Source organism: Macrotis lagotis, chromosome 1, assembly GCF_037893015.1.
Source record: "Macrotis lagotis isolate mMagLag1 chromosome 1, bilby.v1.9.chrom.fasta, whole genome shotgun sequence".
NCBI lineage: Eukaryota > Metazoa > Chordata > Mammalia > Peramelemorphia > Peramelidae > Macrotis > Macrotis lagotis.
The window spans coordinates 927379047-927450059 of record NC_133658.1 but is presented as its reverse complement, the minus strand read 5'-3'; the positions used below and the strand labels follow the sequence as shown (position 1 = coordinate 927450059).

Below are 71013 nucleotides of genomic sequence, written 5' to 3'. Positions count from 1 at the left end.
ATTTGATTTTTCTCTCAACACATTCAACTTTGATCAATGTAAGGCATGGAGACAATGTAAAGACTATCATAATGCCTTCTGTGGGGGGCAGGGGGAGGAAAGGAAGGGTGGGGGAAAATGTGTAAAATTCAAAACCTTACCAAAAAAATGATAGGTAGAAACTACTACTGCATGTAATTGGAAAACAAATAAAATATTTATATTCGTATAATAGAAATCTACCAAAACGTTCAGGGACATAAGAAAAGGAAAAAGCCTATCATTTATTTAAATGTCAGTTTCTAGGCAGAGGTCATGTGGATGATCAAATGCTTTGAGACAGATGCCAGGTGAGTTATTTCCAAATGTTATATTTGGGAAACCAAGTTAAAAGAGTCCAACCTCATATTGTGCTGAACAGCTGCTCTGTTAATCTTGTCCCAATAGTGTCATAATCCAAACCCCATAAGGTGACAGGCATCAAAACAACATTGGCCCAACGGCAATTCCTTTGCAGATCATATCCGAAGTCAGACAAAATAATGACAATTCAGCAATTCCATAGCATCTTAAATAGTAAATTCCAAATAATCAGAACTTTAGGTAAATTCAGCTAACTGATTATAATCTCACATTGGTTCAAGAGAGCATCACAAATTATTTTATCCATGCTCAAATAAGCATAAGCAACAAACCATTGCTTCCAGAATCCTTTTAAAACAATTAGAACATCTTTAGGCAATGTTCAAATAATTACACATAGTTCTATAGGGGTTCCAAATTTCAGATGTAACAACATACATTAGTTTCCAAATAAGATGACATATGAATCATTACCCTTCACTAAACATATAAATTCCAAACTTAAAACTTATCTCCTTTTTTTAGTTTTTTGCAAGGCAAATGGGGTTAAGTGGCTTGCCCAAGGCCACTCAGCTAGGTAATTATTAAGTGTCTGAGACCGGATTTGAACCCAGGTACTCCTGACTCCGGGGCCGGTGCTTTATCCAATGTGCCACCTAGCCACCCCTAAAACTTATCTTCTTACCTTAATGGATTTTATATTTTATTTTATGAGTTTATTCTACTTTTACCAAAATACTCATGTGAATTTCAAAATGAAAATGAGATTCTTTAGGAATTTAATTTAATACATATGGGAATTTCAAAATACCCATATAACTCTTAGTTCTGCCATGGAATGACAAGAAAGTTGGATCAAAATAGAAAGAACTTTTCTACTGGCAATTATTAGAGAAACTTTAAATGCTTTTAATATTAACCTAATGACAAAAATGTATCACAATAGTAATCTTGAAAAAAACTTTTCTATGATGGCTACAAGCAATCTCATCACATTATTGCAATAAATTAGCTTACAGATTTGAAAATTCAGTAAATCTTATACCAATCACACAAAACAACCATTACAAAATTGTCTTTTTCTAACATTTCTCTTTTTAAAATGCAGCAATAAACATTCCTGATGCTAAAAGGATCATCACAAAACTTTCATGAATATATCAGAGAATTTATCCTTCCTAGTGATCATAGCTGATATAATTATTGAACAATATTTCTTAATATTAGAACATTTAGTAACATCACATTATTCTTAAAAAAACTTGAAAACTCCTTTAGTTAGTGTTTTCAGATGACCTTACACAGAAAATCAGTCCATATATATAATTATCTATTTAAAAGTGATCATATAATTTAAACTTTAAATTTGTTAATTTAGGGAGTCCTTTTTTCCTTCAGGACTACAATTTGGAATAAATCAAACCAAATCTGGACTTATAGGTCTTTAACTCCTGATACATGTTCCTCTTAAAAAAAAACCAAACAAACCAAAAACCATTTATTTCTGCAGATTCTAACTGAACTCAAGTTACTTATACTATTAAAAATGATCTAAGGAGGAGTTAGGCCCTGAAATCTTTTTTTTTACAAAGTACATTTAATATCAAATATGAATTGTAGCTTCCATCCTTTATTTTGAAACCAAACGTTGGCTTATATCATGAGAACTCAGCACTGTGCTCACTTTATAAGGCTAGGATCCAATCTACCCCCAAAATGAGCACATCCAAAAGCACTTCAAATCTAATTTCCACACTCCCTGAAAGATGTTACAACTTCTCTTTTGATTTATAGTTCTAATACATATAGCCTCACCACATATCATATTGAAAACTTATTCATACCTTCTTCACTTACTTAAGATCATCTTCCATGGTAAACATAGATTTCTCCAAAAAATCCAATGTATTATAACTTCCATTATCCTTTTCATCTTTTCTATAATCTTCCCAAGTCTTTCAAAATCCATTTTATGTTTCCTTTTTATTATTTTCATATACTCTCCTTTTAGCCATATTTCAGACTATTTTTCCTTTCTAATGAACATCTTTTTTTATGTTTTAGTACATATCATTAACAGTTCTTACTCTTACAACCAAAGAATAAATAAAAATTTAAGCTTATCTATCACACTAAATTGTTTTCTTTGTTATAATTTAGATGTCTTTATTTTAAAGATTTTTTTCCAAGGCAATGGGGTTAAGTGGCTTGCCTATGGTCACATGGCTAGGTAATTATTAAGTGTCTGAGGTTGGATTTGAACCCAGGTATTCCTGACTCCAAGGCCGGTGCTCAATCCACTGCATTACCTAGCTGCCCCTTAGATATGTCTTAAAAGAGAAAAACATAAACATTATCTTAAATGTATTTTTAATGCTTAAAAGTATTCACAACCTAGTAACAAAGCATTTTCAAGTTACTTTATCAATTTAATGAGAGGAACAAGACATTGCTTCTAAAGTTTAAAATGAATATTTAAAAACTATTTATATTTCATATATAATTTGCATCCCAATTCTATATATCCACAATATACCTTACAAATCAACAGAATATTTCACATAAAATATCCTTAATTTGTAACTTTTAATCTATCCAATTAAACCCAAGTATCTCCTACTAACCATAATTTTCTTAAGCTAAAAATGAAATAACATAAAATTAGTATTATCCATTAAGTTTATTTTCTAGGACCTTGCCAAACCCATGGGTAGATGGCATCATTAAAGATACTAACCCTGATGCAAAATTTGGGGGGCATTTAATACAGAAAGAATAAAGAATCATAAAACTGACTTAGGCAACCAGTGAGATTTTATCTACATGACATAGTTTTACATTATGATCATCTCATAATATAATATTTACATCAAATTCATATTGATATGAATCCTACTTAAGTTAGAGAATGAATGCTTACAAACAACCATAGAATTTCTCTTTCCTCATCCCAGATGTCTCTTATCTTGTGATTTGTTGACACAGGTAAAGGAATATATTGGTGCTGCTACAAAGGTCACCAGATACTATTGACATAAGCCAACTCAACATTCATTCAGATGGAGGAGACAGCCCTTTGGCATGAGCATGTGAGTTTTCTTGGTGTTCATTGTTAGAGCAAAAACACAGGGACAGCATTCAGAGTTAAAACTATTAGTTGGAAGCTAAGAAGTCAATTTTTTATATTAGAAATATAGAATAAGACTTAAATATTCTCTATTACTTTTAATCATATTTTCTTAAAACAAATTGATTTCAGCATAGAAGTTAACCTGTGCAGTCTTTTTTTTTTATTAGAAAGAGGCTGCGATGACAGATCCAGGAGAAAAACCCTCCAAGGTGACTGAGAGAAGAGAGGAAGAATGGGTGCTGCACAGCCAGGTGAACAGAGTAGAGGTTAAGAACTAATGGACCAACCTTACCCAGTCTAGGACTAGGAAAAACAAGATTCTCTTTCTTACTTAAAGAGAGAATTCTAACTTGCCCCTATTTTACACTTGAAAAAATCATAGAAGCAAAAAAAAAAGTAGAGAGCATGTCCCTCTCAGTTGAGAGAGAGACAGAGAGACAGAGAAACAGACAGAGAAAGAGAAAGACAGAGAGACAGAGACAGAGAGAGACAGAGAGAGAAAGAGAGGGAGGCAGAGCCAGAAGGCTACAGGCCCAGATCAAACAACAGACACAACAGCAGCCCAGGACTGGGAGACAGACTGTCCCAGCATCATTTGGGAGACTGACTTCCCCAGTTGGAAAGGGGAGGGGGAGTTCAGACACTTGTACAGGAAAGGCCACAACCTACCAATCAGAACTTCAGAAATATGAAATGCAGCTGGACGTAGCCAATCGGTTGGGTAGCTGATTAGTTGATTGGTTGGTTCTTGTCCTTCTTTATAGAAGACCAAAATGACATCACTTTATTGAGACAAGTGACAACTGAGTCCAACTGAGGCTATTCAGACCAATACAAGCTCTGCTGCTCTCCCACAGGTTGGGCACAAATAGTCCATGGGAACACCTGTGGTAGGTACTCTAATCTTAGATATCTCATGCTTTCTCTGAGCTGCCTTCTCATAGAACTCAGCCCTCTCACTGAAGAGGGCACGCCATGCTTGGTGGTCCTGGTCCAGTGTGTCCCATGCTGAACAATCAATTCTAAGGTTCAGGGGATCTCAGTATTGCTTTTTCTGTCCCAGCTGTGAGCACTTGGCCTGTGGTAGTTCTCCATAGAGTTTCACATGGCCAGCCCATCACGGTTGTACTCTCTGTAGTAGTGTTGGAATGCTCGGTAGTTTAGCTTATGAAAGCTCCTCAGTGTCTGGTATCTTCTCTATTAGGTAATCTTAAGAATTTTCCTAAGACAATTTAAATGGAAGCAATTCAGTTTCCTGCCATGACGCTGGTAGACTGTCCAGGTTTCACAGGCCGATAGCAATGAGGTTAGCACAATGGTTCTTTAGACCTTCAGTTTGGTAGTCAGTCTAATATTTCTTCTCTACCATACTTTCTTTCAGAGCCTCCCAAACACTGAACTAGCTCTGGCAATGTGAGTGTCACCTCATTGTCAATGTGTACTGCCTTGGAAAGGACACTGCCAAGGTAGGTGAACTTGTCCTCAGTGCTTCTAAAACTTCTCCATTTTCTGTAATCAATGTTTTCACTTATAGAAGGTGTCGTACTGGCTGTTGGAGCACCGGGGTTTTCTTGGAGTTCATTGTTAGACCAAAATGAGCACAAACAGCAGAGAATCCATCCATCTTTTGTTGCATCTCAACTTCAGAGGTTGCATTGAGGGCACCAATCATCGGCAATCAGAAGATCCTGCAACAACCCCCCTTCACTTTAGTCTTGGCTTTTCAAATTGAAGAATTTGCCATCAGTGTCAAAGCTGACCTTGAGGCCATGTTCATGTTTAGTGAATTAGCTAATCAAGACATGAAGGCATGAGAAAGGGGGAGGGATGACATTTTTCCATTACCAGGAACAAGACTGTGTGATCAGCACTTAAAGAAAGTTACAAAGAGAAAAACAGAACCTTTTCTCCTTCAAAAATAAGGCCATTTTCAGAAAAATCTGTCCTGTGGAGCTGAATCATGAGTTTTTGGAAAAGAAAAAGATTCAACTTCCTCCATTTCCTTCCTTTTTTTAAGATATTTAGTCTCTTTATTTAACTTATATGCAAAATACATCATAGAAATTGCCAGACTGAACAAATCAGAATCCCAAACTATTACAAACATACAATAAAAAAAAACCATTATGGCTAGCAGAAAAGTGAAGAATTAGATCATTTAATGGCAACAAACATGTATGGTCAAACTTTGAGACATGGAGATTTGCACATGACTGACTGAAGGTCAACAGCATAATTGACAGAAGACAAATGGTGGCAAATCTACATCATACTGGTTAAGTTTCTCAAGTCTTCTACTTCCCACTCATCACTGGTGCTCATGAGCTTATGAATTCATGTAAATGTACACCAAAATTTTGAAGTGTTGATTGATATCCTGGATCCATTCATTGGCACAAGCTTTGGAAATTTCTCAACATGTTTAGTAGCATTCAGCATTCTTAGTTCAGATCCTCATTTTTCTTTTCATTTCCTTGAGTGGTTTAATAGCATTCAATATTTTTAATTCACATCCTGGGCATGATCCCTATTTCCTCAACATGTTTAGTAGCATTCATCATTTTTGTTTCAAATGTTCATCTTTCTTTTCATTTCCCACATAGGCGCTCCTGTGGGGCGGCGGTGGGCTCTGGGGCCCAGGCTTCCCAGGAGGCGGCAGCAGGCACGGGATGCCAATCCAGCAAGGCCATGAAGCCACTGGAAGTGCTGCGGCCAGAAAGCCATTTCCTTTCTATGAAATAGAGAGAAGGGGAGAGGAAGGCAGAGAGATGCTGGTCCAGTAGGGAAGGAAGACCAGCCAATCAGGAGACAGAGACAGATGGAGTGTAGACAATCAGGACACAGAGAGGAGGACAGTGACCAGACAGGTAGTTGGGATCATGACACCCTAATGATGGCCACACCATAAGGTTGCTGAGTGTCTACAGCACCCACCTGCTCCTTCATAATTTCATGGGGAGGCATTGTTAATAAAAACCAATGGCTCTTTAGAAGCCTGCAAAATAAAATCAAGAACATTGGATTTTGCTGTGCACAAATTGGCAACCCAATTGGAACTGTGGCCTGCCAGAGACAAGACTTGGGCATGTTTTATGAGCAATTGGAACAGAAAGACAAGGTCAAAGAGATCAGATAATCCCAGATAAGAGGAATGAGCATTTTATAACATTCTGGACAATGTCAGAGTTCACCTGAAAGCTAAGTTGGGTGATTTTGGTGAACTGACCTTTCTTAGCTTGGTCAGTTGCACAAAACTGAATCCAAGGTTACAACATTCTGATGACACCAAACTGCAGGACTCATCACAATATGCACAGTTCTTTGACTTTGTGAGATGTAAAGAGGAACTCATCGGCCTGTACAGTTTACAAATGGTGAGGAAGGAATTTAGATCTCCTGGAAGCTTCTCCACTTTTTGGTCCAGAACGAACTGATGGAAACTGCTCCAGGGCTGACAAAGATGCTTCAGATGGTACTCACTCTACCTGCAAAATAGTCTCCATGGATAAGTCCACTTCTGCTTTGGAAAGACTGAAATCATACCAGAGTCCCAATGATTTTGCCATTGAGACTAAGAGATTTTTAAAACTAAAAAGAGACAAGGGAGATTTCTACAACAGTCACAGAAATTTTTGTCCAAAAAATGAGCTTCATTTATAAATAAAGGTTAGACCATGCCTACACTGTAGAATATATTCTTATTTCTCTCTTGCCTGAAGTTGTTATCCATGTAACATGCTGCATTAGCGTGGAAGGCTTACCTGTCTATATGCAAAGCCTGCTGACATGAGACAGGACACATATGATGGCTAAATCAAGAGTGGGCAACTTGTCAGTTATCTTGTAACCTATATAGCACACATGACATATACTGCTCCCTCTTACACACACAGTTATCAGAAATAATGGAGAATTTGGCTCCTTTATTAGACTCATACACTGCAAATCCTGACTCTGATACTGTTTGGGTCTCCCAGTCATGGAGCCCACTGCACATCGCTAATTTACAGAGTACCTCTCTGGGTCAAACATGTCATAAATAAACTCTCATTGGATCTGCATAATAATCCTAGGAGTTAGGGTTTTTACAGATGAAAAACCTGAGACAAATAGAGGTCTTTGACCAGGGTCACAGGACTGGCAAACCAGTGGGATCTGAGTCTTCCTAACTCGAGATTCATCATGCTAGTCATTGTACTACCAGCTGTATTTTGATTTTTAAGTAAAACACAGGGAAAAGGGTTACACTTCCAGGAGCTGAACAATGGATGAAGAATTGGGAAGCTCTTTTGATGAGGGATGGAAAGGTAAGAGGGTTTTTGGTATTTGTTTGTAGCTCCCTATCCTGTCAATAAACGAATTGCTTGTTATAGAAAAGATTTGCTTTGGTAAAGCTTATGGCAAGTAATTTGATAATAATGATAAATAGCCTGGAAGGTTACTACTGTTTTCCCGTCCCCAGACATCTCCCACCCAAATGTAAAGTCCCACTGAGACTGTGGAGAAAAGCTGGTGATGATCGAAGACAAAGAATCCATTCTGCAGATTTTTGCAACTGGAAAAAGATCCCTGAGGTCAGGGCAACATCTGTGTGGAGGAGGAGCCCTTTCTAAATTCCTCAGGCCCTTCTTTATTGCTGGGTGTGTCCCAGCAAAGAGAGGCAGACAGAAAAAAGAGGGGGAGGGAGAGGGGAGGAGGACTTAGAGGGTGAGGGCATCAATGAGGCTTCCCTGGAGTGTGGCCAATAGAATACAGTGATGAACACAGGGGCCAGGGCTGGGGAGAGAAGCCAGAGGACAACAAGAATGAGCAGGAATTGGAGCCTTGTTTTCTTTCATTAAAGGAAACGCTTAAGCTGAAGGAAGAAAAAAAAACAGATTGGGGGTGTCCTCAGTAACCTCTGCCCTCCAGCCTGTCATGATTCTGCCTCTCCTCCCTTCCAGGACTCACACACACTCACAAACCCTCCCCTCAGCTATACAACAACCCCTCCTTCATTTGGAGACCCCAGAGTCTCACCTTTGGCTATGAGAGAGTCGTCTGACCCCTGGGCACTGTCATTGTCTAGAGACAAAGGAGGGAAATGATCTAGTCAGGGACAGACTTTCCAGAACCAAGAGATGGGAGGGGAAGAGAACTCCAAGAAAGGCTCCTGGGGAGGGGGGGAGTCTCTCTTCTGCCTTCTCCCTTTCCATACCCCAGGATACCATGGTCTGTCCTCTCCATGTCAACCCTTTACTTACTTGCAGCCTGAACATAAGCCCCTCTTTTTCCACCTGAAAAAGGAAAAAACATTTCCAGTGAGGAATCCAGGAGAGACCATACTCGGGTCTCAGGAGTTCCCTGATTTGTCCTGGAGATGTAACAAATGAGGACTGCAACTGCTCCCCCAGAACCCCCCTCTACAGTCCAACACCTAGATCCAGGAGGAAGAAAGAAAAGTTGGGCCCAAAATAGGCCCTTCCCAACACCCATAGGTTTTTGAGTCCGATCCACAACCCACAGTGGAGGAGCCCTGGGGCCCTTTGGCAGAAGTCCCATATTCATTTCTGATCTGAGGCTGAAGCAGTAACCCTGTGCCCCCCTTCCCCGCCCCCAGCCACCTAGTTAGATCTGCAGGCTGTCCCACAGAGAAAGGCTTTCTATTCACCGAGCTGTTCATCTAAAGCCTCAGGGTCTGTAATAGCACCCAAAATAGGGAAAGGAAGGACTTGGGGGCCGAAGGACAAGCTGCCAGGCCAGGGGGGCAGACTCTCCGTGGTGCCTGCTGCCTGCTGGCCCCCCTCCTGGCCTGCCCACCTGGATTCTCCTTCTTCTTCCAGATGAGAACTCCGGCAAGGACTGCAGAGAGGAGGAACATGGCCCCAGCAATGGCGCCCAGGATGCTCCAGGTGGATGAGGGTGGTGGCTCTAAAATGGAAAAGCGAAGTGAAAGACGCTGGTCTCTCTCCCGCTGTCACTAAGCCCTTTCCCAGTTCCCTACTCCCTCCCTCTCAGTAACTCCACACATGTCTCTGCTTTTTGAGGGGGGCGGGTGGATGGTCTTCTCCCCCAGCATCCCTCACTGTTCTTACCCCATTTCAGGGTGAGGGGCTCAGCCAGTCCCTCGTGTTGAATACGGCAGGTGTAGCTCCCTTCCTGGCCTGGGGTCACCCCCACAGCTGCCCACTTCTGGAAGGTTCCATCTCCCCCAGGCCTGGTCTCAATGAACTCTGTGTCCTGGAGCAGTTCCGCCCCATCCCTCAGCCAAGTCAGGGAGATCTCCGCAGGGTAAAAGTCCTGGGCCCGGCACCTGAGGGTCATCTCCCCATCGGGCGCAGCGTGATGGGTGACTCGGGCAGAAGGTGGGTCTGGGGGGGTAAAGGTCAGAGACATTGCCAAGGACAAGTGCGGGGAGAGGAAACACCCTAACAGCCAGGTCCTGAGGTACCGGGGGTCCCCTGGGGTTCGGGAGCCGGGGAACTTGATTGGCGAGCACCCAGGGGCGGGGCTGGCGGTACCTGTCCTGGTCAGCGCCTCCTTGCCCATCTCCAGGTACTGGTGCAGCCACTGAACACACTCCTCCTCCAGGTAGGCTTTATGGCTCTCAGCTTCACTCCCTCCCTCCACCTTGCGCTTGGAGATCGTCTCCTGGGAGGGGACCACACAAGTCCAGGTCTTCGCATCCGGGGAGTTGTAATCCTGGCCGTTGTAGGCGTGTTGGGAGAGGCCGCGCTGGAACCGGCCGTCGGGGGAGACCTCGCAGCGGTGCAGGTACTGGATGGTGTAGACGCCTGGCGGACCCCAGCCCTGGGTCAGCATCCCACTCCCCCGTCCCCAGGGCGACCGTGGGGACACCACCCTCCCGCCCGGCCCCGTCACGCACCGCCCTCGCTCCGGTTGTGATTACGCTGCAGAGCCTCCAGTCTCTCCCGGTACACCCGAGCGTTGGTCCTCCCGATCCACGTGGTCCGCTCCCAGTACTCGGGGTCCTCTTGGATCACCCCCTTCACCCACGCCGTCCGCGGCTCCATCCTCGGCGTCGGGGCGTCGCTGTCGAAGCGCACGAACTCCACACCGTCCACGTAGCCCGCGGAGACGAAGCGGGGCTCCCCAAGCTCGGGCCGGGTCCAGCCAGTGTGGATATACATCAGGGTGTGAGAGCCTGGACCTGGGCAGCCGGGGCCCGGGTCAGCGCGGGGACCGCGTAGCCCCGACCCCCGCTGCTCCCCGAGGGGGCTGGCCCCCATGGGACCTCAGCCCCCCCCCCCCCCCGGGCTGCAGTGCACTGAGCGGGCGGTGGTCATTCTCAGGACCTGAGCGCTTAGAGATCCACCCAAAGCCTTCTCTGCCCCCCGGGCCTCTTCTCCCAGGCAGGGCCTCGGCCCTCGGCCCTGCCTCCAAGTCCTGCTCCTGGGGCTCACTGCTCACCCGCAGCCCCCCCGTCTGCTCCCGCATCGCCCCGCTTCCCTCCCCCGAGTTCTCTAACAAGGCTGCTCCTGGCCCCGCCCTCGGATGTGGGGGGGTCGGAGGCAACTCTGCTCCTCCTTGACACCCCCAGAACCGTCCCAGTCGTTCTCCCCACTGGCACCTCATCTCCGCTCCCCCAAACTAAGGGGCGAACACCAAGACCCCTCCCCTCCCTCCACCCTCGCCCAAGCCCTCCCACCCCTAGGGTCCCAAGCAGGCTCCTTTCTTCCTTCGCCCATGTCCCTGTCCGCGCCCCGGTCCTCTCCTCACCTGCCCAGGTCCGCGGCAGAACCAGGAGCCCCACCAGAAGGAGACCGCGCGGGGAGCTGTCCATGGTCCATAGGCAGAAATGCCCAAGTCCGGGGAAGGTCGTTTACACAGGGCGGGGGGTGACGACCCTTAACTTCTGATTGGCTGCTCCGAGTCTCTGCCACCCAATAGCAAAGGGGAGTCACAAGACGTCACTGGGAACCGTGCAGAAAGGCTTCTGAGAACAAAAACTGAAACTGTCCCGGAGCAGCTTTCCGGCTTCAGATCTTTGTGTGTTAGTCCCGGAGCAGCCTCGGACCGGGACAGCCCTATAGGCCCCCTCCCTCCCATCATTTCTCCAGGAACACCCAGCTCTGTGGCTCCCAGTCTGAGCCAGAGCCAAGGAAGGTCTCAGCCCCCCCCCCCCCCGTGGCCTCCACCCTCTAGTCCCTCTGAGAAGTTAGGAAGAAACTCCCACCTCTCCCCCACCCCCCGCCAAAAAGAGGGTGTTGGAGGCCTGAAGTCATCTTCAGAATAAGGGGCAGGCAGGTGGTGCGGTGGGGAGACAGCTGGCATGGGATTCAGAAGGACCGAAGTTCGAATCCGAATTCAAGCACTTGGCACTTAATAGTTGTGTGACCTTGGACAAGAACCTAACTCTGATGGCCTCGCACCCAGGGCCACCTCCAGTCGTCCTGATCCTTAGCTGGTCACTGGACCCAGATGGTTCTGGAGAAGAGAGTGAGGCTGGGACTTAGCACCCCCTCAATTCAGGTGCTTCTCATGGCATCACCTCCCAAGATGTCATGGTCTGCTTTGAAAATGAAGGATAAACATTATTATTAATTATTAATCTACAGACTAATTTGTGGGGAAGGAGTGCTGCCACCCTCATTTTAATAACATCCATGACTCAGACAAGCTGTGACTCAGGCAAATCATTTTTTTGTTGTTGTTTTGACAAGGCAGTGGGGTTAAATGACCTGCCCAAGGCCACACAGCCAGGAAATTTTCCATATTCCCCCATGTACAAGACGCACCCTAATTTGGTGGCCTGAAATTTTAAAAAAGTAATGAAGTATAATAGTAATATTTGTGTAATCCCTGTATAAAAGGGGCCCTTGGACACTTTTCTGGGCCCTGAGAAACTCCTTAGAAATATAACTTTGGCTAGGCACCTTTGGGTCTGAGAATATTCTGACAGGATCCAAAAGGTTGACCCTGGGGTCTTGAAATGTACCATAAATTTGTCTGAGACTGGCAAAACTTTCTTGTTAACCTAAACCTTTTGCTGTATCTGCAAAATTCCTGCTCCCTCCCCAAACTGCCTCCCCCTTCCCTAGATGCAACCGGGACCTTGAGATAGTAAACCTCGCTCTACTCCCTATGTCACAGGAAACATGTTACATATCTGCTATCTCGGCTTCTGTATCCTTCTGTATGCTTGCTAACAATCCCCTCCCCCCATCAAAATACTATAAAAACCTTGTTCTCTGGACACTCAGTGCTATGTGCTTTGAGGAGGTATCCCCACATAGTCATTCATAATAAACTGTACTCCCCAAAATTCATAGCTTAGTCTCCCTCTTACTTTTTGGGTACAACAGTATTAGATAAAGTTATTGAACTCAAGTTTTATTCATCATAAAACTCATAGAACTCCTCATCGCTGGCCAAACTCCCATCCATTAGTTTGTCCTCATCTGTGTTTGATGACGAGTCACTGTCTTCACATATTGCCTCATCCTCAGCTCTGTCTATGACATTTGAAATGCCCCACTCCTTAAATGGCTTCACAACGATCTCCATCTTGATATTGTCCTGGCAGCTTTTCACCCAGGTGCAAACTTCCTCCAGAGTTGCTTTCTTCCCTCTTCCTGCTGGTGGCAAAATGTCCCCAGAAGACTTCACCCATTGGTTCCATTCGTCTCTCCTGGCAGCTTTGAAGGGTCTGTGAATGCCCACATCAAGGGGTGGGAGCTGGGATGTCAAGCCTCCAGGTATGAGGGCAAGTGGTGGGTTTTGCTCTGCAGCGATCTTCTCTGTGTTTGCTGTGATCTGTGCCCTGAGCTGATCCAACGCCCATAGGGCAGAATTTCACGGGAGCCCACCTGGTCTCCTGCTCCAAACTTCCTCTGACCACATCTTCATCCCATTCTGATCCATCCAACCCCAGTCATGAACCTGGACAATCAGTCCTCGAGGAATGTCTTCTCTTGGCATTGTTTTATGTTTGAAAATCAGCATGGGAGGCAGCTTGGTTCTGGCAGCTCCACAAGCTACAACAACCCTTTCATGTCCATTTGTTTTCACAATTACAGTTTTCAAGCCCAGAAAGGTGAAGACACTTCTGTTACTTGGGGTATCCAATCGAAAGGGGACTTTGTCCATATCTGCAATCTGTCCCAACTCAAACTGATGTGTCTTCCGACACTGTATGACAGAACAATGAAATTCACGGCCCTTCTGCTCCTAGCTCTCGGGCATCTTTTGGACAAGTCTGGTATGTGGACGCATGCTTAGTCTATTCTGTTTCATGGACCTGAAGCACCAATTGTATCCTCCTTGGAAATAAGCCACTTCTTTTTTCATCAGCAATTCTTCTGGCCTCCTGCGGAGCCATCTATGTGGACACAGGAATTCCCATTGCCCTTTGCTCTTCTAATCCATCTTCATTTCCCTCTCTATATCACACCATTTGTCTGCCCGGCCTCTCATTGACTTACTTCTGCCAGGGGTGTTTTCAGTGGGTTTCTTCTTCCCACAGACAGTCTCAGATTTTTTGTCAGTTGGAGGAGGATCAAACTGATGTTCAGCATTCCATTTTTTATTCCAGATTTCCATTCACTTTTTCAAATTGGATCATTTCAAACTTGAATTCAGCACTGGATGAAAGTCTTTTCTGAGCCATTTCTGGGCAGAACATGACAATACATAACTTAATATGCCAGTGAGAAATATGAAACAATGAGTGCAAACACAACAAGCCCCAAAAAGCAGGAAATGAAAGTAAAAAGATCTATAAAAATGAGCTCAAACATATGATGCCCCCAGTTCTAGACCCCAAATTTTTTTTGGAAAAAGGTGTATTTTATACATAAGGAAATTCAGGTCAGATTAAACTCAGGTCCTCCTGACTCCAGGGCCAGAGTTCTATCCGCTGCACTACCTAGCTGCCCCTCAGGCAGGTCTTGTAATCTCCTGGGTCTTGTAGATAACCAGGCTAGGGATCCAAGAATAAAAAGTGACTCACAGTTCAGTAAAGGGAATTTGGAATCAGAGTAGAAGCCTTTGTCTTAAGGGGCAGGTATGTGGCACCATGTTTAGAGTACAGGGCCTAGATTTAAGAAGATCTGAGTTCAAGATCTCAGATATTTACTAGTCATGGGCAAGTCACTTCTCCCTGTCTGTCTCAATTTCCTCATCTAAAAAATGAGCTGGAGAAGGAAATAGTATTCAATTTCTCTGCTGAGAAGACCCCAAATGGGACCACAAAGAGTCAGACACAACTCAGTAAACAACATTTAATTACTAAAATGGAGAGGATGGTGATAATGAAAATGAGGTTCATTCTGAACTGTCTGAAATCTGAAGGTATGAATTTCTAGTGACCTTTTTTTTTAAGAAACAAAGATCCTGGGTATATGGTAGGATTTACCCCCTTTCTCTTCTCATCACCTACTAAGAAACCATTAATCTTCAAACCTTATGGATAGTGTAAAGTGCATCCTGGAAGAATCTTAGAGAGCATCTCCTTTTTATTACAGATTAGGAAATTGTACACCAGTGATATTAAGAGATTTGTCCTAGGTCACAAAGATAGGAAGTAGTAAAATAGAGATTTGAACCCACATTCTATCATTACAGATTCAATCTTCCCACACCATCATGATGGTCTAGAAACAGTCCTGAATGGAAGCCTTATCTGGTGAAGGAAATGTCAAACCTTCAAACCATGTTGAAGTCAGCACTAGGTAAAAAGGCAGTGAAAGACTTGAATAATTCAGTTTCTTATCACTTTCTTTTGAACTTGATCACATCCTGTCCCATCTTTCTTCTTCTGATCCCAATACAGTATAAAAAAAAATTCTCTCCTTAAAAAACCTGAACCATTGTCATTTTCCTCTGTCTCTCTTCTCCATAGAACAATTGGTATGCCCATTTTCTAGGAAAAATGTAGAGAAGTCCTCAGATTTTTCCATTCTTTCAGTGACATCTCAGCTGTGATGAGTCTCCTTTGCCCCTCTCTCCCTCAGTTGCTACCACACTGTCCTTCATCAGAATCTGTCACATTCTCTTTTCCCCTAGGACTCCTCTAAGATGCAGGTCTGCAATACCCTCCCTTGGTCAGGCCACATCTGGAGTATTCTGTTCAGCCTGAGGCACCACATTCTAAAAAAGATTTGGACAATGTGTCCAGAAGACAAGGACCCAAATGGTGAAGGGACTAAAAAACTTACTTCAGAAAATTAGTGGAAGGAATGGAGGATTTTCTCTAGGAGAAAAGAGATACCAAGGGAATAAGATGGTTGTCTTCAAGTATTTGAAGGATTGTTTGGAAATAGATGAGTCCAATCAGACACAACTAGGAGCAGAGTAGCACTGCAGACAGGCTGATTTCACCTCCAGAAGAATTAGGTCTATGGAGAAGTGCAATGGTGCCCCTGGAAGTAATAGCTTCCTTGCCCTCCTTGGAGGTCCTCAAGGGGAGATTAAATGACCACAGGATTAAGACGGGGAGAGAGAGAGAGAGAGAGGGAGAGAGAGAGAGAGAGAGAGAGAGAGAGAGAGAGAGAGAGAGAGAGAGAGAGAGAGATCAGTCCTCATAATGTCACTTTTGTCTGTTTTGTATTTTTATTTTTCCATTTCACAATAATTTTGTTCTCTTTTTTCCTGCCAAGTTGCTCTTCAGCAAAATCAATCTGCTTAGTAACAATCACACTGTGTTTGGATTTTCAACTCATTTTTCCACATTAATTTCTAAATGAGGTTGTCTTCTCACTTCCCGAGATATCTCAGTTGTTACTAGCACTCAATGACTTTTTGTTTCAGGGAATTCATCACAGTGCCAGAGTGGGAAATCACCTGAATGATCATCTAAATTTAATCCAACCACCTCACACTCATAACCTTTCATGGATTCTTTTCTTTTTTACCGAATCCATTTCTCTCATAAGTTCCTTAAGTGCTTTTTTTGGTTATAGGAAATATCCAACTTGTGCTGTTATTGCCACTGCTTTTCCAATCCATTTTTTTTCTCATTGTTTCCGGTGCCTCCGCATTTCTTCCTCTTCCTCCTCCTCCTTCCCCACCTCCAGCCAGTTTTGACTTTCCCAATCGATGTTCCTCCAAAGTCAGGTCAACAGGCCTTGCAGCCCAGTCTTCTCGAATCCTTAATAAGGATTTCCCACTATTCTAGACCTCTACTTTAGGGTCACACTTACTCTTCTTTCATCATTTTTATTGCTGTTCAATGATAGCTTTGTGACTTCTCACCAAGGCAGATCCTTGGAAGCCTCAATTATTAAGATCCCTCAAACTGAGGACTATTCCAAGAGAATGGAAAAGATCTGAATCTTTTTACCACCCCCATGCCAAATAAATAAAGGCAATGGAGAAGACAAAAGTAACCATCAGAAGCCCATCCACCTGTTGTCCCATCTTTGCCAAGTCATTATGAGAATGGTCTTTACACACCTAGAGGACAGATTCTATTAAAAACTGAGAAAGAACAAGACTTTGTAAAATAGTGTCAAAGTACATATCTTAGCTCAGGTAACTGCCTGTCAAGTGTCTGAGGCTGGATTAGAACCACAAGTACAAGGCCAGTGCTCCATCCATCCACTGTATCACCTAGCTTCTCCAGCCATAGGAGAATGTTCTTGTTCACCCCAGTCACTGGCTATCTGCCCCTAGTCTCTATAACTCCCTGGTTACCCTCAGTGTTAATGCCTGTAAATTTTCATATTTTCCTACTACTTTGTAGCTTGATGTCTCATTGTCTTCATCTCATGCCTTTCCCAGATCTCTCTTCCTTTCTTATTGTGATCCCAAAGAATGACTCACTAACAGACTTGATGCATGTTACTGATCAGATGTCCAGGTGGGACTCCCTTTCTCCTCCATCCACTTTCTTTCCTTGTACCTGATGTTTTATGGATCCATTGGGGGAAGGGACCACCCTTCAGCCAAGGTCTAACCCTTCAGGTTACGTTTCAAATTCTCCTGGAAAATGAGCAGGCCTCTCACTTACATATCTTCTACTCCCTAGCTGTCAGTCAATGAACAGCTGCCTACTATGTCTCCTGGCACTATCCAAAATGAACAATGTGGGTCCCAGGACCTTATGATTTAATGTTTCAAATCACTCTGTGAACCTCCTGAGAGCCCCTTGGTGAGTCTCCTCCCTTGCTGTCTCTCCATTACCTGCTGTCCCAGGAGACTCTCCCTCCAGTCCTACCCTAAGGGAGTAGGGGGATGCTAGGCTGCTTTTCCTGGCAGCAGCACCTACCCATGACTCCCCCCCCCCCCCAACTCCAAGAGAAGGAAGAAGGCCAAGAAGCCAATCCAAGCTGGACTACCCAGAATTCTGTCTTCTGGCCTTGAAATTCTGGCTCCAGGTTGACAAATGGAATCAGATCAACCTTTGGGATCACCTTTTGTCAGAGTCCTGAAAGAATTTTTCTTTTTTCTTTTTTTCCAATTACGTGTAAAGTTAGTTTAAACATTCATTTCTGATGAGAATTGAGTTATGTGTTTTTCTCCCTCCCTCCCACACCCAATTAAATCAAAATGAGTGGTAACTATATACATATTATCATGTCAAGCATATCAAAATATTAGTCATATTGGGAAAGAAGAATCAGAACAAAGGGGAGAACCACAAATTTTCTAAACTTGGACATGAGGAGTGTGTGTGTATGTATCTGTCTGTGAGTGCGTGTGCGTGTGTGTGTGTGTGTGTGTGTGTGTGTGTGTGTGTGTGTGTGATGCCCAGTGGATAGAGCACTGGTCTAGGAATTAGGTGGATGGGAATTCAAATCAAACTTCTGACTCGTACCAGTTGTGTGACCTTGGGCAAGTCACTTAACCCTGATTGCCTCAGATTCAAGGCCATCTCCTGATTCATATCTGACCACTGGTTCTGGAGAAGAAAGTGAGACTGGGGACTTAGCACAGTCCCCCCTCACCCAAATCCAATTCTTATACTTGTCATGGTATCACCTAACTGATATCATGGTCTTCTTTGAAAAATGAAGTACAAAAACAGTGTGTGTACCTCTGTGTGTGTGTGTCTGTGAATATGACTCTGTTTCTGTGTCTCTGTGTGTTCATGTACTGTCTCCCCTACTAGATGGTGGCCTCCTCAAAGGCAGGACCTCCCTTCACACCCCATATGGACTCTGGGACCACACTCAGAGATGAGGATGAAGAGTGAGAGTGGGCCAGGCCAGGAAGTTCCCCACAAGCTCCCATCATTTTATCAGAGCCATTACCACTTAGGAAGGGACCGAGACTTGGACAATTTGACAAACTCTGTCCAAACCTGGATTGTGTCAGAGGGAGCTCTTCGATGATGTTGGTAGCTCTGGCAGTCTACACACCTTAGTTCTATCTGAAACCTCCACTCCACTAGGACCAATTTGAACCTATTAATAACAGATTCAATCAAATTATTTTTGAAGACAAGTTCCCAAATCCTGGTTCTAAGCTCCTGAGCTGGAGGACCTGGGCCCTCACCTCTCCTTCCTGGGTCTCTGAAAAGGCTGCAGGAGGAGGCCTGGGATGGCAGGGCAGGGGCAGGTCTCTGGGCCTCTACTTCATGAGAGGCCTCAGCAGAGGCTTCTCCCCATTTCCTCCCAACCACACTGCTACTGGACTTCTCTGTCCTTCCCCAGGAATCTTGTCATTCAGAAAGCTTATAATCCTGTAAGACTGACTCAACCCTAGTCCTCCCATCTTCTCAGGACCCTCTGTCCTCCTGACTGGACCCTCTGGCTGGACAGCAGGGTCATCAGCTCCAGAGCCTCTCTTTAAAGGACTCAGTCCATCTTCTCTCCAATGACCACCTGCTCCCCTGTTTTGGGACTTCTCCATCCTGCAGGTCACTGGGCAAGGGGTGATAAAATGTTAGACTAACCTTCATGAGGTAGATGGGCGTAAGATGGGGCAGTCAGATGGGAGTCCAGGGAGGAAATAGAATAGTAACAACCCACCTCAGATCCCCAGGAGCCAGTGGTTCAGCAGACAAGCTTACCAAGCAGTTTCCAGTTTCACAGGTCTTAGGAAGGAAGGAGGGCAAATTTCTCAACTTTCACATACAACAGGTAGGACCAGTGGTCTTATTGATGGAGGTCTGGGGCAGAGGCACCTTGGGAAAGTTCACAGACTCAGACTGTCTGTCAGTCAAGGAAAACTTGTTGAAGTATAAGATTCTCAAAACTAAAATCCTGGTAAAGATTGATTTCAGTAGAGACTATTCAACCTTCAGATCATTCACCTTGCCAAACTTGGTAAGAAATTAAGACTCCTAGGTACCTTCTTCCCTTGTTAACTACAAATTCAGGAGGATAATGATCAGGATTCTGGGGGCCCTGGCCTGCTAGGAAGAGATAACAGGAGATCAGATAGTTTTGTACAAGGATGATAGTCCTACAGGAGCAGTTTGGGCAACTTAATACTGTGCAACTTTCATCATCAGGCCACAAAAGGAAGTTAATAATTTTCTCAATTCTCTATTTCTGTAAAAAATAAAAAGGTAACTCTTTTCCTGTCCAAGGGTTGGTCTTAGAGAATAAATCTTAAAAACACCCAATCCATATTTTCTGTTACAATTTTAGATTTGACTAACTTTACTGCCAAGGTGGTTAGGGAAGAGCACTAGCCCTGAAGGTTAGAGGCAGGCTGGACACTGAACCACTGTGGGTTAGGCTGGAGTGGGCACTAGCTTGGAGGGATTTGGGACTTTAATTTAATTTTGTTATTTTGCATTTTCTTCTTTTTTTAATAATCAAGGATCCTTAAATAAGATGGAGGAAATAAAAAATTTTCACAGGTGCAAGGATGTGGTTAGTGACGCTTTGAACTTAAGAGGTTTGAGGGAACTTTAAGCAAGATACAAGGACGTGTTTAGGGGACACCTGAACTCAAAAGGCCATATTTACTTTGCCATTGAAAAACACTCCTGGGGGCAGCTGGGTGGGGAAGTGGATAGAGCACTGGCCCTGGAGTCAGGAGGACCTGAGCTCAAATCCAGATTCACACACTTAATTATTACCTAGCTGTGTGGCCTTGGGCAAGCCACTTAACCCCACTGCCTTGGAAAAATCCTAATGAAATAAAAAATGAAATGAAATGACAGAAAATATAGGTTAGACATTTACATTTTTATTCACTTAAATCATACCTCTAAACCTCTAGGTGGAGGGGGCCATTAGGAGAGTTGACTATACCTTCATCTGTGAAAGAGTTGCTTTTTATATGGAAATAGAGAATAGGGCAAACTAATGACTTCCTTTTGTTGACTGATCATGAAAGTTGCCCAGTATAAGCACATCTTAATAATTAATTAATTGCTCTTTAAACCAAGGGGCTCCTCAAACACTATCATCCTTGAACAATACCATCTGAACTCCTGTTGTCTCTTCCTGGCAGGACAGGCCTCCCAGCATCCTGGTCATTGTCTTCCTGAGTTTGTAACTAACATAGCGAGAGAAATCTAGGCATCTTAGTTTCTTAATAACTGATACCTGAAGACTGAGTATTTTCTGAGGAAATTAATTTTGTTACTAGGATTATCGCTTTGAAAAATGATTATGCTTAACTCTCCCATTCTGATCACAGCTTATAATTCTGACATCAGCTATAGTTCAGCTAAAGAAGTATAGAAAAAAGATCAGATCTATATTAGAGGGAAAGATAGCATTTCTTGTAACCCTAAGATCCCTAGAAGAATGGACCAACAAACATGTGAACTATAAGGGAGAGGGGCATAAGGATAGATGATGCATTTACAGAATCAAGGGGAAATTTAAAGAGATTAAAAGGGGACAGTCCCTTTTGATTAAATAACCCAAATAAATAAAGGCAAAAGGGGAAAAAGTAAACAATAACATAAACTTCTGATTCATTTCATCTTCTGGAGTCATCTGATGTCCTTCTGTATCTCTGGAGTCTGTCAATGACCAGGCGTTTCCAGGTACATTCAGGTTAGTTGTAGATATCTTTCTCATAAAAGATATATCTCAACACAAAAAATTTTAACAGGTCAAAGCCCATATCTTGGAACCTCTTTGATTTGCAAATTGTCACACTTCATTTACAAATGGAAATTTTAGAGAATTGAACTAGTTTTGTTTTTCACTTTATCTTATTTATTTATTCATTCCCCCATTTGATGGATTCTATTTCATCCAATAGAATCAATTCCCATAAAATGAGGATTCCAAAGCAAAAATTAATTTTTTAAAGATTTTATTTATTTTGAGTTTTACAATTTCCCCCTAATCTTACTTCCCTCCCACCACCCCACCCCACAGAAGGCAATTTGCAGTCTTTACATTGTTTCCATGGCATATTTTAATACAAATTGAATGTGTTGAGAGAGAAATCATATCCTTAAGGAAGAAATGTAAAGTATAGAAGATAGCAAGATCAGACAACAAGATTTATTTTTCTAAATTAAAGGTAATAGTCCTTGGTCTTTGTTCAAACTCCACAGCTCTTTCTCTGAATACAGATGGTAATCTCGAATGCAGATAGTCCAAAATTGTCCCGATGAGATTTTATATAGATGACATAGTTCTACATTATGATCCTCTCTTAAGTTATAATATTTGCTTCAAATTTCTATTGATAAGAATCTCACTGAGGGGATTGCTCTCTCCTCACCCAAGATGTCTCTTATCTTGCAATTGGTTGACACAGAAAAAGGAATTTATTGGTGCGATTACCAAGCTGACCAGGCAGGATTGACCCAGGTCAAGTCAACATTCAGATGTAGGAAACAAGTCTTGACAGAGCAGATTGACAGGGACAGAATTCAGATTTATAGCTGTTAGTTGGAGGCTGAGGAATCATTTTTTTTAATATAAAATAAGACTTAGAGACAGTTAATGTTTCTAATCACTCTGTGAAACTCCTGGGAAGCCCCTTGGTCAGTCCTCCATTTCTGTCTCTCCATTCCCTGCTGTTCCTGGAGACTCCCCCTCCAGTCCTAACCCATAGAGGGAGGTGACTACTGACCTCTTTTCCTAGTAACATTTTCCCCTGTCTCCTTCCCCCATTCCAATCCCCAAGAAAGGGGAAAGGCCTTAGAATCAGCTGGGGCAAGGCCAATCCAAGCTTGACCATCCAGAATTCTGCCTTCTGGCCTTCAAATAGTGTCCCAAGTTGAGAAATACAATCTTTTGGACCTCTATGAATACCTTTGTCAAAGTTCTGAGGGGTTTTTTTATATATTTTATTTTTTTTGCAATTACATATAAAGTTCATTTTCAGCATTCATTTTTGGTGAGTGTGAGCTTCACATTTTTCTCCCTCCCCCAGCCAATCAATCTGATATGTTGGGATACAAGTATGATCAAGTATGATCATACATGATATAAGCATATCAAGCATGTCACCATAGTAGTCATGTTGGAAAAGAAGAATCTGAACAAAATGGAAAACCACAAATTCTCTAAGTTAGGTCATGAGGAATGTGTGTGTGTGTCTGTGAGTGTCTCTGTGTGTGTGTGTGTGTGTGTGTGTGTGTGTGTGTGTGTGTGCATACCTCTGCGTGTGTGTCTTTGGCTATGTCTCTAGGTGTTTCTTTACTGTCTCCCCTACTAGATGGGGGCCTCCTCAAAGGCAGGACCTCCCTTCACACCCCATATGGACTCTGTAACCACACTCAGAGATGAGGATAAAGAGTGAGAGTGGGTCATGCCAGGCAGTTCCCAGCCTGTTCTGATCATTTTGTCAGAGATATCTGAAGAATGTGCCTTTACTACTCAGGAAAGGGCCCTGACAGAGACTGACAAACTGTTCCTATCTGGGTTATGTCAAAGTGAGCTCCCCTATAAACTTGGTAGCTCTGGCATTATAGACATACTAGTTCTTTCTGAAATGTCCACTCCACTAGAACCAATTTTAGCTTATTAAAAATGAAGCCAATCAAAATATCTTTTAAAGCAATTTCACAGACCTAGATACAGATTTCTAAGCTGGAGGACTGGACCTTCCCCCTCTCAGGCCTGGGTCTCTGAAAAGACTGTAGGAGGAGGCCTGAGATGGCAGGGCAGGGACGAGGTTTCTGGGCCTCTACTTCATGAGAGGTCTCAGCAGAATCTTCTGCCCATTTCCTCCCAACCATACTGCTATTAAACTTTTCTGGACTCTCCAGGAAGCCTTCTTCCTTCCTCAGAAAACTTATCAGGAAATCCCAATTTTCTGCCAGACTGACTCAGCCCCAGTCCTTCCACCTTCTCAGGAACCTCTGTCCCTCTGCCTAGACCCTCTGTCTGGAGAGCAGGGTCATCAGCTCCAGAGGCTCTGATTAAGGGGCTCAGTCTATCTTCTCTCCTGATTAAGGGGCTCAGTCTATCTTCTCTCCATTGACTACCAGCTCCCCTGTTTTTGGACCTCTCCACCCTGCCCCTCACTGAGCACTCTCCCCTCTGCCCTTTCCTTCCATACACACTCTTTTGCATTCAGCTTTATTTTGCATGCTATCTTCTCCCATTAGACTGTAAACCATTTGAGGGGATGAACTCTCTGTTTTTATTTCTATTTCTATCACTACTGTTTAATATAGTACCTGCCACATAGTAGGTGCTTAAGAAAAATGTCTACTGAGTTTTTCCTCCTCCTCCTCTTCTTCCTTGTCCTTGACCTAGGCCAGCTGCCTCCACTACTGCCATTGCCTGGGAAAGCTCCAAGCTCAGAGTCCACTATAGCCTCAGCCCACCAAGAGCCCTGCCCTGGGCTGGGAGGGAGGAGCAGCTTGGCTTGCTCTTTCTAGTCTCCTTTGGGTTTCCTCTTCGTCAAGTGGCACCAAAAGCACTTCCCCTGAGTTGTGCCCTTCTCCCCATACTAGGCTGAATCCCAGGCTCCTTCTGCAGGGGCTCAGACTGACCTCACCCAACCCCCCCCAACACAGGCAACAGCCAGCATCTCTTCTCTCCCTGTGCCTTATAGCCCCACCTGTCCCAGTCACTTACAAAAGGGTTTAAGGTAGATGGCAACCTAACCTCCCGCCCTCCCCCATCTCCTCCTCCACCCTTCTCTCAACACCTTCCTTCATCCTCCTAACCTCCCACTGTCATTACCTCTCTTTTCTTCTTCCTTTCTTCCCCTCCTTCCACTGCCCACCTCCATCCTTCTCCCTCCCACTCCTCCACCCCCATTCATGTCCTGGCTCTCCAGTCCATAGTCATGCTCCCAAGGGGGTCCTCTCTTCCACCCCCAACCCCAAGGATGTGAGCCCAGTGGTCAGCAGTGCTGTGGCTGGCCCTTGGCCCTTCTCACACCATGGAGAACCATGAAGAACCAAGTGCTGGTGATTTGAATCAAGACCCCAGATGGTGGAGCTGTGGACTGGACAGTTCACTCTGGGCCCCAGTTGCTTTTTTGGAATGTGCTAGATGTGATAGGCCAGGTTTTGCCTGATGCAACAACTACAGTATTTGAATATGAAGATGAGGATGTGCTGGGGTCCAGCCTCCGAGGGGTGCTTGGAACCTGACAGGAGGGAGAGAGTCGGCGAAATGAGGTGAGTCAACAAGTGGGTAAAGGCAGGAGCAGGTTGACGGACTGTCAGCTGCTTGGATTTATTTTTATAGTTTCAGAATAATGTATGTATCTCAAGCAAGCTGAGATCATTTCCTTGGTTACCAAAGCATACAATTTTCATCATCAATCATATAGTTCATATGGTTACAAGTTTTAATCATGTGATTACAAGTTTAAGTAATAATCATATAGTTAATTAATTTCCTATCCCTACTCAGACCACGATGACCTTAACCTGCCTGTTACCTTATTTATTACTACATTGTAGAATTGTTAATTCATTTAAAGTTATTAATTAAGCAATTCTTTTAATGGAAAGTTTTTTATATTTTTTGTGTAAGTAATGTTTTTCGATACACTTCCTTAACAATCTATAGTGAGGATCTTTATGCTTGTCCACCCATCTGTTAACTCTTACAATAAGCAATTTTTCTTTCAGGCCTTGTTGGTAGAAACCACAGTTTCTGTGACTTTTTTATTCTTTCCCATGAAACTAAGGCTACTGGAGTTCACATATTGGTCACCTGTACTAACTATTTTCTCACCATCTTTTTCATATATCCCTGTGTATGGTAAAGGGGGGGGAAGACTATTAATTTCATTCTGTCTGACCCATCTTGTATCTGTTTTCCCTGTATATATTCTGGCATCTCCTTGGAATTCCCAGTGTTGGGTTTTCCAGAGATTTCATAATGTTGAAGCCCTTTGTATGCCTCAGGGAGACGTAGTCTTGTTAAATTTGGACAGAGTTTACAATCTGTTTTATTCAAGGAATTTTTCTGAAATCCTTCCTTTATAGTCATTCCAGTATTAGGATGAGTAAATATTGTAATCAATAATAAACCTATAAAGATTGGTATGCATGAAATCCCTATATGTATGGAAGAAGGATATGTTGTTCCATCAGGCGGTGTGACTGCCCTGAGTCTTCTTGCTGCGACTGTGTCAAACAGCTTAGAGACCCTGGCTCCCAACAAGGATGTGACCAAATTATTGTAAGAAGTGATGAAGAAATGAAGGCCATGCTCTCATTTTGTTATTCCACAGTAATGGAATAGCAAGTAAATGGACAATAGAACCCCTGCAGACATTTCCAAGAAGCTGAAATCCTCCTGACAACCAATATACATTGCCTGAAAGTGAAGACACATCCCGGATCCTCTCATCCTAACAGCTCAGCAGTTTCAGATTCATTTCCAAGCAGTAGCTGAAAGAAGTCTTCTGTTGCATTGGAAAAAAATTAATCAATGACCAGATGAATGAACAAGACATATGGTATTGAGACACTCTTGGTCATGACAGTGGAGGCACAGTCTCCAAGTCAGATGACTGGTTTGCCCTTCAAGACCCCTACAGATTCCACTAGTTTCCTGTGATTTTGCCTTGCCCATGTAAAAAATTCAGCAGATGATACTTGGTTTTGGTCATGATAGCTCACAAAGTCATCTACCAAGATCTGGGTGTCATCCCAGTATGGGGAGAAAGGGGACAACACAGGGGAAAAACTTTGGGGTGGGGGGTGAAAGGATCCACACCAGGAAAACCATAGCTAAAGAGCTATGAAATCTCAAGAATCTCTCACAAAGGCAGTAGTCAGGTTGTGTTTTAAATCCAACATTTATTTATTGACCAAAGACATATGGTGCATCTCAACTACTCAGTGCTGATGGATTTACATTGATTAAAGAGAGGGACTTGTTCCTAGAGAGATGGGCTGAACAATTGCAGTGTTCTTAACAGACCATCATCGATCAATGCAGAAGCCATTGACTGCTTACCACAAGTTGAAGTTCCAATTGAAGAGAGGTTTTGAATACCATTAGACTCCTTTCAAGTGGCAAAGCACCTGGTGCTGATTCTATTCCAGCTGAGATCTACAAGGTGGGAGATCCATTGCTCATCCAAAAACTGACTGAAATTTTCCAGGTTATATGGCATAAAGAAGTTATACTCCAAGAATTCAAGAATGCCCCTATCTTCCATCTCTATAAAGGCAAAAGGAATAGATTGTCCTGCAACAATCACAGGGAAATTTCTCTTTTATTTATTGTTGTTAAGATTCTTGCTAGAGTCCTTCTCAATGGGCTGATCCTTCCCCTGGAAGATGGTCACCTCTCTGAAAGCCAGTATGGCTTCAGAAAGGGTTGAGAAACAGTCAATATGGTGTTTACTTCCCACCAAACTCCAGGAAAAATGTCAGGAACAGAACAGAGGTCTGTAGACAACTTTTGTAAATCTGACCAAAGTCTTTGATACTGTCAATCACAAGGGGTTTAGGGAAAATGATGTCCAAATTTGGTTGCACAGAGAAGTTCCTCAGTATTGTATATCAATTTTATGATGGCATGTATGCTGGGGTTCTGGCTGGTAGACTCTGCTCTCAAGATTTCCCAGTCACCAATGGAATAAAACGAGGATGTGTCCTTGCTCCCATACTTTTTAGCGTGATGTTTTCAGTCACATTATCAAACTCCTTGACTGAGAATCAACATGGACTCAAGGTCACCTACTGCACTGATGGCAAATTCTTCCATTTGAAAAGGCTGTAAGCCAAGACCAGAGTGGAAGGAGGTTTGATGCATGATTTTCTATTTGCAGATGATTGTGCATTCAATGCAACAAAGTTCTCTGCTGCTTGTGCTCATTTTGGTCTCACTACTAACACCAAGAAAACCCAGGTGCTCCATCAGCCAGCACCACACCATCCAGATGTGGAATCATTAATTAGAGCAAATGGAGAAATTCTGAATACTCTGGACAAGTTCACTTACCTTGGCAGTATCCATTCCAAGGAGGTACACAGAGACAATGAAGTTGACACTCACATTGCCAGAAGTAGCTCAGTATTTGGGAGGCTCTGAAACAAAGTGTGGGAGCAAAGAGGTATTAGACTGACCACCAAACTGTAAGTCTGCAGAGCCATTGCATTGACTTCATTGCTCTATGCCTGTGAAACCTGGACAGCCTACCAGTCATGTCAGAAAACTGAATTGCTTCCATTTAAATTGTCTCAGGAAGATTCTGAAGATCACCTGGCAGGAGAAGACACCAGATCCTTTCTTGAGCTAAACTGCCAAGCATTCAGACATTATTACAGAGAATGCAACTATGATGCACTGGACATATTGTTAGAATGTCAGATGTACACTTGCCAAAAAAAATTGTTTTATGGAGAGCTCATGCAGGGCAAGTATTCACAAGGGGGTCAGAAGAAGTGATCCTAAGACACCCTGAAGGTCTCATTGAAGATTTTAGACTTGACTCTCCAACATGGGAGACATTTGCCAGGATTGCCCAGCATGGCATGCCCTCATCAGAGAGGAAGGAATCGGGGCTAATTTTCTTTCTTTTCTAGGAAAGGGACCCAATAAACATTGCTTTGACCACACTTATGACCTTTGACCCCCCATGTGGTCTGCAGACAGGACTGCAAATATCCATGAGGAAGGATATGAGGAAGGCAGAGTGGAAGCAGCTCGAAGGAATCATGGCATCCATAAGCTTAGAGTACCTATCCAGGTGGACTATTTGTGCCCACCCTGTAGTAGAGCATTCTGAGCTCGCATTGGTCTGATTAGTCACAGGGCACACAGTCATTTGTCTCAAACAGAGTGATGCCATTTTGATCTTCTTTGATAAGGAAGGACAAGAACCACCCAACTAAACTGAAAGTGTCCAAAGGTTGGCTTTATGAATCCATTACTTTAATGCCTGCATTGCCTGCCATTGGTTACTTATTATTATAATATTATATATTAAGTAATATATACTTCTATATAAACATATAATTATTATATAAAAAACAGATTATATTATAAAATATTTATTAGTGTTTTGAGTATGTAACCCAATATATGTAGGATTAATTATTTATAAGTTATACATACATATGTTTTATTGTGTTAATATATTATGGAAATTATAAAGAATTCTAATGCTTTCTAAACTTTCTAAAAATATGAGATGAAGATAAAATAAACAATTAAAAATTTAAAAAAAGAAAAAGAAATATCTCCTGACTGACTTCCTGCAATCAGTCCCCAGGCCACTAGGGACCCTAGGGAAACAGTCTGTGGGGATGCCTCTCCCTCCTAGAACACCCCTCCCCACCCGCAAGGAAAGATGCCTTAGAGGGTGCTCCCCCATCCCACCTCAGCAGCTACCCAGGAATGACTCTTGGCCTTTTGCTACTCCCTACCCAGGCTCAGGCCTCAATAGGAAGAGGATGAGATGGATATTTGTAGTCTTGTCTGCAGACCACATGGGGGGGGGGGTCAAAGCTCATAAGTGTGGTCAAAGCAATGTTTATTGGGTTCCTTTCCCCCCAAAAAAAGAAAATTGTTTGAAAGTTTGGACTGGTCCATGCAACATGATGGGGTTTTGGGAGGTTTTTTTGCTCTTCATTCTCCAAGAAGATCCAAACCTCAGGGAGTTGATGTAATGACAAGCACAGGACTTGTATTTGGAGGGGGGGGGGGCTGTACTAAGTCACCAGCCTCACTTTCTCCTCCAGAGCCATCTGAGTCCAGTGGCCAGACAGCAGATCAGTACAACTGCATGGCAGTCAGGGTTAAGTGACTTGTCCAGGGACGCACAGCTACTAAATGTCAGGTGTCTGAGGTAGGATCTGAACTCATCCAGGGTTAGCACTATCTTCTGTGGCTCCTAACTGCCCAAATGACTACAGTGAGGAAGATGATCCCAGCTATGAACCCTATGATGATCCAGGCAGATGAGGATGGTGACTCCAAAACAGGAAAGTAAAAGGCCCTGCGCCCCTCCCCATGGCCTGAAAGTCCTCTGCCCTTCCCAGGTCTCCTCAGTCACTCCCTGTCCCTCTACTCTTCTCCCAGCCCTGCCCCCCCCACACACGTCTTACCCCATTTCAGCATGAGGGACTCAGGCAGGCCCTTACGTTGAACTGGGCATGTGTAGTTCCCCTCCTGGCCCAGGGACACCCACACAGCTGCCCACTTCTGGAAGGTTCCGTCTCCCCCAGGCCTGGTCTCAATGAACTCTGTCCCGGAGCTGTTCCTCCTCATCCCTCAGCCTAGTCAGAGAGATGTCCGAGGGGTAAAAGCCCCGAACCCGGCAGGTCAGGGTCACCTCCCCATTGGGTAGTGTGGAAGGTCCCTCGGCTAGAAGGAGGTTCTGAGGGCAAAGGTCAGAGGCATTGCCAGGTTCTCCCTTTCCCCTCCCCTCCAGGGACACAAAGCCACATGGGGTGAGGGGAAATAGTCCATCTTTCAGGCGCTGAGGCACCACGGGTCCCTAGGGGTCGGGATCTGGGGGTGAGGCTTCAGGGGGAGAGGAGAAGGGTTGAGGGGGGCCTGGACTGGGGAACACACGGAGGTGGGGCAGGCAGTACCTCTCCTGGTCAGCACCTCCTTTCCGACCTTCAGGTACTTGTGAACCCCCTGATCACACAGTGGCCCTAGATAGACTTTCCATCTGTCTGCTTGGCTCGCCGGCTCCCACTTGCGCTTGGCCATCTCCGCCTGGGGCGCCAGCACCCGCCAGGTCCAGGTCTCGGTGCCCAGGGCCAGGGAGTCCCTCCCGTCGTAGGCGAATTGTCCAGCCCCTCGCTGGAAGCGGCCGTCGGGGAGAATTCGCAGCCGTGCGAAAACTGGAGAGTGTGGACGCCTGCCCCCCACCCCCCGTCACGGGTCAGCGTGGGTCAGATTTGCCACCCCTCGCACCTCGCGGGCCTGGCCAGACCCCGTATCCCGCCCCACCTGGGATGACTCCGCAGGAGCCACTTCGGCCTCTGTCCGCCATCCTCGTGCGCCCTGGGAGCAGACGGTGGTCCTGGGACCGCCTGGCCCCGTGCCTCCTCCCCGCCCCCGGCAGACCCCCCGTCACGCACCGCCCTCGCTCTGGTGGTAGGCTCCAGGTTCATTCGGTACAGCCGTGCGTGGGTCCTCGCGATCTACGCCCCGTGTTCCCAGTACTTGGGGTCCACCTGGACCACCCGCTCCATCCTCGGCGCCCGCGGCTCCGCCCTCGCTCTCGCGCTGCCGCTGTCGAAGCGCATGGACTCCACTTCGTCTGTGTAGCCCACGGAGATGAACCGGGGCTCCCGGAGCCTGGACCCGGGCCAGGCAGCCACACCAGGATCCATATGTGCAAGTGAAGAGGCCGTTTCCTCTGCCCACTCCTTCAGCTAGGAGAGGAAGACAAAGCATCCCGCACCCCAAGCTTACAGCTTCCTATTGCTTAACAGGAGTTTCAAGAAATTGTTGCCTGCGGGTGCGGGGAACCGGGAGCATGTTAACTGGAGGAAGCAGGGACCCATTCTAGACACTAGGCTCCGGTTCCTAGAGGGTGGTGCAGCTCCAAAGGGAGCACTGAGAACCGGAGCCCAGCATATGGTGAGGGAGGAAAACAAAGGTGGCAGAGATAGCCAGAGAAGAAGGAAGGAAAGAGCCAGACAGCCGGGGAAAGACAGAGGCAGAGTGAGGCCCATGCTGGATATCCAACAGGGAGGGGAAACAGCTAGAAAACAGCTCCCTAAAAAGAAAAGCTGAGGTAGTAATGGATTTGGCTGAGGACAAGGACTACAGGGGCCACAATACAGAAGCCTACTTTGAGATTAGGGAAGCCAACTCTACCAACTTCCAGGAGACGAGTATTACCAGGAAAGGCTGGTCTCTAGAGCCATTTCCAGGGATTAGGGGTGTGAAGGATCCATGTGCTCATTGTCCAAAAAAGAAAATGTCAAATGTTGAGGGGCTGCAGGTAAACAGATACAATGGTGCCCTTTGGGTAAGGCTGTAAATTGAGGCTGTCTGGGACTAAGTTTCAGAAATTATTCTATTATACTTTCCTTTTTACAGAGCAGGACCACTTTTAAGTCTCTATCACAAAGAGATCAAAGAAAGAAAAAAGGGTTTAACATATATGTATGTGTGTATAATATATATAAATTATATAAACATACATATTTTTAAATTATAATACCCTTTTTTTAGGTTTTTGCCAGGCAATGGGGTTAAGTGACTTGCCCCAGATCACACTGCTAGGTAATTAGTAAATGTCTGAGTTCCAATTTCAATTCAAGGTCCTGACTCCAGGGTCGGTGCTCTATTCATTGCACCACCTAGCTGCCCCTATAATACACTTTTGTAATTGCAAAACAGCTGGAAACTGAATCAGTTTTAGACTGACTAAACAAAAATTTTTATACAAATAATGATGAAAGTAATGCTTTTGGAGTAACCAGAGAAGCCTTGTGTGAAATGATGTCGAATGAAATGATGCCGAGTGAAATGGGCAGAATAATTTGTACAAGAAAAACATTGAAAAAATAAACAATTTTGAAAACCTTACAAATTCTGATTTACACAATGATCAACCTTGATGCTAGAGGAGCAAGGACAGAGAATACTACCTCCCTCAGATAATGGACTAAATATTCAGAAAGAGGACATTCTAATATGGGAAATGTTTTTTGTTGGATTTATGTCTATTACAAGGGTTTGGGTTTTCACTTTTATTGGGGTTATGGTGGGGGAAAGGAGAGAAGGAAGGTGGGAAAGAGAAAAAACAAATTGATAACAAATAAGTTTTATTTAAAATAATTCAAATATAATTTAATTTTTAAAACACTTAAATTCCATCACTAATTTAGGAAGGGGTATCAATGAATAGGAGAATGTACAAGATGGAAACTCTGGGAGGCTTCTTGTGGTGGTTATACCAAATTTTGCAGAAATTTCTAAGAAAAAGAGATCTATCCAGTAAAATAATACTGAACATTTTCCTCCATCCTGAGAGAAACACATGATACGTTGATCAAGCCAGCAGCCAAAGACAGAAAGAACCCCTAAGACAAGAAGCATGGCAGCCTTGCCTGGGCACTTCCACCCAGGCTCTCCACTCTGAGTCACTAGTAATCATTCCACTCATTCCTCTGGTTGTGTGACCTAGAGGTTACCTGGCAGCAGAAGTCTTCTGGGTATAATCCCATGGGAAGTATTGGGAAGAGACTATCCCACAGAAACAAGGCACACTTGGAACAGCTTATTGTGGGGGTGTGGGGGTAGAGGGAGAGATTTGGGGTTAACTGTTTGACTTGCTTAGGTTCCCACAGCTAGTGTCTGTCAAGTATGTGGGGCTGTATGTGAACTCAGGTCCCTCTTCCTGCACTACACCACCCAACTCCCCAAATGTCCTTCTTTGAAGGGAGCTTAAAGGACCAACAATAATTCTTAGATGTTTTACTCCTAGATCTGTCCTCATAATCTGTCACTTTTGTCTGCCTTGTATTTCTTTGAATGTTTCTCCATTTCACAATGATGTAGTTTTGCTTTCCTCTTCCTTCCTGCCAGGATGCCATCCGCTACAATCACTCTGCTTTGCATCAATCAAGTATGTTTATATTTTCTACTCATTTTTAAACATGTTTCTAAATGACTTAGTTTTCTCATTTTCATAGATTGTTCAGCTGTTATTAGGACTCAATTACAATCTTTCAAGGAATCCATGACAGTATCAGAATGAGAAGCCAACAAAATAGTTACTTAATTTTAGTCCAACCTAACCCTCCCAACTTTTTAATAAGATTCTGTTCACATTTACCTAATTCTATTTCTCTCAAAAATTCTTTCAGTGCTTTTATGATGTTAAGGGAAGTTTCTGGCCCTGTGGTTCTTGCCATTGCCTTTCCAGTTCATTTTTTCCTCAATGTTGGAGATGCCGCAGTTCCCCCTTTTCCTCCCGCCAGGTTTGACATTCCCAGTAGCTACTCCTCCAGACTTGAGCCAGTAAACCTTGCATCCCATCTCCTTTAAATCTCATTATGATAGACTTCTTCTTTGGGTTCACATTTCCTCCCTTGAGAATTTCAGACACTTTTGTGCCTTTTTTTCCCATTTTTATTGTTGTTTTCATGATAATTTTGTGGCATTGAATGGACTCTGCTGTGATTTTTCATTGAACTATTTCCTGAAAGCCTCAATTATTAAGATCCTTCAAATTAGGGGTGCTTCCAAAAGAAATGAATTCCAAAAGAAATGAAAAGTTTCTGAGTATTTCACCACCATCATGCCAAATAAGTAAAGGCAATGAAGAAGACAAAAAGAACTATTAGCAACCTATCACCCTGATGTCCTATCCTTGAAAAATCATTATAAGAATAGTCACTGCATACCTAGAAGATAGATTCTATTAAAAATGAGAGAGAATTCCAAAGAGATCATAATAAAGAGGAAAAGACCCACATGGGGGAAAAAATCTTAGCAGTTCCACTTGTAGTGTCAAAGAGTTAGAAATTGAGGAGATGCCCATTAATTGGAGAATGACCAAGAAAGTTTTGCTATTTGAACAATATGGAACACTATTGCTCTGAAAGGAATGATGAGTAGGCAGACCTTAGAAAAGCATGAAAAGACTTACATGAACTGAGGCTGAATGAAGTGAGCAGAAACAAGAGAATATTGGACACATTGACAACAACATTTTGAGATGATTAACTATGATGGATGCAACTCCTCTCAGCAGTCTGAGATCAAGGACAATCCTGAGAGACATGCTATGGGCAATACCATTCTAGTGAAAAGAAGTCTGAATGTAGAGCAAAGCATATATCTTCACTTTTTAAAAATTTCTTCTATGCTTTTACTTTCTTATGTTTTTTTCTTTTACTTTAGTTCTAATTCCTCTTTTACAACATGATAAATAAGGAAATATGCTAAATATGATTGCATATGTAAAACTTTGACCAGGTTGTTTGCTGCCATGGGGAGGGGGAAGGGAAGGGAGGCTGGTAGAAAAAAGTGGAATTCATAAACTTGCAAATGGATGAATATTGAAAACTGATTTGTATATAATTGGATAAACAAAATAAAATGTCAATTTAAAAAATAAATAAAATGATTTATTACAGATCAATAGTGCCCCATAATATTCATAATCCATTACTTGTTCAACAATTCCTCAATTGATGAGCATCCCTTCAATTTCCAATTCTGTTATTAAGAACAAGTGAGATTTTTTCCATTTTTAAATGATCTTTTTGGGATATGGACCTAGTGTTGGTATGGCTGGATCAAAGAGTATATACAGTTTTATTGCCCTTTGGGGATGGTTCCAGATTGTTCTCTAGAATGACTGAATCAGTTCACAACTCCATCAACCACTACTGTCCCATCAGTGTTCCAATTTTCCCACCCCCCTCCAATACTGATCATTTTCCTTTTTTCTCATCATACCCAATCTAATAGGTGTGAGGTGGTACCTCCAAACTGTCTTAATTTGCATTTCTCTCATCAATAATTATTTGGAAAAATTTTCATATAACTTAAAATTGCTTTAACTTGTTCATCTGAAAACTTTGACATTTATCAAATGGGCAATAATTTGTAATCTTATAAATTTGATTCAGTTCTTTATATACTTTAGAAATGAGTCCTTTATCAGAAACACAATTGAAAATTGTTTCCCAACCATGTGTTATCCTTCTAATCTTGTTTACACTAGGATTATTAGTGCAACAACTTTTAAATTTAATATAGGCAAAATCAGCCATTTTGCGATTTATAATGCTCTCTATTTCTTGTTTGGTAAAAAAAAAATTTCTCCTCTTTCCCTAGATCTGACAGAACAAATATTTCTTGACCTGTTAATTGGTCTATGGTATTGCCCTTAAGATTAAATCCTGTACCCATTTTGACCTTGTTTTGGTAAAGGGTGTGAGATGGTGTCTAGATCATAAATTTCTAATTCCTCTTTCACAACATGAGTAGTATGGAAATGTGTTAAATACAATTGTACCCATACAATCTATATCAGATTGTTAGCTTCCATGGGGAGAGAAGGGAAGGGATGGTGGTAGAAAAATGTGGAACTCATAAACTTGCAAAAGGATGAATGTTGAAAACTACCTTAACATGTAATTGGGGGAAAAAGAAACAAAAAAGGTGAGAGAGCAGGACTTTACAACATAGGATCAAAGCACATATCTCAGGTAACTGGCTGAAAAGAATAACATATGAGAGCTCATGATATTTCCTGTCAATCATTTTTTAAAAGTATCTGATTCAGAAGAATTAAATGTGTCATTGAAGGCTCTCATCAAAATAGTTATCACATTTAGAAGAAAATTCTTTGATGGACATAATGGATACATTTTCCATGAAGTGCAGAGGACTGCCTTGAAATGAAATATAAAACAAAAACATATTTTCATCTTTAGTCATCTGAAGTAGACACAACGTTTTAGACATCATTTATACCCATTCTTTTATAGGGAAGGAAATGGACTATCATCTGTAAGGTCATAGTAAATAAGAAGGCTGAAATCAGACAGCAGAACGTTGGGTGTCCAATGTTATTCATGTTCAGCTGCACCAATCTGCCAGCAGCATGTAATCTGTTTTTGCCTTGAATCCAACAAAAGAATAATCCTCTTTGAATGGTAGGTTCTCCAACTCCTCACATTCCCATAGGACATCACACAGATCAGATCAACACAAAAGAGCCTCTGAAGGAAAATCTATGGCTACTCCAAAGAGATTGTTCTATCTATCTAGACAATGAAAAAACAGAGTGAAGAAAACTCCTCTATTTCCTGGACCATGGGGGTCTCTCTGCCTTAAGTCTCTATTCACTTCAGTCCAACTTCCACTCAGCTGCCAAAGGGTTCTTCCCAGATTAAAGATCTGATCCTATCACAAACAAGCCCCCCCCCCCAATCAATAGACTACAAGGTCTCATCATCCTCTCCTGGAATAAAAAGAAAATTCATTTGTTCTTTAAAGCTCTTTGTAAGACAACTCCTTCCACCTTTGCCAGTCTTCTTATTCTTTACTCCATTCCACTTACTTTTGAATGGAGGCCACGGGACTTAGAAATGTTCTTCCTACAGGACCCCACTTCTCCACTCTCCACTTTTTCCTGGACTTTCTACCAGGTATGTAATGTGCACTTCTGTTCTCTGCCTTCCCTGCCTTCAGTCTAGATCTAGCTTAAATCCATCTTCTGCCAGAGACCTTTCCTGATATCCCATCCACCCACTTTTGTGCCTTCCCTCTGAGATGATCTTCCATTGATTTTTGTATTTCTCTTCTATGCACATAGTGTCTTCCATGTTTGGCCCTTCCATCAGACTAGGATTTCCTTGAGGACAGGGACTGGTTTTGCCTTTCTTTGTAACACTGCTACTTGGCACAGGGTCTGACCCACTGTAGGTGCTAGATAAAGGTTTATTGACTGTCTGCCTGAATTGACAAGTAAAAGACTTAGGGTAGAAATCAAGTTCTGATTGTATTATACCTGTGTGACCTTGGGCAAATCACTGATGAGTTCCTTGCTTTAGTTTCTTCATCTGAAAAACAAGGCAATTGCATTGGGAAAACTCTGAGGTCCCTTTATCACTCTTTAAATTGTTATACATATACCCAGAGGCAGAGAGTTCTTCAGGGGTCACATGGCTGGGATGAGGGTTGGTTGTTGAGGAAGCAACTGGATTAGCTACTCAAGCTGCTATATCTAACATTTCCACAAGGGGCGAGCTAGACTATAATTATAGAGCCCCCATCAGCTCCAGTCCTGAGAGATTGTCCTGGGTCACCCCAGTCTTTTGATAACTGCCCTTGATCTCTATAACTCCCTATTTGCCTCCAGTGTTAAAGTCTGTAAAATTCATATTTTCCTAGTGCTTTGTAACTTGTAAGCTCATAGCCTTCTTTTCACTTGGTTCCCAGAGCACTTTTTCCTCATTTTGATCCCAAAGAATGACTCACTAATAGATTTAATGCATTTCTGAATGAATGAAAAGGAAAAGTTGATGGGCATCTGGTCCGATTTCAGGTTAGGGTTAGAAACGAAAGGAAATGATGTCAGTTTGGGATTAGGGTGAGAGTAGGAATAGTTAACATTTGGGTTTAGCTATAAACATTAGGATCAAAAATATGAACAGACAGTTTTCAGATGAAGAAATCAAAGCTACCTACAGCCATAAGATAAAATGATCTGAATCATTATTGATTAAAAATAGAAATTAAAATAACAATGGTACTATCTCACATCTATCAGTTTTGTCAGTATGTCATAAAAGGAAAATAATAAATTTTGGAAGGGATGTGGGAAAAATGAGACACTAATGCATTGTTGGTGAAGTTATGAACTGATCCAACCTTTCAGGAAAGCAATTTGAAACTATACTCAAAGGCAATAAAACATCTTACCCTTTGATCCAGAAATACCACTACTAAACTGTATCCCAAAGAGATCATAGTAAAGAGTAAAAAATTCACACAGGGAAAATATTTATGGCAGTTCTTTTTTGTAATGACAAAAATTGAGGGAATTTCTATCAATTGCAGAATGGCTGGTTCTTCTCTATAAATGTGATGGAATGCTATTGTTTTGTAAAAAACTATCAATGGTAGAATTTTAGAAAAGCCTGGAAACACTTGCATGAACTGATGCCAAGTAAAGTGAGCAGAACCAGAAGAACATTGTTCACAAGGACAGCTTCATTGTATGATGATCAACTGTGTTGGAAGTGCTCATCTTAGCAGTACAATAAAAAAAAGAGCATTCTAAAGGACTTATGATGGAAAGCACTATTTATATTCAGAGAAGGAACTATGGATTCTGAAAGTAGACAGATATATACTATTTTCTTTTCTTTTTCTTTTTTTAATTAAAGATTTTTATTTATTTTGAGTTTTACAGTTTCCCCCATCTTACTTCCCTCCCCCACCCCCACAGAAAGCAATTTTTCAGTCTTTACATTGTTTCCATGTTGTACATTGATCCAAATTGAGTGTGATGAGAGAGAAATCATATCCTTAAGGAAGAAACAAAAAGCATAAGAGATAACAAGATCAGACAATAAGATATCAGACTTTTTTCCTAAATTAAAGGGAATAGTCCTTGAACTTTGTTGATACTCGACGCTTCTTTCTCTGGATACAGATGGGATTCTCCATTGCAGACAGCCCCAAATTGTCCCTGATTGTTGCACTGATGGATTGAGCAAATCCATCAAGGTTGATCATCACCCCCATGTTGCTGTGAGGGTGTACAGTGTTTTTCTGATTCTGCTCATCTCACTCAGCATCAGTTCATGCAAATCCCTCCAGGCTTCCCTGAATTCCCATCCCTCCTGGTCTCTAATAGAACAATAGTGTTCCATGACATACATAGACCACAGTTTGCTAAGCCATTCCCCAATTGAAGGACATTTACTTGTTTTCCGATTCTTTGCCACCACAAACAGGGCTGCTATGAATATTTGTGTACAAGTGATGTTTTTACCCTTTTTCCTCATCTCTTCAGGGTATAGACCCAGTAGCGGTATTGCTGGATCAAAGGGTATGCACATTTTTGTCGCCCTTTGGGCATAGTTCCAAATTTCTCTCCAGAAAGGTTGGATGAGTTCACAGCTCCAAAAACAATGTAATAGTGTTCCAGATTTCCCACAGCCCTTCCACCAATGATCATAATTCTTTCTGGTCATATTGGCCAGTCTGAGATGTGTGAGGTGGTACCTCAGAGAAGCTTTAATTTGAATTTCTCTAATAAGTAATGATTTAGAGCATTTTTTCATATGACTATGGATTGCTTTGATCTCTTCATCTGTAAATTGCCTTTGCATATCCTTTGACCATTTGTCAACTGGGGAATGGCTTTTTTTTAAAAAATATGACTCAGTTCTCTGTATATTTTAGAAATGAGTCCTTTGTCAGAAATACTAGTTGTGAAGATTGTTTCCCAGTTTACTACATTTCTTTTGATCTTGGTTACAGTGGTTTTATCCATGCAAAAGCTTTTTAATTTAATGTAATCGAAACCATCTAATTTGTTTTTGGTGATGTTCTCCATCTCTTCCTCAGTCATAAACTGCTCCCCTTTCCATAGATCTGACAGGCAAACTAATCCTTGATTTTCTAATTTGCTTGTAGTATTATTTTTTTGTCTAAATCCTGTATCCATTTGGATCTTATTTTTTTTTAGCTTTTTGCAAGGCAAATGGGGTTAAGTGGCTTGCCCAAGACCACACAGCTAGGTAATTATTAAGTGTGAGACCGGATTTGAACCCAGGTACTCCTGACTCCAAGGCCGGTTCTTTATCCACTATGCCACCTAGCCGCCCCCTGGATCTTATGTTGGTAAAGGGTGTGAAGTGTTGGTCTAACCTAAGTTTCTTCTATACTAACTTCCAATTTTCCCAGCAGTTTTTATCAAAGAGAGTTTTTATCTCAATAGCTGGACTCTTTGGGTTTATCAAACAGCAGATTACTAGAATCGTTTCCTGCCATTGCACCTAGTCTATTCCACTGATCCACAACTATTTCTTAGCCAGTACCAAACAGTTTTGAGGCCTGTTGCTTTATAACATAATTTTAGATTGGGGGTAGGGCTAAGCCCCCTTCTTTTGTACTTTTTTTTCATTAAATCCCTGGAAATTCTTGACTTTTTAATTTCTCCATGTGAATTTGCTTACAACTTTTTCTAACTCATTAAAGTAATTTTTTAGAATTTTGATTGGTATTATTCAGACCCAGGAAACCAAGGGTGTAAAGAAAATAAAAATTTATTTTAAAAAGTTACAAGAAGTTTAATTTTGGTAGAATTGCATATCCTTTGACCATTTGTCAATTGCAAAATGGCTTTTTGTTTTAAAAATATGACTCAGTTCTCTGTATATTTTAGAAAGGAGTCCTTTGTCAGAATCGTTAGTTGTAAAGATTGTTTCCCAATTTACTACATTGCTTTTGATCTTGGTTATGTGGTTTTATCTGTGCAAAAGACTTTTACTTTAATGTAATCAAAATCATCTAATTGTGATGTTTTCTAACTCTTCCTTAGTCATAAACTGCTCTCCTTTCCATAGATCTCACAGGTAAACTAGTCCTGGATCTTCTAATTTGCTTATAGTATTGGCTTTTATGTCTAAGACCTGTAACCATTTGGATCTTATCTTGGTAAAGGGTGTGAGGTGTTGGTCTAATCTAAGTTTCTTCCACACTAACTTCCAATTATCCCAGCAGTTTTTATCAAAGAGGGAGTTTTTATCCCAATGGCTGGACTCTTTGGATTTATCAAACAGCAGATTACTATAATCGTCTCCTGCTTTTGCACCTAGTCTATTCCACTGGTCCACCTCTCTGTTTCTTAGTTAATACCAGTTTTGATGACTGATGCTTTATAATATAATTTCAGATCAGGTAGGGCTAAGCCACCTTCTTTTGCACTTTTTTTCATTAAGTTCCTGGAATTTCTTGACTTTTTATTTCTTCATATGAATTTACTTACAATTTTTTCTAACTCATTAAAGTAATTTTTTGGAATTTTGATTGGTAGGGCACTAAACAGGTAGTTTAGTTTTGGGAGAATTGTCATTTTTATTATATTAGCTCGACCTATCCATGAGCAGTTGATATTTGCCCAGTTATTTAAATCTGATTTAATTTGTGTGAGAAGTGTTTTATAATAGTTTTCAAAAAATTTCTGAGTCTGCCTTGGCAAATAGACTCCCAAGTATTTTATATTGTCTGAGCTTACTTTGAATGGGATTTCTCTTTCTAGTTCTTTCTGATGTATCTTGCTAGACATATATAGAAAAGTTGAGGATTTATGAGGGTTTATTTTATATCCTGCCAATTTGCTAAAATTGCTAATTGCAAAACATAGTATTTTAAATTTTTAGACTTTGTTTTATGTTTTTTCCCCTCTCATGTTTTTCCCTTTTGTTCTGCTTCTTTTTTCCACATGACTAATATGGAAATATGATTATCATAGTTATTTGATTTCAGGGGAATGGAAGAGGGAAGGAAGGCAATAACTTGTAGAAATTCAAATCTTACCCAAAAATGAATGTTTAAAATTGTTTTCACTTTAGGGAGTGGTAGGGTAGAGATTCCCAGGTGTCTCCTTGAAGGAGATCCTTCAAGAGTCTAGTTGAAGTCTCTGTGGTCTTCAGTATTGGGTCTGGTCTGGTTCCACCTATGTTGGAACCTTACCAAGGTGATTACTTAAGTGATTACATGCAAGAAAGAGACAGAAATGCAACTGAGACTAGAATATGCCTTTGGCAGCTAGGAGAGAGACCAGAATAGAGAGACTGAGATGGAAGCTGGACTTGGGTCCAGTCCTGGACCAGTCAGTCCCTTAATCCATAAACATTGATTAGTCCACATTGCTGGCCCTGAGCATCAAAAAGGAAGGTAAAATTCAATATCTATTTCCACCAAACTCAATTTATTATAGAAATATGGAGATGGTTTGAGAAGAAGCAACAGCCCATGAATAGTACTCTTAGCTGATCTAACAAAAGTTTTGGAGTGGAAATACATTTAGTTCAACAGGGAAACAAGGAAATGCATTGAGTGAGTTTAAGATGCTGAGTAGGAAACCAAAATAATAAAAATCATCATCATCATCATAATAACAGCATAGATATTTTGTTGTTATTCAGTCATTTTTCCAGTCCTTTCTGGCTATTTGGGGCACCATTTAAGGCTTTCTTCGCAATGATACTGGAGTGCTTTGCCATTTCCTTCTCCAGCTTATTTTATAGCTGAACATACTGAAAAGGTTAAATTACCTGCCCAGGATCACAATTTTTTTTGTTTTTGCAAGGCAATGGGTTAAGTGACTTGTCCAAGGTCACACAGCTAGGTAATTATTAAGTATATGAGGCTGGATTTGAGCTAAAGTACTCCTGACTCAAGGGCCAGTGCTCTATCCACTGTGCCAGGATCACAATTCTAATAAGTGTCTGAGGCCATATTTGAACTAAGAAAGCTGAGTCCTCCTGACTCTGGGTCCTGCACTCTTTCCACTGTAGCCTCACCTAGCTGAACCCACCTAGAAATGGGAACCATTAATATGTACTTAAGGATCTCTGAAGTCTGTCCACATGTTGACTTACTTTTCAAATGAACTATCATCTGCTTTATTGTATTTCCATTTCTTTGTTAAATATTCCCCCAACTACACTTTATTCTGGTTCCAAAGCCTTCTTGAGGATGCAATTACACTATAACAAGGTCCACAAAGGTTGGTCACTCAGTTCCTCCAAGGAGGAACCTCCTGAAGCAGCCCCTCCTGCACAGAGACAGGTGTACTTGTTAAGAACTGGGAAAGTCAACCTCTGGGCTCCCAGAGGTTAGAGCTCAGTGTCAAAAAAGTAACTCCATTTCTAATAGAGATATCTCCTATTTCAATGAACTCATTATGCATCAGAGATAGCAAAAGAAAGATATTTGACCTGCTTCTGGCAAGCCATTGAGGGAAAAGAAGCTCCCATCCTGGGATACTTTAAAAGGGGACAAGGTCATCCCTAGGGAAATGGCCATCCAAGGAAGCCCTTGGGAAGATTCCTACAATAAAGGAAAAGTAGGGACACACACACACACACACACACACACACACACACACACACACACACACAAGGATGGAGGAAATGACAACAAAATGAAGAAAATTTAGACTCTTGGAAGTCAGCGCTGAGGATGAACCTGGGTGCTAGGGACCCATTGTAGACATTGGCTACTTTAGTTCAGTTCTGCCTATGAGGAATTATTATACAGACTCAGGAAACCAAGGGTGTAAAGAAAATAAAAATTTATTTTAAAAAGTTACAAGAAAATGGTAGGTAAAGAGAGACATAGAAGAGTAGTCAAGCAGGGCTCACTGGGCAAGCAAGTTGGAGAAGACTGGCATTGAGTAGGGATCCAACCCAGATTTTTATGGTCCTGTCTGTCCCTTATCCAGAGGGCAGGTCACTTCACTCTGATCACCTCTCATCCTGGGACATCTCTAGTCTTCTAGTTCTTCAGACCTGGCCACTGAATACATCTGGTTCTGGAGGAAAAAGTGAGGCTAGAGACTTAGCACTCCCTCACTCAAAAAAATCCAATTCTTGTGCTTCTCATGATATCAACTCCTAACAGGGGCCAAGGTCGGGGATAGAAGCCAAAGGTCCACCAGAACAAGCAGGAATCGGAGCTTCAATTTCTTTCTCAGGTTTGTAACAGGAAATTCTCTCAAGTGAAGGAAGAAAAAACAGATTGGGGAGATCCTCAAAATCACCTCTGCCTTCAAACATGTCATCATTCTGAAGGACCTGCCTCACTTCCCTTCCAATCCTCACCCCAAACACTCATAGACCCTCCCACTATGTTTTATGTTAGCTCCTCTCTCATTTGGGGACCCCCCCCCAAGTCTCACCAATGACTGGAGAGGGACATCTGTCCCCTGGGCACGGTCATTGTCTGTAGACAAAAGAGGAAAACACCCCAGTCAGGGACAAACTTTCCAGAACCAGGGGATGGGAAGGGAAGAGAACCCAAGAAAGGCTCCTAGGGAGGGGGGCTCTCCTCTGCTTTCTTCTTTACAGTGTCCCAAAGTTACCACGGCTTGTCCCCTCCACGTCACCCCTTCACTTACCTGCAGCCTGACCACAGGCCTCTCCTCTACCTGAAAAAGAAAAGGCATTTCCAGTAAGGGATACAGGAGAGAAGACTATACTAAGGTCTCAGAAGTTCCCTTATTTGTCTTGGAGACATAGCAAAGACAACTGTACTCCCAGGCTTCCCCTCCAGTCCAGCATGTAGATCCAAGAGGAAGAAAGAAAAGAGGCACCAAAGTGACTTCCAGGACACAGCCAAGATGGTGGCGTGGACCTAAAATGCTCCCAGAGCTTTTCCCTACCAAAGATAAATGAAGCCTTTATACTGCCATTAAAACTACAGATCTCACCAAGAAAAAAGAGAAGATCCAAAGAAGTTTTCAATGGTAGACACCATGTAGGATCTTCAGTGAAGGTCTGTCTTTGGTGGGGGGGAAGGGGAAGTAAAGCCCAGGAGGTGGGAGAGTGGGAAAGCCCATAGGAGGTGCAGTCCAGGTCCTGACAGCTTGACAACAGCAGACATCCTGGAAGCTAGATAGCAAGCCAGCAAAGAGGGTCCCAACCCCAAACAAATCAGGGTAAAAGACAGGACTGGGTTGGGAACAAACCACTGCATAGTCAGAACCTAAACATAAAGGGGGAAATAAACCTCTGCAAAGGCAAGGCCTGGGCTGTAGAGACAATATCTTGGCCAACCACGAGGCAGGCATCAGACTCCAGTCCCAGCACAAAAACCTTGGATCTATAATCCCTATACCCTAGGAGTAGAGTTCAAACAGAAAAGATAAACAAAAAAGCTAAAAGAGAGCTCACTATGGAAAACTAGTTTGCAGATAAAGATGATAACAATCCCACATTGGAAGAAGAAATCAGTGAAAAATTACTCTGAAGGGAAGTTTCAAAAGAATCTATGAATTGGACTCAAATCTAAAAGTTCATAGAAGATCTTTAAAAAATATTTTGTAAACCAAAAAATTGTACTTCCCTTAGGTTAATTAAAGGGTCAAATATAATTGAAGAGATTGGAGTTAGAGGATATGGGTATGTTTGGTCTTGTCTCTCCATTAAAAAGGTCCAAATGTTTGAGACAAAAAGCCCTGCTGAAAAGCAGTGTTTATTCTAAACTTAAGTGTCTCAGTATCCTCTGACCTACTTTAAATTTGCTGTGCGGAAAAAATCTTAGCACTTACTCTGATGGGGCATCATAAGCTGGGTAGTCCTGACAGTGTCTCCCATAATTTACAATCTTATTAAGTCTCACTTAAGTCCTGAAGTGAGAGCTCCAGAACCTCCAATACCTAGAGCATTTTGAAATTCTTATAGTTAATTAAGTCAAGGTTATTCTTAATCCCATACTTTACTTAACAAGGGGTTAAGTACCCTGGGGGGGGGGGGGGAGTGTGTGAGAAAGCATGCTTGGGGGGAGAGGTACAAATAATTCATGAAATGATTTGGCTTTGGATGATACTTTGAGGATTGTTTGTCCTTACAGTGTATTTGAAAATGGGGTAAGGTAAAAAAAAAAAAAAAACTTGATAACTCTTGAAAAGTGAACTTCTAATGAGACAGAAGAGGGGAGGGTACTTAGTGACTTTGAGGAATGCTGCTTATCAAACAATCAATCAATCAATCAATCAATCTGTGATGGTACCTTAATAGCACTTTGAGCTTATCAAGCAATCAATGCATTAAGGTGTTATTGATGATATCTGATTAATAGTACCTAAGTGATAAACTGCACCAGGTGAAGAGGTACAAAGATTTATAATTTTAGAGGGAAAGAAGGAAGGGTGTGAACACTGAGTAAATGCTATACAATTGATTTGGCCCAGAGAGGGAATAAGATACATTCCCATTTGGGTTTAAAAATCTATCCTACTTTAGAAGAAGGGGGGGGGAGAAAGATAAGGGGAAAAGAGACTGATAAAAGAGAAGTCAGAGGTATAAGTGAAAATAAACTGAAAGTTAAATTTCAAAATAAAAGTTAAAAGAGAAAGGGAATAAAACTTTGGTGAGGGGGAATAAGAGAAAAAGAAAGAGAAAAATATAAATGGGGAAAGAAAACTTGGAGGGAAATATAGAATTAGGAATCTTAACTGTAAATATGAATAGGATGAACTGTCTCATAAAATTTAAATGGATAGCAGAAGGGATTAAAAAGCAGACTCCTACAATGTTGTTTTCAAGAAACACATTTGAAGAAGACAAATACACAAAGGGTAAAGGAAAAAGGATGGCGAAAAATATATTATGCTACAGCTGAAGTAAAAAAAATCAGGGTTAGCAATACTGATCTCAGATAAAGGAAAAGCAAATATCAATCACATTAAAAGGGATAAGGAAGGAAACTACATCTTCTAAAAGGGCAACATAGGTGCCTTCTAAAAAGGCACCATAAGTAATGAAGTTATATCATTATTAAACATGTATGCACCTAGTGGTATAGCATCCAAATTCCTACAGGAAAGTTGAGTGAATAATGAAACAGCAAAACTTTAATAATGAGAGACCTCAACCTCCCTCTCTCAGAACTAGATAAATCTAAATACAAAATAAAAAAGAAAGAAGTTAAATAGGTGAATGAAATTTTAGAAAAGTTATATATGATAGACCTCTGGAGAAAACTTAAAGGGTATAGAAAAGAATATAGCTTTTTCTGGGCAATATATGGCACCTATACAAAAATTAACCATGTACTAGAGAATAAAAACCTTATAATCAAACACAGAAAGGCATAAATAATAAATGAATACTTCTCAGACCATGATACAATAACAATTACACGTAATAAAGGGTCAGTGAAAGATAAACCAAAAACTAATTGTAAACCAAATAACTAAATTTTAAATAATGAGTGGGTCAAACCAGCAAATCATAGAAACAATCAATAATTATATTCAAGAAAATGATAATGAGACACCATACCAAAATTTTTGGGAGGCAGCCAAAGCAATTTTGAGGAGAAACTTTATATCTCTAAATGGCTATATAAATAAAATAGAGAAAAAGGGGATCAATGAATTGGGTATGCAACTATAGAAGTTAGAAAAAGAATAAATTAAAGATCCCCAATTAAATACCAAATTAGAAATTCTGAAAATCAAGGAAGAGATTAATAAAAATGGAAAGCTAGAAAACCATTGATCTAATAAATAAAACTAAGAGTTGGTTTTATGAAAAAGCCAAAAAACACAAAGATGATGACCAAATAACCATTATCAAAATTAAAAATGATGAACTAATTACCAATGAGGTGGAAAAAAGAGAGAATTCAGAGCTACTTTGTCAAGCTATATGCCAATAAATTTGATATCATGAATGAAATGGATGAATATTTACAAAAATATGATCTACTAAGATTAACAGAAAAGGAAATAAGATACTTAAATAATCCAATTTCAGAAAAAACGAAATTGAAGGAACCATAAATAAACTCCCTAAGAAAAAGTTTTCAGATCCAATGGATTTATAAGTGAATTCTACCAAACATTTAAAGAACAATTATTTCCTATTCTATATAAAATATTTTTAAAAATAGATGAAGGAGTTCTGCCAAATTCCTGTTATGACACCCAAATTGCACTGATATGTTTACCAGGAAGAATCAAAATAGACAAAGGAAATTATAGACCAATCTCCCTAATGAACATAGATGCAAAAATCTTAAATAAAATTTTAGCAATGAGACTACATCAAGTTATTAATAGGATAATAAAGCATGATTGGGTTGGATTTATACCAGTCAGGTAGGGATGATTTAACATTAGGAAAATATTTAACATAATTGAACATATCTATAGCAAAATCAACAGGAATGTTATGATTATCTCAATAGATGCTGAAAAAATGCCTTTGATAAAATACATCATCCATTCCTGTTTAAAAAAACTAGAAAGTGTAGGAATAAATGGAGTATAAATAGTAAGTAGTATCTATCTAAAGCCATCAAGAAATATTATATTCAATGAGGATAAAGTAGGAGCATTTCCACTAAGATCAGGGATGAAACAAAGATGCCCATTATTACTATTACTACTTAATACAGTATTAGAAATGTTAGCTTTAGTAATAAGAGAAGAAAAAGAAATTGAAGGAATCAGAATTGGCGATGAGGAAGCAGAGCTTTCGCTTTTTGCAGATGATATGATGTTATACTTAGAGAACCCGAGAAAAATCATCTAAAAAACTCCTTGAAACAATTAACAAATTCAGCAAAACCGCAAGATATAAAATAAACCCACATAAATCATCAATATTTCTATATATGAACAACGAAGTCCAAGAGCAAGAAACAGAAAGAGAAATTCTATTTAAAGTAACTGTAGACAACATTGAATACTTGGGAATCTACCTCCTAAGACAAACCCAAGAACTGTTTGAAGACGATTATAAAGCACTTCTTATCTAAATAAAGTCAGATCTAAATACCTGGAAAATGTCAATTGCTCATGGTTTGATCAAGCTAATACAATGAAAATGATCATTCTACCCAAATTAAATTACTTATTCAGTGCCATACCCACCAAACTACCAAATAACTATCTTACCATAATAGGAAAAATAGTAACAAAATTCATCTGGAGCAACAAAATATCAAGACCAACAAGGGAACTGATGGGAAAAAATGTAAAGTGGCTTAACTCTACCACATCCAAAACTACACTATAAAGCAGCAGTCATCAAAACTGCCTGGTACTGGTTAAGAAATAGCGTCATGGATCAGTGGATTGGGATAGGTTCAAAAGAAACAGCAGTAAATGACTATAGCAAGGTACTGTTTGACAAACACAAAGACATCAGCTTCTGGGATAAGATCTCACTATTTGACAAATGTTGGGAAAACTGGAAAATAGTATGGCAAAAACTAGGCATAAACCCACATCTCACATCCTATACCAAAATAAAGTCAAAATGGGTACAGGATTTAAACATAAAGGGCAAAACCATAGATAAATTAATAGAAATTAAGAAATTAAGAAATACTCTATCAAATCTATGGAAAGGGGACAAATTTGTGACCAAACAACTGTAAAATGAATGATTTTGACTATATTAAATTTAAAAGGTTTTGCACTAATAAAATCAATGTTGTCAAAATTAGAAGGAAAGCAGAAAGTTGGGAAGCAATCTTCAAAACTAGGAGTTCTGATAAAGTCTCATTTCTAAAATATAGAGAATTTCATCAGATTTATAAGGTTATAAGTCATTCACCAATTGATAAAGTCAAAGGTTATGAATAGATAGTTTTCAAATGAAGAAATTAAAACTATATATAATCAGATGAAAGAATGGTCCAAATATTATTGAGTAAAGAAATGCAAATTAAAATAACTATGAGGTACCACCTCACATCTATCAGATTGGCTAAGATGTCAAAAAGGGAAAATCAATGTTGGAGAGGTTGTGGGAAGATTGGAACATTGATGCATTGAGGGTGGAGTTGTGAAGGGATCCAACCATTCTGGGGAGCGATATGGAACTCTGTCCAAAGAGCAATAAAATGTTCATATCCTCTGTCCCAGCAATTCCAATTCTAGACCTATACCCAGAAGAAATCATAAAAAATGGGAAAAGTTCCACATGTTCCAAAATATTCATAGCAGCTCTCTTTATAGTGGCAAAGAATTGGAAATTGAGGGGATGCCCATCCATTGGGGAATTGCAAAACAAGCTGTGGTATATGAATATTATGGAATACTACCGTTCTATAAGAAACCATAAATGGTCAGAATCTAGAAAAGCATGGAAGGAATTGCAGGGTCTGATGCTGAGTGAAGGGAGCAGAACCAAGAGAACATTGTACACATTAACAGCATTGTAAAATGGACAACCCTGATGGAAGCAGCTCTTCCCTGCAGTCCAGAGAGCTGCAACAACCCTATTAGAATGGCTATGAAGAATGCTATTTCCATCCAGAGGAAGAAAAACAAAACAAAACAAAAAACCCCAAAACTAAAACAAAACCCTTCCAAATCTCATGAACACTTTATTAAAAATTTCTCTTATGTATGACTTTCCCATAATCCTACTTCTTCATACTAAAAATGACTAATCTGTAAACATGTTTAACACAAATATGTGTGCACAATATTGTTAATATTAACCTCATTGTTTGCCCCTGAGGGGAAGGGGGTGGGAAGGTAGGGAGGAAGGAAATTTTGTAACTTAAAAAGATACCTATGTTGAAAAATGTTGAAAAACTTTCATAACATATATTTGGAAAAATAAAATGTCAATAAAAAAGAAAAGTAAAGAGGGGCCAGAAATGGACCATTCCCCACATCCATGGGTTTTCTAGGCTGGTCTACAATTCCCCACTGGGGGATACTCAGGTCCTTTGGCAGAAATCCCCATATTCATTTCTGATGTGCGGCTGAAGCAATTCCCCTCTTCCCTTCCCACCTCCAATCTCAGCCATCCTGTGAGATCTGCAGGGTGTCCCCCAGAAAAAGAATATTCTATTCACAGATCTGTTCATCTAGCATCTTAGACCTAACAGTCCCTAAAATAGAGAAAGGACTTAGAGACAGGACAAGCTGCCAGGCTAGGGGGAGCCAAAATCTCCATGGTGCCCACTCCCTGGTGACCACCCCCCCCAGACCTGCCCACCTGAGTTCTTTTTCCTCCAGAATACAACTACAGCAACAGCGAGGAGGAGGAGGAAGACCCCAACTGTAACCCCCAGGATGGTCCAGGTGGATGAAGATGATGTCTCTAAAATGGAACTGAGAGTTGAGAGTGACCTGAGAGTCCCTCAGCCCTTCCCCAACTCCCCCCAGTCACTCCACCTCCCTCTGCTCTTCATCCCAGTTTCCACTCACTATTGTTTTCCCATTTCAGGGTGAGGGGCTCAGCCAGTCCCTTATGTTGTACTTGGCAGGTGTATCTCCCTTCCTGGCCTGGGGTCACCCCCACAGCTGCCCACTTCTGGAAGGTTCCGTCTCCCCCAGGCCTGGTCTCAATGAATTCCGTGTCCTGGAGCTGTTCCTCATCCCTCAGCCAAGTCAGAGAGATCTTTGCAGGGTAAAAGTCCTGGGCCCGGCAGGTCAGGGTGACCTTCCCATGGTGGGCAGTGTCACTGAGGGTCACTCGGACAGAAGGAGGGTCTGGGGGCAAAGGTCAGAGGTATCGTCAGACTCTCCCTTTGCCCTCCCCTCCAAGGTCACAAGACTAGATGGGGTGAGGTGAAACCAGCCGCCATCCAGACCCTAAAGTACCAGGGTTTCCCTGGAGGTCTGCGTTGGGGCTGAGGCTGCTGGGGTGGGAGAGAAGGGTCGGTGGGGGCCTTGAATGCAGAGCACACTGGGGCAGGGCTGGCGGTACCTGTCCTGGTCAGCGCCTCCTTCCCCATCTCCAGGTAGTTGTGCAGCCACTGAACACACTCCTCCTGCAGACAGAGCCTCCTCTCAGCTTCGCTCTCCTCCTCCCACGAGTGCTTGGAGATCTCCAGCTGGGGCACGAACACTGTCCAGGTCCACGTCCAGGTCTTGACATCCGAGGCAACGTCTTCCTGTCTGTCGTAGGCGTCTTGGTAAAAGCCGCGCTGCAGGCGGCCGTCGGGGGAGACCTCGCAGCCGTGCAGGAACTGGAGAGTGTGGACGCCTGCACCCCGGCCCCCAGCCCGAGGTCAGCGTGGCCGGGGGCGACGGGAGATGACCCCATGGCCACTCCTCCCCCCTTGGTCCCCATCACGCACCGCCCCGGCTAAGGTTGAGATCCCGGCGCAGGGCCCCCAGCTTCTCCCCGTACAGCTCCGAGTTCTTCCACCCGACCCGCGTGTTCCGCTCCCAGTACTCGGGGTCCACCAGGACCACCCGCTCCATCCACGCCGCCCGCGGCTCCGCCCTCGGATTGGGGCCGTCGCTGTCGAAGCGCACGAACTCCTCATCGTCCACGTAGCCCACGGCCACGAAGCGGGGCTCCCCGAGCTCGGGCCGGGTCCAGGCGGTGTAGAAAAACCTCAGGGAGTGAGAGTCTGAGGGGAGGGGACGGGGCCCCAGCTCCGGGTAGGATCCGCCCGACCCGACCCCGGAGTCTGCGGCCAAGCTCGGGGCGGGGAAGGGGGGATGGTGATCCTTGTAGGACCCCCGGATTCCAAATCCCGCCGCCCCCGAGGCTGTTGGGGGCACTGAGAGGGCGCTCGTGATTCTCCCCATTCTACCGCGTTGAGATAAAAAATACGCCCCTCTTAGTCCTCGCCCCCCACCTCTAGGTCCTATTCCTGGGGCTCACACTCCTCCCCCTCAGCGACCCCCCGAATCGGGAGTCCTCACCAGCCCCTCACTGCCCTCCCACTCCTCTATCAGAGCTGCTCCGGGTTCTCGCCCTGCTCTTGGATGTGGGATTTGGGGTCCAGAGAGCGCCCCCAGGCAGCTCTGCTCCTCCTTGATGCCCCCATCCACTCTCCTGGCACCTCCATCTCAAGGCCCCCTGTCCTCACACCCCTACTAATGCTCTCCTCCCCCAGGTTCCTTTCCTCCTTCTCCCTTCCAGCCCCCCCCCCCCCCCCAACCCCACCTTGAGACTAAGGGGCCAGTTCCGGGAAACCCTCCCTGGCCCGGGGCTGGAAGAGTTTTCTGGGACCCCCCCCCCTCTGATGACTCCCCGGTGTCCTCACCTGCCCGGGTCACAGGCAGCCCCAGGGCCCCCAACAGGTGGAGAAAGAGCAGGACCGACTCCAGGCTCCAAGGTGCTCTGCCAGCATCCTAGAAAAACACAAGCCCGGCTACCACCCATCCGTAACTTCTGATTGGCTGCGCCGAGTCTCTGCCGCCCAATAGGAAACAGCTGTATACGTCACTGGTAACCGGGCAGAATGGGGTCCATCAACAGGCGCTGAAGTGATACTGATAACCCCCGGCTTCTGTCCCTTCATCTTTCTGGCTTTGTCCGGGAGCGGCCTGGGACCCGGGGCGGGGCCGGAGCCGCCCTCCCTCCCATCCTAGCTTCAGAAACACCCAGATCTGGGGCGCCCAGTCTGATTCAGAGCCAAAGAGGAGCCCAGTCTCCGCCCCCCCAGTGGGAGTGGGTGTGGGTGCAAAAGGGCAGCCAGGACACACATCACTACAGTAGTCCCCTCGTAAAAGGAAACATAACCCCCCTCCCCACACACACACACAGAGACCTCAAGAAAAATAAAGTGAGAAAAGAACAGGGAGCTTCGGGGTGCATTCTGACACCATCAGCTCTGGCTGTGGGGGGTCGCATTCTTTATAGTAATTCCATCAGAAAATTTTGCTTCCATATTTTTTCTCATAGTTCGATTGCTAACTATTGCCCTCCATCCTTCCCCCCATTCCCGTTTATTCTATTCCCTCTCTCCCGTCTCCCTGTCCCTCCTGAAAAGTGAGTTCTGTCTAACTATCCTCACCTACAGCCCCCTCCCCTCCCCAGTGCCCCTTCCTCTATTTTCCTCTAGGGTAAAATAGATTACTCTGCCCTAGTGAGTGAAGACCTTAATCCCTCTCCATCCTGCCCCTCCCTGGCCACCTTCCCCTCTGCCCTTCCTTCCATTCACAGCCCGGTTATGTCCTTTTGCAGAATATCTACTCCCATGATGCTGTAAACCACTTGGGGAGAACTATATGGGTTTTTTTGGGGGGGTTAGGTTTTTTCCCAAGTCAAATGGGGTTAAGTGGCTTGTCCAAGGCCACACAGCTAGGTAATTATTAAGTGTCTGAGACCGGATTTGAACCCAGGTACTCCTGACTCCAAGGCCTGTGCTTTATCCACTACGCCACCTAGCCGGCCAGAACTATATGTTTTTATTTGTATTTCTGTCCCCACCATTCAGTCCCTGCCACATGGACACTGCCGTACAATAGGTAATTAAGAAATATCTCCTGACTTCCTACAATCAGCCCCCAAGCCTCTAGGGACCCTGAAGGAAACAGCCTGTGGGGATGCCTCTCCCTCCTATGACCCCCCCAACACACAAGGAAAGATCCTTTGGAGGGTGACCTCCTCCTATCCCACCTCAGTTGCTACCCAGGAAAGGCTCCTGGCCCTTTGCTGCTCCCTGCCCAGGGTCAGGCCTCAGTACAAAGAGATCCAGAAGGCTGTCCTGTACACAGGACATATGCAGGGAGGGATGAAAGGTCATAAGTGAGTTCAGGGCAATGCCTGTTTGGCTCCCTTTCATGTAGGATGGGCTAGATTTTCCAAAAAAAAGCAGAGAAACTGTCCCCAAGATTGAATTGGTCCAGGCAACAAGGGTTAGAGCATTGACATGGTTTCCCAGTTTGCCTGGCTGTTGTTTTGGAAATCAGGAGATGTAGATGAAGAGGCAGAACATTCTGTTCTTGGGGAGATGAGGTGTTTCCTTTGAGGAGGTCAAAGACCCTGGATCCAAGGAGGCAGGTGGGGTGGTGGAAGGGAAATAAAGTTTAAGAATAGGAAAGGTGGGACCAGAGTGAGGAGAGACTTGTGGCAGTTAGATCCACCAGTAGACCAATGTCATCTCTTGGGTTTCTAGAAGGCTTTCCAGAACAATCTGGACTACAGGGGCTTCTGAGAGGAGGAGGAGGCAAGCCCTTGTTTTGGTATTCAATTTAGGGAGTCATCTCCAAGCACCAGGAGGTACTCTGGTGTCTCTGACTGGACCCCTCACTGTTCCCTAATTTCAGTGTTCTTAAAAAAACACTACTTTCTGAAGTGGGGGAATTTCCAGTTACAGCGATTATAAGTTTAAAATCAGTCACTTTTGACAGTAATAAGAAAAATAAAATCTTCACATGTTAGATGGGAGTGGGGGCAAGAGAGGAAACAGAATATTAGAAAACCAGTAGATAAACTTAGCAACCACCTTCAAAGGTCTTAGGAATGAGGGAGGGCAAATTTCCCAATTTATACATCAGACAGGTAGGACCAGTGCTGTTACTGATGGAGGAGGTGGAGCAGAGGCACCTTGAGAAAGGAGTTCACAGACTCAGACTGTCTCTCACTCAAGGAAAATTTGTCAGAGTATAAGATTCTCAAAACTAAAATCCTGGTAAAAGATTCTTTTCTTCAGAGAGTACTTAGCCTTCATATCATGTATGCTGCCAAACTATAGGAACTTGAGACTCCTGGGTATCTACTCCCTTAATAATTAGATACTTAGGAAGACCCTTGTTGGAATGGGGGCGGGGGGATGTTTGTCCTTCCGGAAAAGAGACATTAGAAGATCCAGAGAGCTTTGTACAAGGTTGATAGTCTTGGGGTAGCTAGGTAGGGCAGTGGATAGAGCACTGGTTTTGGAGTCAGGAGGACCTGAGTTCAAATGCAGCCTCAAACACTTAATAATTGCTCAGCTGTGTCCGCTTGGGCAAGTCACTTAACCCCATGGCCTTAAATAAATAAAAAATTTTTTAAAAAGGATGATGATCTTTAAGAAGTAGTTTGGGCAATGTAATATTGTACAACTTTCATAATCAAACCACAAAAGGAGGTTAATAATTTTCCCTAATCTCTGTTTCTGTATAAAAATCACCCTTTTCCAATTCAAGGATGGTCATTTTCTTAATGGCCTCCACCTATAGGTTAGAGGTAAGAACTTAGAGAATAAAACTTTAAAATGTCTAATCCATACTTTCTGTCATTATTTTGACCTTGCATTTTAAATGTTTTAGGGTTGACAAGTTTTATTTCAGGGAGTTGAGGCCAAGGGAGTTAGAGGGGACACTAACCATGAGGGTTAGAAGTAGGCTAGACACTGAAGCTCTACTGGCTAGGCTAGGAAGGGCATTAACCCTGAGGGTTTGGGATAGGGTCCTTAAATAAGATGGGGGTAAACAAAAAGTGTTTCCCATGCCAAGGATGTGGTTGGGGGGCTTTGGACTTAAGAGGCTTGAGGGAACTGCAGGCAGGATGCAAGGATATAGTTAGGGGGCATCTATCTACCCTCAAGAGAAAACCTGAGGGGCCATCAGACAGAATGAAAATGTTTATTACAAGATGCACAGGGCTTGTTAACAAGTTTCCAAACAAGTTTTTCCAAATGATAAGTTTGGAGCTAAAATGAAGTCAGAGAAATAGGGGGGTGGGATCTCAAACACAGAATAGAGAAAGTTGGGGTCCCATCATTACCTCCTTTATGCTGAGAACAAGAAAGAGATAGTTTATATTAAAGACTAAGGATGACTCCTATGTTCAACTCCTATTTTCAGCTTCCATTCCAGTGGACCTCAATTTACTTTTTGAGCCCTTTGGTCTCCCAAGGTCACTTATAGCAATCATTTGATCTGGTGCATAGATGGCTGGACCCTGAGCTAGTGTTGGAAGGGAGAGGGAGAGACAGAAACACTGGGAGATTTTCATGACAGGACTGAGGATATGTTTGATTTGTCACTGAAAAACAGTTCTGCAACTAATATTTGCAACTTTTTTCAAGTTTCCAACCCTGGAATCAAGCTCAAGAATGAAAATGAAATTGAAGAACAGATGAAAAAGTCATAGGGACTGTGACTTTGGGTGAATCACTTAATGGCTAGATTTCCTTAGCTCTGAAATGAAAGGATTAGATGTGATAATTTTAGAAGATTTTTCTAGCTGTTATACTCAAGGAGAAGCAGAGATTGAATTGAAAGGATCGGCAGAACAAAGAAGAGAGATACAACTCTGTAAAGGAACAAGTAAGGAGAGAGAAGAAATAGAAGCCCCTCTTTGCCTATAGCAAATTAACAATTTAGGAAAAAATACAATTAGAAACTCTCAGGTTTATGTTGGATTATTACATTTGGTAAGTGTTATCAACCCTAAATGTGTAAAAGCCCTAAAAATATAGGGTTAAACTAAAATGACAGAAAATATAGGTTAGAGATTTTTAGGTTGTATTCTCTAAGATCTTAATTCTAAACCTTAAGGTGGAGGCCATTAAGAAAAATGGCCAAACCTTCAACTGGAAAGAGTTGATTTTTTACACGGAATTCAAGAAAAGAGAAAATCAATAACCTCCTTTTGTGATTGGATCATGAAAGTTGCACAGTACAATTGCCCAAACTGCTCCTCAAACACGATCATCCTTGAACAATCCTAACTGCTCTCTTGTTTTCTCCTACTGTCTGTCAGGACAAGTCTCCCACCATCCTGATCATTGTCTTCCTGAATATGTAATTTTAAAAAAAGAAAAGATACTAGGAGCCTTAATTTCATACTAACTGGATATCTGAAGATTGAACATTTTCTAAAAGAATTAATTTTGGGGGGGCATCTAGGTGGCATAGGATAGAGCACCGGCCCTGGAGTCAGGAGTACCTGAGTTTAAATCCAGCCTCAGACACTTAAGAATTAGCTAGCTGTGTGGCCTTGGGCAAGCCACTAATCCCCATTGCCTTGCAAAAAATTTTTAAAAATTAATTTTTTAACCAGAATTATAGTTTTCCAAAATTATTATGCTTAACATCATCTCCCATTTTGATCACAGTTTTAGATCAACTAAAGAGGTGCAGAGAAGAGATGAGGGTCATATTGGAGAGAGAGATAGCTTCTCTTCATCACCTAGGGTCACTAGAAGAATGGGCATGCATCAAACATGTGGTTCATCCATAGGGTGAGGAGCATAAGGATGGACAATACATTCACAGAATCGAGAGGAAAGCTGAGATCCAAAGGGGGCAGGCCCCTTTGATGAAATAATCCATACCAATCAAGACAGAAGAATGTAAACAAGAACATCAACTTCTGGTCCATTTCTGTATTTCTGGAGTCTGTCAATGACCAGGCTTTTCCAAGTACCTTCAGATCACTTGTAGATGTCTTTCTTTCAGTAAAAAGAAATATCTCAATTTAAAATTTTAAATAGATCTAAATTCATATTTCGGAACCTCTTTGATTTGCCAATTGTCCCATATTGACCTTATTTACAAATGGAAAATTTCCAGAATTGAATTAGTTTTCTTTTCCACATTTTCTTATTCATTTATTGATTCAATTTCCCTATTTGGTGGATTCTAAACTTTCATAAAAATGAGAATTCCACTGAAAAAGTGAATTCTTTAAAAATCTACTAAATTAATTTTGAGCTTGTAGCATGTATATTTGATCATCCCTTTAGAACAAAGAGTGATTTTGCATATAAAACTTTTGTTAGTATTTAAAATAAATCAAAAATATTTACCTGAATGATATATTTTTCTCTTCAAAATATTTTAACATAGATGATAACAACACATGACTGACATCAGATGTCAAAGCTAAATACTAGCCTAGTAGGTTGTTAGAAAATGGCATAAATTTTAGCACTTGATTTTAACATTCATCACCTGATATGATTATAGAAATTTACCATAAAGATCAGGGACATAAAAAGGGGGGGAAATGCTATCATTTATTTAATTGTCAGTTTCTAGGCAGAGCTCATGTGGCTGGTCAAATGCCCTGAGATAATCTGGTGCTAATGAGCCTGTCACTTGCAGTGTCCTAATCCAACCCCCATAAAGTGGCAGGCATCAAAACAACATTGACCCAATAGTAATTCCTGGGCGGATCATATCTGAAGTCAGACAAAAGAATGTCAATTGAACAGCCCTATAAGGTCTTAAATAGCAAATTCCAATTAATCAGAAATTCAGGTGAGTTCAGCTCACAGAGATCAAACACCAATTATAATCTCACATTGGCACAACAAGAGAGGATCACAAATTATATTAGCCATGTTCAAATAAATTTGAGCAATAAATCATTGCTTCCAGAATCCTTTTAAAACAATTAGAACAGGGGTGGCTATGTGGCACAGTGGATAGAGCACCTGCCCTGGAGTCAGGAGTACTTGAGTTCAAATCCAGTCTCAGACACTTAACAATTACCTAGCTGTGTGGCCTTGGGCAAGCCACTTAACCCCATTTGCTTTGCAAAAAAAAAAAAAAAAACCTAAAGAAAAACACACAATTAGAACAACATTAGGTAATGTTCAAATAATTTGCACGTAGCTCTACAGATGTACCAAAATCCAGATGTAACCAAGAACATACATTAGATTCCAAATAAGATGACATGAATCATTACCCTTTACTAAGCATATTCCTACACTGAAAACTTATCTTCTCAGTTTAATGGATTCTACATTTTGTTTCCCAAGTTTATTCACTACTACCCAAACACACTCATATCATTTTCAAAAATAAAATGATATTCTCCAGGACTTTAATCTTCTCCATGAGAATTTCAAACTACCAACATAGCTCTTACGCCATACACTGGCAACAAATCTAGCTCAAACGACAAGAAGTTTTCTACTTGCAAATATTACAGTAATTTAAGTGCTGTAAATATTAACCCAATGACAAAATGATTCACAAAAAGAAACCTGGAAAATAAAACCTTTTCTATCATGGCTGCAAGCAGTATCATCACATTGTTGCAAGAGATTGGCTAATAGCTTTGAAAATTTAGTGGGCTTTGTACAAATCAGAAAAAATAACTTTGACAAAATCCTTTTTCTAAGAGTTTCTCTTTTGAAAAACACGAAACATCTTGATGTTAAAAGGACAATCACAAAATCTTCATAAATACATAAGAGATTTTATCCTTACTGACAATCATAATAGATAGAATTATTGAGCAATGTTTCTCAGTGTTACAATATCATTAAAAGATACTTGAAAACTCTTTAATTCAGTGTTGTCAGATTACCTTACACAGAAACTCAACTTATATGCATGCATATAATATATATATATATATATATATATATATATATAGTTTTCTATATAAAAGTGATTGTATAGCTTAAACTCTAAATTTCTTCATTCAGGTAGTCCTGTTCTTTTTTCCTTCCAGGACTACAATTTAGATTAAATCAATCCAAATCTTAAACTTTAAGTCACATATTCCTTTCTTTTTTTTAACCCATTTAAAAACTAAATCAAAAAAACCCCAACCCCTTTCTTTCTGTAGTTTTTTTTTTTTAATTCAAGGCAATGGGGTTAATGTGACTTACCTAAGGTCACCCAGCTAGGTAACTGTTAAGTGTCTGAGGCTGCATTTGAACTCAGGTCCTCCTGACTCCAGGGCCAGTGCTCTATCTACTGAGCCAACTAGTTGCCCCCTTTCCCCCTTTCCATAGTTTCTAACTGAAACAAAGTTACTTATATTTTAAAAAATGATGGGGGGTGACTAGGTGGCACAGTGGATAGAGCGCCGGCCCTGGGGTCAGGAGGACCTGAGTTCAAATCCAGCCTCAGACATTTAATAATGACCCAGCTGTGTGACCTTGGGCAAGTCACTTAAGCCCATTGCCTTGCAAAAAAAACTTTAAAAAATGATCTAACAAGGAGTTATGCTCTGAAATTTAATAATATCAGTTAATATCAGAATAACATTTTTAACTTCCATTCTTTTTTCTGAAACCAAATACCTGATTATTTCATGAGAAAACAACAAACTAGCACTATGCTCAGTTTCAAAATGCTTGCATTCAATGTACTCCAAAGATGAGCAAAACCTAAACTATTTCAAATCTGGGTCCACACTCCGAGAAAGATTCCATAACTTGCCTTATGATTTATATATACATTATATTACTTATAAAATGCACACATTAGATACATATATAGATATATTACATACATATAGCTTGCAGCTATCCTTTTTACAACTTACTCATACCTCCCTCACCTCCCTCACATGCTTAAGATGATCTTTCTCCAGAAAATTCAAGACATCATAACTTCCATTTCCCTTTTAACCTTTTCTATTCTTTTCTCATGTCTTACAAAATCCATTTTGTTTCCTTTTTATTATTTTTAATATACTTTCTGTTTAACCATATTTCAGACTATTTATTCTTTCTAATGAACTTTCCTTTTTATGCCTTTGTTTTTATCACATGCAGTTATCAATAGTTCTTACTCTTACAGCCAAGAACTAATTAATTATTTAAACTTATTCCCTCAGACCATTCTAACTACAGATGAAGAAGGACAAGTTATATCTGATATTACGCTTTATATTGTATAAATTCAAGGCATGGGCCAGTGAATTGTAGGCTTTAAAAAGAGAGATCCCCGACCCCTGTCAAGCTCCAATAGTCTCTAGGGATCAATTTAAAGTTACTCTGCAGTCCTATTGCCTTGGGATCCCAGACATTTGCCAGATAACTGTAGCCTTAGCTGGAAAAGGGGAGGCAAAGAACTGGTTCAGAGAGGCCAAAGGTAATGGTACTTTTGAGGCATTTCAGGAGACAGATTGGGTAGCTTCTACAGATCAACAGTATCATTACTCAAGCTTTGGGAGATGGTTTAATAGAGGCTACCCCACTTGCTTTTCTCCAACCAGTGGTTTTTCACAAATCAAAACTGTTATTCAAAAACAAGGTGAAACAATATTTCATTTTTTTGTTCATCTACCAGAGGCTTTGATGCAAATTCTGGTCTAATATGTGAACAGGAAGGAGGAGGATTCACAGTTTCTCTCTTACTTTGTTTACAATCTTCAAGCTTCTCTGTCACTGAATATTAACATTATCCAGCCAGAATGGCATGCTAAGGATCCCCAGTTCATAGATGAACTAACTGCTCAGCAAGGACAGACTTTTGCAACTCCGGGAGAGGACAATGTCCAGGAGAGAAGGGAGTCAGTGTAAACTCTGCAGCTCAAGAAGATAAACCACACCTATCCAAAATCCACATGTTACTAGTAACCAGTCTGAGAATCAAGTAGCAAGGGTTTGTCATTACTGCAGGAAACCAGGGAAGACACAGTGCAAACTTCTGGAGAATAACAAAAAAAAAAGGAATTAAAAAATCCTTCCCCAAAATTTCTGAGCTTTTAAAATGTCCCTTCTTTCTCTTATTCTTGGACAATACTATTTTCAGCTTATTGTCTTGCCTGGGTCTCCAGTGGTACCCAACCCCAACCCTGCCATCTCGTATTCTTCCTTCTATACAGTGATCACTATGCAGGTTCTTTTTTTCCATTCCTCTTCATCCCAGAAAACAATACCTTTTTGTTTTTACATGGGAAGGATAGCAATTTACATGGACAGTTTTGTTTTTAATACTTGCCCATTTAGTTCTTAAACTTTGACTGAGCAGCCTCTCCCTCTTTGGCTATCTTTTTATCTTTTTATCTCTCTCCCCTCTTATCTCTTTCAAATTGGAAGTTTTGAAGGGAAAAGGAACAGGATTATATAAATTAAGAGAAGTATTAAAGGTATATGGTCACCTTATTCATCAGATACCATAAGGTTTGATTTTTAATGCATTACTAAGTACATATATTGTATTAATTGGAAAGGATTTAAGTTGAAAAATGCTTAAGTTGAATTATGATATTGTGATGTTCATAAATGTTCTAATATTAAGAAATATTGGTCGATAATTGGGAGTTTAAACTTGTGCTGAAAACTAATAGAATGAAGGAAGGAAGGAAGGAAAACTAAATCTCTTATGTATTATTATTGCTTATTGTAACCAAAGATTTTTTTTGACTATGACTTATACATTTCCTATGATTGCTAGGAACAAAGTAAATATTGCAATGATCAAAAGGATATTTAGAACCATCTGGTCATAAATCTTAATGAAGAATTTTCTGTAAGGAAGTCTGATGGACATTTAACAAGTTCAGCCACCTGGCTTAGTCGATTTTAATTAAATTACTAATGAATTGGGTTAGTCATGTGATGTCACTCTTTAAAGTCAATATTTGAGAGAAATTTGACAAGGTTGTCTGTCTGAAAAATTGTGAATCTATTCATTGGAGTTATTGGAGAACATAATAGAGGCAATTTGGACAGGAAAATGTTTAAATATTCCTTCTGCACTGACCATGTAGCTTACACCACTTAAGGCAATAAACACCCCTAAGCCCATCCCATTTTTCAGGTTCTTGAGATGACATCAATCAACTTTTAGCTTCTTAATTACCTCATTTCTGAATTGAGTTCTTGGGAGTCACTTTAAAGGTTCTATAGGGAGAATAGAATAAAAAGTCTAATCCTATTGCAAAAGGGACAGATGTAAAATTCTAGCAAAATCCTTGCACAAAATGGGGAGTAATTTTATAATTTAAGTTGTCAAAGATGTACTTTCTAAGAATATATTTACATAAAGTGAAGAAAGACAGGAAATTGTTCAGTAGTATTCAAATAAACCCTCTAGGTGACCAAAGAAAAAATGCATTTGAATAAATCTTAAGGCCTTAGCACACTTTGTCACTTCTGATAAGAGTAAATGAAATGTTATTCTCCATCTTAAAGGAACTGATCCTTCCTTTTGTAAACACCCTGGAGGGGCAAGGAAGGTGGATTTGGAAGTTCTGCCGTATTTGGGAATTACTGCATAAGAAGAACTTGGTGGGCTTAATTTATGATGCCTAAAAGTAAATTTTATACCAATTTAGCTTTTTTTTTTCGCAAGGCAAATGGGGTTGAGTGGCTTGCCCAAGGCCACACAGCCAGGTCATTGTTAAGTGTCTGAGAGCGGATTTGAACCCAGGTCCTCCTGACTCCAAGGCTGGTGCTTTATCCACTGCGCCACCTAGCCGCCAAATACCAACTTAGCTTTGAGAAATTCTCATTTTCAGAGCTATTTTTGCTTTAAGATTGAATTAGATAGACGCCTATCACTTCACAAGTCCGCAATTAAAGGGGAGGGAGCGGAAGTAGACGGAGAAATGTCTAAAAGCTCTAGCATGCCTTTCCAGTGTTACTAGAGAGAGCGTGCAGCCGGGATAGCCCGGGCCACGCTTTGCTGCAATGCCAGCCACGCGCTGGTAGCTTCAGACGCTGCGGTGAACGCCTCCCAACACCCCCATAGGAAAGCCTCTCCTCCCCCCTCCCGGCTGGACAGCTGGACACCCCCCTCCTTCCCGGCTTCTCCCTTCCAGCACCCCCTGATCCTAACGGGCCGGTACCGAGGAAACCCGCCCTGGCCCGGGGCTGGCAAGCCGCGCCCCCCACGCTCCGTCCAGGCTCCAGGGCGCCCTGGAATGCCCGTCTCTCCTCACCTGCCCAGGGCTCCGGCAGCGCCAGCACCGCAGGGAAGGACAGAGCTCGGTGCCCAAGCTCATCCTTAACTTCTGATTGGCTGGCCCCGGGCTCCGCCGCCAGTCGCCAGTGGAGATCCTCGGACGTCACGGTAACTGGGCAGAATGGCCCGGCCCAGGTTAGGAGCGCAGTGCCCCGAGGCTTGCCCAGGTAGGGGACCCCCAGGAGCCGCCCTTCCTCCCGGCGTCTCCCCGGGAGCACCCAGGTGCGTCTGAACCGGGGCTGGGTGCCGTCCCAGCGCCGCCCCTCCTCTGTGCTCTCCTTCCTGCCCTTCTTAGAAGCAAACCGAAAGTTCCTCTCACTGGGAGAAACCTGGGGCCGGGGGTGGGGGGGGGGGGCGCCCCCTGTTTGGATGACCTCTGGTAACCCGGATTGCCTTGGGTTAAAAATCCAGTAAAGTTAGTTTTAGAAATGCAGTTTGGTTCTCTGGGATCTGCCAAGAATCCACGGGGCATGGCAGCCTTCCGAATGCCAACACAGAATGAACCGAGCCATCAATATTGATGTTTTCTCCTGCCATTTCCTCTGCCCACTCACTCAGTTAGGAGAGGGAGAGGGCAGGAGAAAATGCCCTCAGCCCAAAGCACACTGATCCCTCCAGCTTGGCCGGAGTTTTATGGTACTGGGGGGGGGGGCGGTGGAGAGAAGCGGGGCAGTGGGCTCCGGGCCATAGACATGGTGCCGCTCACAAGAAAATACTAAGAAACAGAGTCCAGAATGTGGAGACAGAGACAGAGACAGAGACAGAGACAGAGACAGAGACAGAGACAGAGACAGAGACAGAGACAGACAGGAGGGAGAGAGAGAGAGAGAGAGAGAGACAGAGAGACACAGAGACACAGAGACACAGAGACACAGAGACACAGAGAGACAGAGACAGAGACAGAGAGAGACAGACAGACAGACAGAGAGAGAGAGAGAGAGAGAGAGAGACAGAGAGAGAGAGAGAGAGAGAGAGAGAGAGAGACAGAGAGAGAGAGAGACAGAGAGACAGAGAGAGAGAGAGACAGAGAGACAGAGAGAGAGAGAGACAGAGAGAGAGACAGAGAGACAGAGAGACAGAGAGACAGAGAGAGAGAGAGAGAGAGAGACAGAGAGACAGAGAGACAGAGAGACAGAGAGACAGAGAGACAGAGAGACAGAGAGAGAGAGAGAGAGAGAGAGAGAGAGAGAGAGAGAGAGAGAGAGAGAGAGAGAGAGAGACAGAGAGACAGAGAGACAGAGAGACAGAGAGACAGAGAGACAGAGAGAGAGAGAGAGAGAGAGAGAGAGAGAGAGAGAGATCACCAAAGTTTTCCATCAGGAGGGAAACAACTAGAAAACAGCTGCCTAAGGAGGAAAACTGGAAAATTAATTAATTTAACTGTCTAAGGACAAGGACTACAAGGACCACCTTGAGATGGAAGAAGTTCCCCTACCATCTTCCAGGAGAGGAGTATTAGCAGGAAAGGGCGCTCTCTGCAGCCATTTCCAGAGTTGAGGGGAGTGAAGGATCAGAGTAACATGTTCAGAATGAAAGGCTGTCCAAAAGCGAAAATACCCAATGTCAAGGGGCTGCAGGTAAACAGGGACATTGGTGCACTTGGGGTGAGGCTGTCCATGGAAGCTGTCTGGGACCATGCTTCAGAACTGATTGTATTATGTCATTTTACAGAGCAGGAGCATTTCTAAGGTTCTACCACAAAGACTTCAAAGAACTACAGAAAGGTTTAACATATAACATATAACACATATGCATATTTTTACCTTGTAATCCCTCTTTTGGTAATGACAAACAACTGAAAACTCAATCAGTTTAAGACTGGCTAAACCAATTTTGGGATAAGAATGGTGAAGAAAGAGCTGTTTTCAGAGAAACTTGGGAAGCTTTTAATGAACTGATGCAGAGTAAAATAGGCAGAACCAGGCGAACAATTAGTACAAAAATGGACAATTTTGAAAGCCTTGCAAATTCTCATGAATACAACCCTAGAGTCAAGAGGACCTGAATTCAAATCCAGCCTCAGACACTTGACTCTTACTAACTGCATGACCTTGGGCAAGTCACTTAAACTGGATTCCCTCCCATCCAGGGCCATCTCCAGGTTTCTCAATTCCTATCTAGTCACTGAACCCAGTTGGCTCTGGAGGAGAAAGTGAGGCAGATGACTTAGCATAACCCTCTCTCCCTCACTCAAATCCAATTCATGTTCTTGTCATGGCATCACCTCCCTGATGTTGTGGTCTTCTTTATAAATGAAGGACAAACATTATCATTATAGTAGACATAAGCTCAGTGACAGCATTGATTGGCTTTTACCTTCCTTTCTGTACTCAGGGCCAGCAGGGTGGTTAGAACATAGAAGGGGACTAATCAATGTTTGTGAATTGATGAACTAACTGATTCCAGGACTGACTCCAGACCCAGATTTTACCTCAGTTTCTGCATTCTGATCTCTCTCCCAGTTGTGAAAGGCATAGTCTGACCTCAGCCGTACTTTTGTCTCTTTTTTTGTACCTAATCTCTCAAGTAATCACCTTTGTCATATTCTAATATGGGTGGAACCAGACCAAACAAAATGATGAAGATCAGAGAGGATTTAGTCTAGGTTCCTGAAGGGTCTCCTTCTAGGAGACACCTGGGAATCTTTACTCTGCAGCTTTTTTTCAAGTGAAGCTAGTTTTCAACATTCATTTTTTGTTTGATTTTGAGTTCCATATGTTTCTCCCTCCCTCCCCCTTCCCTTGGCAGCTAGGTTGCTCAGTGGATAGAGCAGTGGCCTTGGAATCACAAGGATGTGGGTTTGAATCCAGTCTCAGGCACTTGTCACCTACTAGCTGTGTGACCTTGGGAGGAAAGCAGAGCAACATCATTGTAAAACACAAGACAGACAAAAGCGATGCATTGTGAGGACAGATCAAGCAGCAAAGCTTCTAAGAATCGTTGTGGTTTTTCTTAGTTTTTTCAACATAAGCAATTTGGGGAACTAGGGGATGTAGTGAAGGCAGGAGGACTTGATTTTAAATACAGCCCCAGATACAATGATCAACCCTGATTCTCATACTATCTACCTCAGATGATGGACTAAACATTCAGAATGAGACACACACTTACACATTCCAATATGGGAAATGTTTTTGTTGCATTTATGTCTATTTATTACAAGGGTTTGGGTTCTCTTTTTTATTGGAGGGGGGAGATGGGGCAAAGGAGTGAAGGGAGGTGGGAAAAAGAAAAAGCAATTTCTTGGTAATTAAAATAAGCTTTATTTTAAAATTTTAATCTAAAAAATAATTTATATTTTTAAATGCTTAAATCCTATTACTAATTTAAAAGGATTAAAACAAATGGATGCCATGGCCTTGTGAGGTACAAGACTCCCAGAATGTACAAAAGAGAAACTCTAGAAAGCTTCCTGTTGGAGATTGTGCTACATTTACAGAACTTTCTAAGAAAAAAAGGAGGTATCCGGCTCAAGAGAACTGAATTATCTTCTCAGTCCTGAGCCACACATGATAGTTTGATAAGCCCAGCAGCCCAAGGACAGAAAGAATCAATAAGACAGGAAGGATGGCAGCCTTGCCTGGGCACCTCCACCCCGGTTCTCCACCCTGGGCCACAATTGATTATTCCACTCATTCCTCTGGCTGTGGGGGCCAGAGGTTACCTGGAGGCAGAAGATTCTTTACTCTTCTGGGAATAAGGCCATGGAAAAATTTGGGAAGACACTATCCCATAGAAACAATGCAGACTTGGAACATATTATTTGCCTGGTTGTGGAGGAGGTGGTGAGAGGAAACTAGGGTGACCATTTGACTTCCTTAGGATCACACAGCTAGTGTCCGTCAAGTATCCCTAGCCCCCAGGCCCACCCTCGGTACTGACTTTCCAAGAGTTTCAGTTCTCTACAGTTTGATGTCATTTCTTCTGACCGTGTGTGTGTGTGTGTGTGTGTGTGTGTGTGTGTGTGTGTGTGTGTGTGTGTGTGTCCCTGCTTTTTCTTCATTGCAGAAGCCTCTCTAAAGGCTTCTGTAACCTCTGCTTTGGGCTTCCCCCAGGACCCTGGCCTCCATCCCTGTGGGTGATGAGCCCTCGGAAGAAAGCTTTCAATTTGGAACTAATGATGGAGGGAAGATCTTTCCCTTTTCTACATCACCAGGGGCCCTGCCTTTGATCAGAGTCAGCTTATTGTTCTCCACCTGTAACTTTCCTGTGGATGGCGTTTTCTATCGTGAGTCCTTCAGAATTTCCTCTGATTGTTGCACTGCTCTAAGGCCAGCAAGTCCAACGCAGCCGATCATCATACGATGAAACTGTCCTTGTGAACAATGTTCTTCCAGTTCTGCTCACTTTACTCAGCATCAGTTCATGCAAGTCTTTCCAGGCTTTTCTAAAATTTGACCACTGATGATTTTTTGCAGAACAATATCACTCCATCACATTTATATAGAAGAATCAACCACTCTGCAATTGACAGACATTCTCTCAATTTCCAATTTTCTGTCACTACAAAAAAAGAAGTGTTATAAATATTTTACCCTTTATTGTGATCTCTTCTGAATACAGTTTAGTCATGGCATTGTAGTCTATTTAGTAATAGTATTGCTTCATTTCATCAAATGGTAAGATGTTTTATTGCCTGTTGAGTATAGTTCCAAATTTGGGTCAGTGCATGACTCCAGGAACAATGCATTAGTGTCTCAGTTTTCCCACATCCCTTCCAAAATTTTCATTTTTTTATGACATATTGAGAAACCTGATAGGTGTGAGGTGGTGCCATTGTTATTTTAATTTCTATTTCTCTAATCAAAAGTGATTCAAAGTATTTTTTCTTATGACTATAGAAAGCTTTGAATTCTTCAGCTGAAAACTGTCTTTTGACCCTAATCCCAAATGCTAACTATTCCTACTCTCACCCTAATCCTAAACTAATATCATTTCCTTTCATTTCTAACCCTAAGCTGAAATCTGATCAGATGCTCATCAGCTTTTCCTTTTCATTCATTCAGAAATGCATCAAATTTGTTAGTGAGTCATTCTTTGGGGTCACATGAAAGAGGGAAAAGGGCTCTGGGAATCAAGTGAAAAAAACAGGCTATGGGCTCACAAGTTACACAGTATTAGGAAAATATGAATATTTACAGACTTTTACACTGGAGGCAACCAGGGAGTCATTGAGACCAGGGGCAGATATCAAGAGACTGGGGTGACCCAGGACATATTCTCAGGGCTGGAGCTGATAGGGGGTCTATAATTGTAACCTAGCTCACCCCTTGTGGCAATGTTAGACACAGCAACTTGAGTAGGTACTCACTCCAGTTGCCTCCTCAACCCCCAGCCCTCATCCCTCATTCCAGCCATGTGGTTCCTGAAGAGCTCACTGCTTCTGTGTGTGTGTGTGTGTGTGTGTGTGTGTGTGTGTGTGTGTGTGTGTGTGTGTGTGTGTGTGTGTATAACAACTTAAAGAGTGCTAAGATTAGGAAGTGGAAGGGACCTTAGAGATTCCCCAGTCCAAATGCTTTGTTTTTCAGGTGAAGAAACTAAAGCAAAGAACTCAGCAATGATTTGCCCAAGGTCACACAGGTAATACAATATCCCACTCATGAGGGAATTTTAATTTTAAAGCAATAATAATGCCAATTAATAGGGGCGGCTAGGTGTCGTAGTGGATAAAGCACCGGCCTTGGAGTCAGGAGTACCTGGGTTCAAAGCTGGTCTCAGACACTTAATAATATCTAGCTGTGTGGCTTTGGGCAAGCCACTTAACCCCATTTGCTTTGCAAAAAGCTAAAAAGAAGCCTCAGAAATGGGCCCTTCCCACATTCATGGATTTCCACATCTGGTCTATAAGACCCCACTGGGGAACACCTGGGTCATTTGACAGAAATCCCCATATTCATTTCTGACCTGAGACTGAAACAGGTCCCCCCACCCCACCCCACCCTCAGTCACCCTGTTAGACTTGCAGGTCTTCCCCCAGAAAAAAAGTTTTCTATTTACAGATCTGTTCATCTAGTGTTAGGGCCTGTATACCAGTCCCTAAAATAGAGAAGGAGATGACTTGGGGACAGAAAGACAAGCTACCAGGCCAGGGGCCAGAATCTCCAGGGTGTCTGCTCCCTAGTGACCCCCCTCCAAGTCTGCCCACCTGAATTCATTCTTCTTCTGCAACTCAGTTCCAGCAAGGATTACAAAGAGGAAGAGGAAGAGGATGATTACCACTGCATAGATGATGTACTCCCTCCTTGGGATCCAGGGGTACAAGACTGGTAGTTCTAAAATGGAAAAGGGAACTGTAAGACCCTGCCCCATGAGTCACTAAGCTGTTCCCCATATCCCCCCTTCACTCCACCTTCCTCTACTCTTCTACCAGCCCCCCTTCACTGTTTTACCCCACTTCAGAAAGAGGGGTTCAGATAGACCCTGGTGTTGAACTCGGCAAGTGTATTTCCTTTCCTCTCCTGGAGGCAGCTCCACAGTTGCCCACTTCTGGAAGGTTCCATCTCCCCTTGGTCTCGTCTCAATGAAGTCTGTATCCTGGAGCTGTTCCTCTCCATCCTTCAGCCAAGTCAGAGAGATCTCAGTAGGGTAAAAGTCCTGGACCCGCCACCTCAGAGTCACTCCCCCTTTGGGGGCAGTGTGGTGTGTCACTAGAAAAGAAGGTGGATCTGGGGGCAAAGGTCAGAGGCATTGCCAGGTCCTCCCTTTCCCCTTCACTCCAGGGGCACAGAAACAGAGGGGTGAAGGGGATCAGGTAC

General features: G+C 42.3%; 3 protein-coding genes and 2 pseudogenes across 7 annotated transcripts in view; 1 reads left to right on the top strand and 4 right to left on the bottom strand.

Moving 5' to 3' along the window:
- Positions 1 to 4943: 4943 nt before the first annotated feature.
- LOC141511414 (class I histocompatibility antigen, Gogo-OKO alpha chain-like) lies at positions 4944 to 11294 on the bottom strand. Its single transcript, XM_074220616.1, has 8 exons — positions 11192 to 11294; positions 10338 to 10622; positions 9973 to 10245; positions 9547 to 9822; positions 9272 to 9382; positions 8716 to 8748; positions 8492 to 8536; positions 4944 to 6957 (listed from the first exon to the last, which is right to left on the bottom strand). The coding sequence occupies exons 1-8, from the start codon at positions 11253 to 11255 to the stop codon at positions 6938 to 6940; spliced, it is 1107 nt and encodes a 368-aa protein (XP_074076717.1). The 5' UTR covers positions 11256 to 11294; the 3' UTR covers positions 4944 to 6937.
- Positions 11295 to 21350: 10056 nt separating this feature from the next.
- LOC141510070 (dual specificity mitogen-activated protein kinase kinase 5 pseudogene) lies at positions 21351 to 26309 on the top strand (annotated as a pseudogene).
- Positions 26310 to 29592: 3283 nt separating this feature from the next.
- LOC141510063 (saoe class I histocompatibility antigen, A alpha chain-like) lies at positions 29593 to 31064 on the bottom strand (annotated as a pseudogene).
- Positions 31065 to 43554: 12490 nt separating this feature from the next.
- On the bottom strand, positions 43555 to 64389 carry LOC141511290 (BOLA class I histocompatibility antigen, alpha chain BL3-7-like). 5 transcript variants are annotated; one of them, XM_074220533.1, is made up of 8 exons: positions 64236 to 64389; positions 52927 to 53014; positions 52006 to 52284; positions 51633 to 51911; positions 51131 to 51415; positions 50919 to 51023; positions 44348 to 44377; positions 43555 to 44172 (listed from the first exon to the last, which is right to left on the bottom strand). In XM_074220533.1, the coding sequence occupies exons 1-8, from the start codon at positions 64296 to 64298 to the stop codon at positions 44048 to 44050; spliced, it is 1254 nt and encodes a 417-aa protein (XP_074076634.1). In that variant the 5' UTR covers positions 64299 to 64389; the 3' UTR covers positions 43555 to 44047. The 5 variants fall into 5 exon arrangements, with proteins under 5 accessions (XP_074076634.1, XP_074076638.1, XP_074076628.1 ...); XM_074220537.1 differs by lacking the exons at positions 52927 to 53014; positions 64236 to 64389 and having other exon boundaries at positions 43555 to 43762; positions 44129 to 44172; positions 52006 to 52472; XM_074220527.1 differs by lacking the exons at positions 52927 to 53014; positions 64236 to 64389 and having other exon boundaries at positions 52006 to 52472.
- A 3021-nt stretch (positions 64390 to 67410) lies between these two features.
- The window catches only part of LOC141511610 (RLA class I histocompatibility antigen, alpha chain 11/11-like), a 4069-nt gene continuing 466 nt past the window's right edge, over positions 67411 to 71013 (bottom strand). Inside the window, exons 2-4 of the mRNA XM_074220732.1 lie at positions 70648 to 70905; positions 70404 to 70530; positions 67411 to 68761 (exon numbers count right to left, since the gene is read on the bottom strand). Coding sequence (XP_074076833.1) covers positions 68698 to 68761; positions 70404 to 70530; positions 70648 to 70905 — 449 coding nt within the window. The 3' untranslated portion in view covers positions 67411 to 68697. The remainder of the gene's footprint in view (positions 68762 to 70403; positions 70531 to 70647; positions 70906 to 71013) is intronic.

What these genes read in the sequence shown, in the direction of transcription:
- LOC141511414 (XM_074220616.1), bottom strand. Translation starts at nt 11,255, where the DNA reads ATGGACAGCTCCCCGCGCGGTCTCCTTCTGGTGGGGCTCCTGGTTCTG. An exon ending in GGAGGCGCTGACCAGGACAG is followed by an intron (nt 9,823 to 9,972) that starts GTACCGCCAGCC and finishes TTACCCCCCCAG; the next exon opens with ACCCACCTTCTGCCCGAGTC. An exon ending in GAAGAAGAAGGAGAATCCAG is followed by an intron (nt 8,749 to 9,271) that starts GTGGGCAGGCCA and finishes TTCCTTTTTCAG; the next exon opens with GTGGAAAAAGAGGGGCTTAT.
- LOC141511290 (XM_074220527.1), bottom strand. Translation starts at nt 52,465, where the DNA reads ATGGGGAGAATCACGAGCGCCCTCTCAGTGCCCCCAACAGCCTCGGGG. An exon ending in GGAGGCGCTGACCAGGACAG is followed by an intron (nt 51,416 to 51,632) that starts GTACCGCCAGCC and finishes CTTTGCCCCCAG; the next exon opens with ACCCTCCTTCTGTCCGAGTG. An exon ending in CTGGAGGAAAAAGAACTCAG is followed by an intron (nt 44,378 to 50,918) that starts GTGGGCAGGTCT and finishes TTTCTTTTTCAG; the next exon opens with GTAGAGGAGAGGCCTGTGGT.